Below are 71600 nucleotides of genomic sequence, written 5' to 3'. Positions count from 1 at the left end.
CAACTCTGGCCAGTAAGTTGAAGCTGACCTGAGTGCCTTATCCACAGATAAGACAGTGTCCTGATGGGACACACACCCGAGAAGTACAGTCCCAGAGGGCACACTTGCTCCCCTGGAAACTCAGAGTTTACAGTAGTCAGGGCACCCCAGCAAGACATGCTATTGAACTGGTGACCTCGGTGCATGGGTTGATGCTCAGGCAGCCAGCCAGGTCAACAGGCCCCACTGTATGCTCAGAGTTCTCGGTGCAGACCCAATAATTCAGTCTAGTCCTTGTTTCAGAGGGACTGCTGAGGTGGTCCGTTTCGGACAGTTTTGTTTATCCACGGCACCCGTTCGCCCACCTCACAGTGCAGAGGGCATCTGAAGGTGATCTGCCAGTGTGGACGCTAACAGTTGTGACAGGAGCAGCTTGGTTTCAGATGATCCTGTTGTAGAACAAAGCCTTTGTCATAGACAACAGTAAGGGATCCCACCAGACCCAGTTGCATCCATGTGGTTTTCACAGTTTAGGGCCTCACAGAGAGCTGTTCGAAATCTCCCACGTTCCAGAGTCGAAGTCCTGTTCATGGAGCTTCTACCTGCTTTCAGGCCAGCGCAGTGTGTACGGAGGCCGAAACAGCCCGTCCTGGACGCTGTTGGGTTTTAGCTTACAGCCAGGTCTAGGAAGTGTAAATGCAAGTGTTGTGAATTCAGAATGCCATCAAACACCAGGACCTTTTCTTCTCAGTAGGAAGGCTGAGACACTGCCGGGGCAGACAACTGGCCCAAGTGCAAGTAGAAATGAGACAGTCCTAAGCCCTTTTTGTTTTGTCTGAAAGTCCAAATTGACTGCTGGACAATTGTCAGCCTCTACAGGTCATCAGAAATAGGTGTTTATGCCCTGACCAGTTTGGCTCAGTGGATAGAGCATCGGCCTGTGGACCGAAGGGTCCCAGGTTCGATTCTGGTCAAGACCATGTACCTTGGTTGCAGGCACATCCCCAGTAGGAGGTGTGCAGGAGGCAGCTTGTCGATGTTTCTCTCTCATCGATGTTTCTAACTCTCTATGCCTCTCCCTTCTTCTCTGTAAAAAAATCAATAAAATATATTTAAAAAAGAAATAGGTTTTTATAAGAATTCTTTAGCAAACTGGAAACTTTTACTTAACACATTACGCACCAGTAGTTTTATTGCTTTACCCAGTAGCGAGATAAGTTTCTACTGAACGAGTACAAAAAACGTTTTACAAAGTATCGTACTTTAAAAAGATATTAGCTTGTAAGAACATGTAATAAATAACTTCAAAATGCAATGGGTATTTAATTTTAAGGCGTGCCTTTAACATTTATGTAAAACACTGTGTAATATGAAAGCACGAGAATGCTCGTGATCCGCCCGCCATGTGTTAAAATTCCAAAAGTCTACCTCCCATTTAGTGATTGCCTATCTTTTCATTTTCATTCTTTCTTTTTTGAACGTAGGTAAAAATCACAGTAAAAAGTCATCAGTTATGGAGACCTAATCTCGTTTCTAATACTTAAAGTTTACATTCCAACCCATGCACAGTGGCAAAAAGCAGGGAAGTTGTGTCTCACTGATACTTTTTTCTTTGTACAGATTGGGGTGATCCCACTAGCACTGGTGAAGTTATATGTATATACCATTTGCACCAGTTTTTATCATACGCACAAGTGCAGGAATCACTCATTTTAAGTAAAAAATCTCCTCCCCCTTTATTCTCATTGCAGATTCACTCACACCCTGTATTAGTTTCCTAGGGCTGCCATAGGAAGCACCCACAGTTTGGGGGCCTTAAAATTTGGTCTCTCACAATTCTGGGGGCTGAAGTCCAACGTCAAGTTATTGATAGTGTCACGCCCCCTCATTCCTTGTCTAGGAACATTCCTTGTCTGTCACAGCTTCTGGCATTCCCGGCTTGTGGCAGTTCCAGTCTCTGGTTCCTCTTCACGTGGCCATTTCCCCTGTGCTTCTCTGTCCTCATATGTCATTTTCCTCTTCTAAGGACATTGGATTTGGGCCCATTGTAATGACCTCATCGTAACGTGGTTATACTTACAAAGCCCTTATGTCCAAGTAAAATTACATTCATAGGTACCAGGGATTAGTATTTCTTTAATATATTTTATTGATTTTTTTTACAGAGAGGAAGGGAGAGGGATAGAGAGTCAGAAACATCGTTGAGAGAGAAACATCCATCAGCTGCCTCCTGCACACCTTCTACCTGGGATGTGCCCGCAACCAAGGTACATGCCCCCAACCGGAATCGAACCTGGAACCTTTCAGTCCGCAGGCCGACGCTCTATCCACTGAGCCAAACCGGTTACGGCAGGGATTAGTATTTCAACGTATCTTTTTTGGGAGAACATAGTTCAATCCATAATAAAGCACTAGTTATAAACTCAGCGTTTACAGAGATAAAATTACAGCTGTCAGGGAAGGTCCTGGCCAGAATGCATGGGTGGGTCAGGCGGCTACAGCGGCCCCAGCTGGCTGAGTCTCCTACCCCCTTCCCCTTGGTTTATCTAAAGTTTTGCTCCAACTCTGGGAACTGATTTAACTTTTTTTCTCTCTTGATATAATGCAAACTTTTAGCACTTTTGCCCATCCCAAGATCACCTTCGGGAACTCAGGGTATTTTTTTTTTTTCCTTGCTAAAGGAGAGAACAAAACTCAAAGGCCTCACCAAGACTATCTTTTTTTCTTCTTTGTCACGTAGCCAGCAGGGCCAGAAGCAGCCTACCTATCCAGTGAGCCAGCCCTCCTGGAGTCAGATCTCTCATGTTTACCTCTGTCAACTTTATCTCCCATCAGACAGCAACTCAGCCGTTCTTTCAGACCACGGACAGCTCCAAAGCCACGCTGGCACCAGAGTACCATACCCCCCTCTTCATCCTTCCTCCCCAGACAGTGCTTTTGCCATATTTCAGTGTGTTGGGGTTTTCTAGCAAATCTACTTGTGTGTCTCAAACACACACCCCAGGCCCTGTTAGTAGGAGTCTCCCAACTCAGCCTATAGTTGCACTCATGACTATGATTTGTAACCACAAAGGACATGGACAAGTCAGCAAAGGGAAAAGGTGCATGGCGGGGGACGCTGGAGGAAACCAGGGGGTGGTTAAGAGTTCTTCCCCAGGAGTCAGACGGAGTGCACCAGCAGCAGTGAGTTGTGACAACATGTGAAATGTTGTCTACCAGGGAGGCACACAGAGACCCAGTGCCTGGGAGTTTTACTGCAGCTGATGATAGGAGCTTCGTCTGCTAGCATGTCTCCAAGCTCAGACTCCTGGAAGGAAAGCAGGTGTTCAGCACCAATGCTGTTGTCTGCGCAGTCAGTGTAGACAGTGTGAGGGATGTCAGTTCGGGTGGTATGAAACCTCTGAGTCTGAGGTCCCAGGCACCAGCCAGGCCAGCTGTGCCTCAGTAGTTTCTAAGGATAAAAAGCTCAGGCCTGAGCTGTCAACCTCTTCTTCTGCACAGTGTGCAAGGGAATCGATTAGAGGAAACACTACTGATAACTGGTGTTCTAACAGCAGTTCAGCTGACTCTGGGACCTCCTGTCATTCCCTGTACCAACAACAGGGATAGTCCGACTATGCTGTTACTCTGTGGGATAGGTAAGTACTGGCAGCAGAATTGACTGAGAGTATTTTCTCTGTCTCCTGCTCATGGGTGGCAGTGGGTTAATATTCTTTTTTTAAAAAAAACAAGGGCTTAGCCCGGCCGGCGTGGCTCAGTAGTTGAGCATTTACCTAGGCACCAACCCGGTCAAGGCATAAGCCCGGGTTGTGAGCTTGATCCCCAGTGTGGGACGTGCAGGAGGCAGCCGATCAATGATACTCTCTCACCGTTGATATTTCTCTCTCTCCCTCTCCCTTCCTCCCTGAAATCAATAAAAATGTAAAAAATAAACAAATAAGTAAAAAACAAGGGCTTAAAGAAAGTGCAGCACTGGCCAGCATGGCTCAGTGGTTAGAGTGTTGGTCTGCTCACTGGAGGGTTGTGGGTTCGATTGCCAGTCAAGGGCACATACCTGGGTTGCATGTTTGATCCCCACCCCTGGTTGGGGCATCAGTGTTTCTCTCTCTTTCTCTCCCTCCCCCCTTCCCTTCATCTCTCTAAAAATCAGTGGGGAAAAAATATCCTCACTCCTCAGATGAGGATTATAAAATAAAAAAATAAAATAAAGGAAGCGTGTAGCTCAGTGGTTCATGAGCTTAGGGGTTGGCCTGACATACTCTTGGGCTCAGATGGGAGGGATATGAAAATGAGAGACATTGGAAGTGCAGCCTCTAAATTGTGCAGGGAATCAGCTTTCTTCTGGAATTTGAGATGAGGAAGTGTTTCCTTTGTAGGAAGGCACTGGCGAATCTTTTATCTGTTTTTTAATCAAAGGAACATTTACCATTGGATGTTTTTTATTTCAATGAACTCCTTGGCAAAAAGGGACTCTTAACCTTGTCCTCAAGGTCAGCAAGAGTACTCTTATGAGAAATCCAAAACACTAATTCAAAATGATATATGCACCCCTATGTTCATTGCAGAATGGTTTGCAGTAGCCAAGATATGGAAGCAATCTAAGTGTCCATTGACAGATGAATGGGTAAAGACATGGTACATAGATACAATGGAATATTGTTTAGCCATAAAAAAAATGAAAACTTACCATTTTTGGCCATATGGATGGACCTAGAGGTATTATGCTAAGTGAAATAAGTCAGAGAAAGACAAAATACTATATGATCTCACTTATATGTGGAATCTAAAAAACAAAATAAACAAACAGACTCATAGATACAGAGAACAAACTGACAGTTGCCATGTGGGAAGGGGGTTGGGTGAAAAAGGGAAGAGATTAAGAAGTGCAAATTGACAATGGGGGGATAAGGACACATTTGTAATACCTTAATAAATAAAAGGGGAAAAAAAGTACAAATCGGGCCCTGGCTGGTGTGGGGACCTTCTGGCCCGTGGGCCATTTAAGGTCCAAGAAATCATTTGGTCTGGCCCTGCCAAGGCATTAGGGGTGAGTTAATTAAATGTTTGACCAAATATAGCAGGCTAATTTTTAAGTTGATAGTTTTATATGGCCTACAAATGATGTTATAAATATCCAAATGGTTGGTGGCAGAAAAAAGGTTCCCCACTCCTGAGTTAGAGTGTTGGCCCACACACTGAAGGATCTTGGGTTCTATTCCCAGTCAAGGGCACGTACCTGGGTTGCAGGTTCAATCCCCAGCCCTAGTTGGGGTGCATATAGGAGGCAACTGATCGACATGTCTCTTATCAATATTTCTCTCTCTCTTTCTCCCTCCCTCCCTCTTCTCCCTCCCCCTTCTTCTCTCAGTTCCACTAAAAAAAAAAAAAAAAAAATCAATGGAAAAATATCCTTGGGTGAGGATTAACAAAAACAAAATTTTTTTAAAAAGTACAAATTGGTAATTACAAAATAGTCATGGGAATGTAAAGTAAAGCATAGGGAATCTATATATATAAAAGCCTAAGTGATCGGCCGACTGGCCAAACAGCCAACCGGTCGATAGCTATGACGTGCAATGACCACCAGGGGGAAGATGCTCAACGCAGGAGCTGCCGAGCAACAGCAACTTTGCAGAGTGCTCTCTCACACTTGGGGACCCCTTGGGGGATGTTGGACTGGCAGTTTGGGCCCGATCCCCACAGGCCAGGCTGAGGAACCCCCTGCCAGAGGGACCCCGCTCACTCCACAGATGACCTTCAAGCCTCAGTGCTGCCCCAGGTGCAGCTGGCCAGGGAGGGACTGTGAGAGGTTGGCTCCAGGGCATGTCCGGCCTGTCTCTCCCAGTCCCGCCCTGCCAGCCACCTTCTAATCAGTGTGCACGAATCCATGCACCGGGCCTCTAGTTTAGTCAGTAATATTGTAATATAACTATGTATGCTGTCAGGTGGGTATTTATCAGGGTGATCACTTGGTAAGTTATATAAATGTCTAATCACTATGCTGTACACCTGAAACTAATATAGTATTGTATGTCAACTGTAATTGAAAAATAAAATTATTTTTTTAAAAAATGTAAGCCCTCATCCAGGTTTTACTTTGGGCTTCACATAGTACTGAGTGATGTGGTACGCAGTAGGGAAGGAGCTGAAGTTGTTTGTGTCACATGGGATTGGTGGTTCATAAAGTGTGAATATTTGTTTAATTTGCATAGAATTTCTTTAATTTCCCTAAAGTCATCTGAACCCTTTGGTTAGAGAATAAGTCTTGATGTGAACACAGTAAAAATGTAGAGGTAGGTTTATTGTGTTAGTGGCACTTTAAATCTCTGAGAACTTGAGTGTGGACATGGAGTATGAGGTTCTGATGATGAGTCATAGACTAGATGTTAGGTGAATTGAGCCCAGTTGCGCAGGACTGTGAGTCTCACTCATCCTCCTGCACATATATTGGATGTTTCAGGACTCAGTGGTCTTTGAGGATGTGGCTTTGGACTTCTCCCAGGAGGAGTGGGCTTTGCTGGATGCTGCTCAGAGGGAGCTCTACAGAGATGTGATGCTGGAAACATTTAGAAACCTGGCCTCCGTGGGTAAGAATGACAGTGTTCCTTCCCTTAGTCACTTAGGAAACATGCATTTTTTGCATATCAAGACTGTTCCCAGATTTGGAATGTGGAAAGGAAATACATTAATTATTAAGAAAGACATTGTCATAACTGTCATAGAGCTAGAATCAAATAGCTCCTCCATGAAAATGAGAATCTGTGTATTAGACTGAGTTTGTCTTTTCATGTAAGAAAAGTGTTATCAGTGGATATAGGTTTCATGGGTTATTAGGCCGCCCAGTAAAGTTTGTTTTTGTAACTTTGTGAGAATTTCACTGTTTATTAAATTGCTTACCATTTTGACCTCTTGTACTTGTTATTGATGAAGTCCTGACACAGCTAACCTCCTCAGTGTCACATTTGGCTAACATTTGTTCCCTTTCTGTTTTCAGATGATGAGACTCAATTTAGGTCCAATGGGTCAGTTTCTCAGCAGGATATTTATGTGAATAAAATGTCCAAGGAAGATAAAATAGCGAAGTTCACCAGAAATTCTTGGGTCTCCATCTTAGGAAAAATTTGGGAAGAACTTAGCATTGAAGATCAGCACACAAACCAGTGGAGAGATCTGAGGTGAGTTGCATTCCTGGAGGAATCTTATTATGTCTTGAAATTTAAAAAGCAAACAAACTAACAACCCACATAAGCCTAGATCAAATTTGTTTATTCAGATTTTCACACACAAAAGAAACACCTTTATTAAATATGACTTAGATGTTGAGTGTTAGAAACAGTTGAAAAGAATTAGGAGAAAAGCCCATGTTTAGGAAACACTGTTTTCATAATGGCTGTGGGCAATCCATTCTGTTCATTCCACTTTAAAACAAATTACTTAGGGTAGAAAACAACATATTTACTGAAATTGGTGAGAATGTAATTCTAATATTAATAAATATTAATAAATTATTATTTATTTTTATGTTTTGTTAATCCTCATCTGAGGATATTTCTTCCATTGATTTTTAGAATGAGTGGAAGGGAATGGGTGGGGGTGGGGGGGGGTGGAGAACATTGATTGGTCGCCTCCCACATGTGCCCTGACTGGGACTGGGAATCGAGTCTTTGAGCCTGCAACTGAGGTCTGTGTCCTTGACTGGAATTGAACTTGATATCCTTCAGTCTGTGGGCCAACGCTCTAACCATTGAGCAAAGCCCACTAGGGCAAGAAATCATTATTAGTCAAACTATTGATAACACGTTTCTCATTTTTTAACAGAAATTATGTGGTGGAGAGACTCTGTGAAAGTAATGATCAATGTGCGGAAGGCTTCAATCAGACTTCAAATCTTAATCTGTACCAGAAAACCTTTACTGATGTAAAACAGAATGAATGCAGTGCATATGCAAAAGTCTTCATGCATCATTCATCTCTACAGAGTCACATTGCCATTCACACTAGACACAAACCGTATCAATGTCAGGACTGTGGGAAGGCCTACAGTTGTTCTTCAGACCTAAGAGTGCATGTGAGAACCCACAAAGGAGAGAGGCCCTATGCATGTAAGTTATGTGGAAAAACCTTTCCTCGCACTTCTTCCCTCAACCGGCATATCAGGATTCACACTGCGGAGAAAACCTATGAATGTCAGCAATGTGGGAAAGCCTTCATTGATTTTTCAAGTCTTACTAGTCATCTGAGATCCCACACTGGAGAGAAGCCCTATAAATGTAAGGAATGTGGGAAAGCCTTCAGTTATTCCTCAACTTTCCGAAGACACATGATCACACACACTGGAGAGAAGCCCTATAAATGTAAGGAATGTGGGGAAGTTTTCAGGTATTCCTCAACTTTTCGAAGACACATGATATCACACACTGGGGAGACACCACATAAATGTAAGGAATGTGGAGAAGCGTTCAGTTACTTCTCAGCTTTTCGAAGACACATGATATCACACACTGGAGAGAAACCCTATGAATGTAAACAGTGTGGGAAAACCTTCATTTATCTCCAATCCTTTAGAAGACATGAAAGGATTCACACTGGAGAAAAACCCTATGAATGCCAACAGTGTGGGAAAACCTTTATTTACCTCCAGTCATTCCGAAGGCATGAAAGAACTCATGGTGGAGAGAAACCCTATGAATGTAACCAATGTGGGAAAGCATTTAGCCATCCCTCGTCCTTTCAAGGACATATTAGAGTGCACACTGGAGAGAAGCCTTATGAATGCACTCTATGTGGAAAAAGTTTCAACTGGCCCGTATCCTTACGAAAACATATGAGAACACACACTAAAGAGAAGCCCTATGAATGTAAACAATGTAGAAAACCCTTCAATTTGCCTGCTTGCTTTCGAGAACATGTGAGAATGTATCCTGGAGACAAACCGTATGAATGCAAACTATGTGGGAAAGCTTTCTATTGCCACATATCCTTACAAAAACATATGAAAAGGCACACTGCCGAAAAACTCTATAAATGCAAGCAATGTGGGAAAGCTTTCAGTTGGCCTGAACTTTTGCAACAGCATGTGAGAAAACACTCTGCAGAGAAACCTTATGAGTGTAAGGAATGTGGGAAAGTCTTCAAATGGCCATCATCGTTACCAATACATATGAGAATGCATACTGGAGAGAAACCTTATGAATGTAAGCAATGTGGGAAAGCCTTCAGTTGTTCCTCATCCTTAAGAAGACATACGAGAACACACACTACAGAAAAACACTGCATATATAATGTGGGAAGTCCTCCTGCAAGTGAATTCATGCACAGTGCTTCAGAAAATTCACACCAGGAGGGAAATCTTATGAAAGCTGTAAATATGGTATTGCCTTTATGAGTATCTCATTATTAAAATGGACCCATAGGTAGTATATTTCCAGTTCTTTTGCAAGTAAACATTTAGGTGAAAAATAACTCTTCAAGTACTCTTAGCTATAGTACATAAAATTTGCATGTAGTGTTTTTTCTTACATTTCAGTAAACAAAACTTTTATCTTTAGTTTGTGGACTTTAAATGGTCCTCTAAGGAGTTATTGGAACAATTACACTTTGTTATTTGTTGGGTGTTTTTTACTGACTTAATGTGGCAGATATGGATATCAACCATCATATATTTTCTACCTTTCTTATTGAGAGTCTTTATTTCTTTTTGGCCAGAGGAGTCTTCCACTTTTCTTGTAAGTAGTTTTTATAATTATGAAATTATATGAATTGTTGTTTTCAGCTTTTGCCCGTCCCTGTTGTTCTTGCTTGTGATTGGGAATTGGACAGTAGGCATTTACTTAAGAAACGCTTGTGATATCACCATGAGAGAGAGAGTTTGAGATGGTTCTGTTGGATTGTGCTATGTCAACGTGGCCCATGGGAACTGCAGGTCCCAGAATCCTTTATGATTCCGTGTTCTAATTCACCAGTAGCCGAACTTGGCATCAGATTTGGAAGGCAGAAGTGAATGAAGCCATTACTTTTTGGAGCCACTTTAAAGTGTGATAGAAAGACATATAGGGACTTCTAGATCCCAGCTTTCAGCCCCTCTTCCTGGTTTCTTTGCCCGACTGATAAAGAGTATCATCAAAAGAAACACAAGTGCTTGACTTCCACTCTTCTCAGAGGTACAGGCTTCCACAGACATCTCCATGACCTCGCTCGGTATCAAGGATCCAGACACTTGTGTAGTCAGGTACTCACAACCTGTATTTTCCCAGAAACTGTAAGGTGTCCTCCAGACCACTAATCCAAACTCATGGTAAGTGACTCTAATACTATGATTCATCCTCTTCTCTAGATGGTAACATAGTTCATAAAGTCTACTTTGTATAGCAAACACTGTTCTTAATACTTCCAGTGGTTCTCTGATCCTGCCTCCACCACAAAAACTATAGTGTTGCAGCAAAATGAAACACTTGGGGCTTCGTTGATCTGTTGGATTTTTAGGTGTGCTGACCCAGCTCTTTGTGAAAACAAACACCTTCCTCATCTAGTAGCTTTGGGGAGGTTTCTGTTACACAGAATTAAGTGCAGTTCTTTCATATGAGTTTACTTTAAAAAAAACAATGTGTATTTTATTTTCAAGGAAAATCAAGTGGATGGCTTGGGACAACAGAAACTTTTGTCTCCTCGTTCTGTAGGCAGAAGTCCAAAATCAAGGTGTTGGCAGGACCAGCTTCCTCTGAAAGTGCCAGGGAAGCATGTGTTCCAGCGCTTCCCAGCTTCTGGAAATTCATTGGCTTGAGGCAGCTTCACTCGAATCTTCACAGGGCAGCCTTCTCCCTGTGTGCATGCTTGTCTTTTCAGATGGCCTAGTGTTTGTAATTATTGGATCAGGGCCCACCTTTCTCCAGTATGACCCCATCATCTACAACAACCCCCCATGACCCATCCAAGGATCCAGAGCCACCTGCCACTGCCCATGTCCACTTCTAACCCCTGTGCTCTGCATAGTCTCAACCCCAGTGGCCTGTGGGAAATGGAGATCTCAGAGTCTCCGCAGACACCCAGCAGCCTTTTAAGAAGTTCTGCAGAGATACCTAGGGGCTCAGCCTTATTGGAAGTACGCAGGGTAGGTCAGTGGGGCAGAGACTCAGAGAAGAGGCTGCGTAGGGAGAAAGGGAAGCTCAGTTCCTCCCCTGGGTCCTGCGAAAGCCACCTCTGAAGTGGCCGCCCACTGTCTCACTTGAGGATTTGGGGCCGCTCAGGGCAGATGGAGCCGGCACATGAGACCAGCAGGCCAAGGGGACTCAAGGCAGGATGCCTTCGTTGTCCTCACTCAGCAGAGTGATGAGTGCATTTCTAGAAGAATCCTAAAGCTGCAGGGGTAGCCTGGAACGTCCGAATCCCAGCCACAGTGGGCCCCTGAGACTGCTCGCTCAGGCCCGCCTCCTGCGGTTCTGATGAAGAGAGGCTTGTTCTGTTGAGGTTCAGGAAGTGTCATGTCCCATTCCAGGAGGAGAGAGAAGTACATGATGTTGGCTCATCCTGAGGAGGTAAGAGCTGTCGCATGGGTGCTGCAGAGGGCCTGGCTGTGTGTCTCTGGAGACATCACCTTTGTCAGTGCGTCGGAGTTTGTGTCACGTCGCCCTGTGTGTATGTCAGAGAGAGTTCGGGTGTTTGAATGGCAGGAGCCTTTGTGATTGTGTGTTTTACTGCAGGGCTGTAGTATTTCCTCAGTGTGTTTCCTGAAACCCAAATATACAGTAAGCCCACAGAGATTTACAAGTGACTTGTATTTAACTTTTAAGATGTAGATAGTTATTAGAATATTAAATTCTGATGAATTATTAAAAAGTAGAAAGTTTCGCCCTAGCCGATTTGGCTCAGTGGATATATAGAGTGTCAGCCTGTGGACGGAAGGGTCCTGGGTTCGATTCCGGTCAAGGGCACATGCCAGGGTTGCAGGCTTGATCCCCAGTAGGAGGTGTGCAGGAAGCAGCTGATCAATGATTCTCGTCATTGATGTTTCTGTCCCTCTCCCTTCCTCTTTGAAATCAATAAAAATCTATTTTAAAAACATTTTTTTAAGTAGAAAGTTTCAGTTATTTTTAGTGGGTTTTTATGAATTCCAACATTTCACAGAGTGCTTACTTTTACGGTAACAGAATGACATATGCTGGGAGTAATTTGGACCTCTAGTTTTTCTCACAGTCTAAATTTCTTTCCAAATATTGCGTTTTTACTCTAGTTTTCTAACCAACAGTGGTTCCACCAGATGAACTCTTGAATGGTAATTGTCATATGAAATATTTTCGATTGTGATAATTGTTAAAGGAAAAGAACAGACGACACCAGAATGGCTCCCAAAGTGGATATAATGTAACGTAGTTAATACAATGCCATCTTGTTTTTCTGTAAAACACCCAAGTGAAACTGCTATGTGGCAAGAGTGAAACAGAAAATTTCTACTTAATAAGCGGCATGTTTTGCCTGACATTAACTTGTCGATTGTGTAATTGTTAAATTTATTGTAATTGTGTAAATGACTATTAGTCCAATTTTGTTTCTTACATGCTGCAATAACCATTTCTGTTCATGCTCACAGTTTGGCCATGGGCTTGGGTAGGTTACCCAACTGATGGGTCTTCAAGTCCATTCTGGAAGCTGAACTGGCTCTGATCCAAGTACGTCCATTTTGGGGCTGAAGCTTAATCCATAGCACCGTGGGGAAGGTTCCTCATGATGGGTCACTCGGGCACAGAGGGAAGCCAAATGCACAAACACATTTCAGGATTTTTCCTTACAACATTCGCTCACCTAGCACTGACTTCAGCAGGTCGCATGGCTCACACTGAAAGGGAGAAGAATTAGGGTCTTGCTGCCATGAGCAGACTGTTTCTCAGGGGATTGAAAAATTTGAATCAATAATGAATCCACAACATCACCTTTTAGGAAAGAGGTTGCATTACACAGCATCATTATAGAGAATTTACTTTAAAGATCCATTCGTAAGTAGTTAGTTCTTCATTGTTTATTTTCAATATTTTATTTTGGGAAAATTCATACTTTGTGTAAGTAGAATGGTTTCAGAAAATCTCATAATATCTATTACCAGCCTTCAACCATTTTCCATCAAGTGTCTTCCCTATAACACCCAGTTCCCTCTGGATAATTTGAGACATTTTTTTAAAAAATATATTTTATTGATTTTTTACAGAGAGGAAGGGAGAGGATAGAGAGCTAGAAACATCGAGAGAAACATCGATTAGCTGCCTCTTGCACACCCCATACTGGGGATGTGCCCGCAACCAAGGTACATGCCCTTGACCGGAATCGAACCTGGGACCCTTCAGTCCGCAGGCTGATGCTCTATCCACTGAGCCAAACCGGTTTCGGCGAGACATTTTTAAGCATATAATTTTATCCTTAAATATTTGGAATATATCTGTTTGCTTAACATAACTGTAACCAATGCTATTATCACACCTAACCATGATCCCTTAACATATTCAAACATATAGGCACTGGCCCATTTCCCTAATTGGACGACATAATTTTAAAACCTGTGCTGTTAAGAGTGTTTGCATTGGGATCCAATAAAATCCATACATTTAAATTTATTCTCTCCTTTATATCTCCTTAAAAAAAGTTTCCTTTTTTATTCTTTGTATGTAATTGTGGAATATAATAAATCACATGGAAATTTTCATAGGTTTTCTAGTTGCATCTCCCTGCTATTATTTAACACTTGCTTCTGTTCCCTATATTTGCAGATAATTGTAAATTAGATCTGGAGGGGTGACCATATCCAGATCTGATATTTTGATGAGAACAATCCAAAGGTTGTTTGTATATTCCGGCAAGAGGCACAAAGAATCTGGAAGTGTTACATGCATGAGACAAAAACAGCCTCTGTATATTGGTCCTGTGTGGTTCATTCTTGACCACAAGGCATTGGTTCAAAGGCCCACTGGCGCTAATCTCAAAATTTCACACATCAGTTGTTTTCGACATAGCCCAAATGAGCAGATTTTAGCTATTTGAAGCATGCTTGCTTTTCATACCCATAGAACTGTGCCCGGCAGCTGCTAACCATAAATAAGATAATGCCTGTAGCTATAAAAGAACCAGGCTGCTGCTGCCCTTTGGAGCTCTCTGACCCAAAGACTTCCCGCTGGGCTGCAGAGGGACATCACCTAAGCATGTGAGCCCCTCTCTGACTCCCTTCTCCCCAGGGAGTTTTCTTCCACCCCTCCCCGTTCGGGTAGCGTGGTCCCCTTGCCTTTGTCTCGGGACAGTCTCATGCTATGGGGGACTTCCCCCACATGCCAGCCTGTCAAAGTATTGCCTGAAAAGCTCAGGTGTGCTGCTGCCTCCTGTGCTCATACCTTTTTCCTGGGTCAGCCTGAAAGTCTCAAAAAGGAGGTGATTTACCCCAGCTGGTGTGACTCTGGTTGAGCTTCGACCTATGAACTAGGAGGTCATGGTTCAATTCCCAGTCCAGCACATGCACGTGCCTGGGTTGCGGGCTCAATCCCCAGTGGGGGACATGCAGGAGGCAGAGATCAGTGACCTCTCTCATCATTGATGTTTCTCTCTCTCCCTCTTCCTTCCTCTCTGAAATCAATAAAATATATATATATATATATATATTTTAAAAGGAGGTGACTTATTTTTTTGTGATGTAAGCTGGCTTTGATGATCATTACCTAGAGCATTTTTAAAAATACATTTCTTTGATTTTTTTACAGAGAGGAAGGGAGAGGGATAGAGAGTTAGAAACATCGATGAGAGAGAAACATCGATCAGCTGCCTCCTGCACATTCCCCACTGGGTATTTGCCTGCAACCAAGGTACACGCCCTTGACCGGAATCGAACCCGGGACCCTTGAGTTCGCAGGCCGACACTCCATCCACTGAGCCAAACTGGCCAGGGCTACCTGGAGCATCTATAACTTGTGAAAAGTTACATGGAAAAGAGGGCATGTATTTCCAGAATGAGAGGCAAACCACTGAACGAGGTGCCTTACATTTACTCTCGCAGTTTTGGAGGCCAGATGCCTGAAATCAGTGTGGCAGCAGGGCCACGCTCCCTCTGGGACTCTAGGTAGAACCCTTCCTCGCCACTTCCTGGCCTCTGGTGGGGGCCTCAAGCCTTGGCATTGCTTGGCTTGGCTTGCATCACTCCAATCTCCGCCTCTGTCATCACATGGCCTTCTCCCTCTGTATCTGCCTTCACATGAAATGATCCTCTCCTTATAAGGACTTAATTCCTGTTGGATTAGGACCCACTTTAATGGCTTCATCTTAACTTGATGACATCTGCAAAGATCCTATTTCCAAAAAAGATCACATTTTTTATTGGGATGTTTTTCATTACTGTTTTGCCAAAGGTCTTCATGTATTCCTGACACAGTGTTTTATCAGATATATGATTCGAGAATAGTTCCTTGGGTTCTGTGGCTTGTCTTTTTCATCGTCTTAAATGGTACTAGAAAAGGCAAAAATTAAGTTCAGCAATTCCAATGTCAAGCATGTAGAATAAAGAAACTTATGCAGGAAGGGGGGAAGATGAATTCATACACTCAATTGGCATTTCCTGTAAATTTTAAATTAGCCATAGTCTACAACTTAGTAATTTTTCTACAAGGTATAGAGAATGTGTTACTCATGGGCACTGGGAACTGAAATAGGATGGACAGGGGCAGCGTTTTTCACAAGAGAAAAAACACACAAAAACTTGAAACATCCCCCAATCCATGATCACTGGAATGCATGAGTAAACTGTGTGACCCACAACCTCAGACACCAGCATGTGTGAAACACACTGAGGAAAAGAAACCAGTGATGACCATGTTTAGGGTAATTTACATCCTTTCATTAAAAAAATCTCAAAAGGGGCCGAAACCGGTTTGGCTCAGTGGATAGAGCGTCGGCCTGCGGACTCAAGGGTCCCAGGTTCGATTCCGGTCAAGGGCATGTACCTTGGTTGCGGGCACATCCCCAGTAGGGGGTGTGCAAGAGGCAGCTGATCGATGTTTCTCTCTCATCGATGTTTCTAGCTCTCTATCCCTCTCTCTTCCTCTCTGTAAAAAAATCAATAAAATATATTTTAAAAAAAATCTCAAAAGGGGAAAAATTAAAACTGTCATCCCCTTCATCTCCCATCTGCTAATTACATGATATCTGTAGGCATCTTGTGTTTCTATTGGTAGATTTGTTTCTTGCATCCACCCTGATGTTACAGAAGACTGGAGAAAAACCAAGCAATGTTTAGAGAAAGGGGAGTTACATTTTATTATAATTATGCGCAGGCCCAGAGAAAAATGTGTCTTTCAAATTCTGAGCCCCCAACATGGAGGAATCCCTTCCTATTTATACTTTTTCCAGTTCTTTGTCTTCCAAATTTGGAATGAGACCTCCAGACTTTCTGAGAAAGAAGGCCTGTGTGCTGGGAAGGGGCCATGAGACCATATCTCAAGGCCTGGCCTGGTGCCAGCACTGACAACTCTGTCTGGGGCATAGTTTATGGCCTCTTTGGAATGGGAGTAGTCTTATTTTCCCTATTATTTAAGCAAGCAAACGTTTACAGAAGCCAAAATAGCAGGGTTAAAATTTCAAACAGCAGTTTTTATCTAAGATGGATGCTTCACTGATACATTTAATGTTGATAAATGCAGCAAATTCAGTTCCCAGGTTGCATTGCCGAGAGGCTGTGCTGACCCTGCATCTCTTCATTCTGGGTATTTCCAGGACTGAAATCAGCATTGTGACTACATTTGGCACTTAGTGGAAGTTTTTCCTACAGCTGACTGCTCTCTAAATGATAAACCCAGTATGTTTCATTACATTCAATTTTTTTACATGTGATTATCCAGTGTTCCATTCTTTCATTTTTTAAATGTGATTCAAACAATCTCCGATTTTGGTTAAATGTTGTTTTCTACATTGTTTCTGAAAAAACAATTATGTAGGTTTCTCTATCAAGTTTTATACTTGCAAGTATTATTATGTTTCCTTAATAGGATCTATTCAAATATCCCATTCTGAAGGATTAACTGTTCATATAATTGTGTCAATATTCTGTATATGTTCTAGTGTGGTAGTACTAAAGACATACACCTTTTGGCATTTTTCTTTTTGGTGTATTTTTCTTTAATGTCTATGCAGCTACCATTTTCTTTCTCTAACAAGACCTAATCATCCGAACAGTGAAAACCTAAATATTGCTTACATCAATGGTCACCAGGCAAAGAACAAGAGGAGGCATGCTTCTGCAGCTCCACAGAGTGGAAGGGAAACCAGACTTGTGTCTTCCTCAGTTGTCTGGGACAATTAGGACAAGGTTTTCTAGGCCAGGTGAGCGCCTTAGTTGTGGTGGGAATGAGTTAGGAGATGGACTTTCAGTTTATAGGTGTCAGTCCCTTGAGGAAACGCTCCTAATTTCTGAAATGCTGCTTCTAGGTGTTTTCAAATACCTCTTAGATATTTAATTGAAAATCAAAAATAGAATGGAAATATCTTCCTGTCTTACATCTTGTTGCTAGTAGTTTTGCTGAATATTGACAGGATGATTCTTCCTATATTGTATAGTAATTGATTAATAATGTTACTGCTGACTGGTTTGACTCAGTGGATAGAGCGTCGGCCTGTGGACTGAAGGGTCCCAGGTTCAATTCCGGTCAAGGGCATGTACCTTGGTTGCGGGCACATCCCCAGTTGGGGGTGTGCAGGGGGCAGCTGATTGATGTTTCTCTCTCATGGATGTTTCTGACTCTCTATCCCTCTCCCTTCCTCTCTGTAAAAAAAAACAATAAAAATATTTTTTAAAAAATAATGTTACTGCTGCCCTGGCTGGGTGGCTCAGTTGTTTGGAGCATTGCCTGCTACACAAAAGGTTGTGGGTTCAATTCCAGGGCAGGGCACATACCTAGGTTGTGGGTTTGATCCCTGGTTTGGGCACATAGGGGAGGCAACCAATCGGATGTTTCTCACATCTCTCTCTCTCTCTCACACACACACACACACACACACACACACACACACACACACTTTCTCACTGTCTTCCTCTATCCTTTCTTCTCTCTAAAAACATATTCTCAGGTGAGGGTTAAAAAATTAAATAATGCGCCAAAACCGGTTTGGCTCAGTGGATAGTGTCAGCCTGCGGACTGAAAGGTCCCGGGTTTGATTCCGGTCAAGGGCACGTGCTTTGGTTGTGGGCACATCCCCAGTAGGGGGCGTGCAAGAGGCAGCTGCTCGATGTTTCTCTCTCATCGATGTTTCTAACTCTCTCCCTTCCTCTCTGTAAAAAAATCAATAAAATATATATATATATATATATATATATATATATATATATATATATATATAAATTAAATAATGCTACTGCCCACTTATGGTCTCTATATTTCCACTGGATAAAGAACGGACCAATATTTTCTCGTCACTCAGTTCATTTTGTTTTTTTGATCTGCTCCCAAGGGGCAAAGCTCAGTTTTTGTCTGTGTCAGATGTCCTCCAGTCATACTTCTCTGTCCTGGTGCATCCTGGGAGTAAGGTGATTGGTCCTTGAAGGACTTGAGAGGAAATGGTCGGTAAAGATCCCTGTACAGCCAGCCTTTCCAGAGTGGAAGCTTGTACCTAAGCAATTCCACCCTTTGTCAGAATGGGCCTTGCTGTCTAGTGTCATTGACTCACCAATGAATATGATTATTCATAGGGACACCAACACACTAATACTTCGTATAGTCTCACTGAACTTTCACAGCATGCAAGGTGTGTATCACAGCCATATACAGTGGGATTCCACCATGAGCAGAAAAGAGTCCATCCGTGACCTTTTCCTGGGATTCTTGCTTTTTCATATCAGAACCATGAAGTCCCCCCTTTTAACCATTTTCTGCACAGTTAATTTTTGTGCACACACACAGGATGTTTTCTTCTGCAGTTGAGGTGTTTTGCCCGCAGTGCTCTTCGGAATCTGAAGTTTTGGAGGGCCGAGGGTCTGGAGATTATGAATATGCATGTGTCCCTGTGCAAGTAGGAGACTGATATGCAGGTGCCCTGTGTTCTTTTAGGGTATGGCCAGTCCTGCGGGCACAGGAAGGCTCAGGAAAACAGTTGTTTATACTGAGGTCCTAGAGAGACATGCACTCTATGCACAATAAGGGTGATGCCGGGGGAGTGTCAAAGGAGCAGGTGTGAACAAGCTGATTGCGAGCGAGAGGAGGGCAAGGGCCCAGGGGCAAGTGCCTGCAGTGCTTGTACGTGTGGAGAGTAATCATTTGTTTTGAGCCTAAAGTATTAGGCACATAAGGGATGCCCAGAAGTTAGCATCAGACAGTGAGTGTGGATTCTAAGAAAGGCTTGATTTCAAAAGTGGTCCATGTTGGATTCTTTTTATTTTGAGGAATTACCAATATTTATAGTCAACAGTTAACTCATCCAAGGAGACAATAAATTATGTAGGTTATGGAGTTTGGTGAGGAGGAATATTTATAAACAGGGTGTGGCAAAAATAGCTTTACAGTTGTGAGTATGCAAAACACAGTTTCTTATATTATTTACTAGAGGCCCCAGGCACGAAATCTGTGCAAGAGTAGGTCTTCCTTCCCTGGCTGCCGGCACCGGCTTCCCTCTGGCACCTGGGACCCGGGCTTCCCTCGCAGCCCCAGCTTCATCTGGAAGGTCGTCCGGAAGGATGTCTGGTCTAATTAGCATATTATGCTTTTATTATTATAGATTGTATTTTCCATACAAACCGTAAACCTACTTTTGCCCAACATTGTCTTTTAACTTAGTTACCGTATATAAAATATTAAAATGGCGCTTAATACACAGTAAGAAATATCTCAGTGTTTACATAGTAATGAGAACGGCAATGCAGCCTCAGATAACTGGAAGCTGGCCTGGCCCTCACTGCTGGGCTGGGATTTTTTTCACATCAAAACAACTTTTCCCACCATCACCAGAGGCAATTCCCTGAGCGATGCAAAGGGAAAGCATGCTGTGATCATGTCTTTAAAAGATGAAATATGAAACAGAATCAAATCACAACGATAACTAAAAATGCACCAATTCTTGCTAATGTGAGTGGTGTCTCTTTTCCAATCACTGTTAGGCACACTTCACTCTGCTTTTAGACAAGAAAAGTTAAGGTATTCAATCATAAAATTGTTCACATCCCCACAGCATCTACTCCAGTGTAAAAGGATACTCTTTTTAATACTCAAGTCCTTTAACACAAGTTTAAATGCTGGACATATATCCAAATCTGTCCAAAAACCCTATGTCCTAATATGTTCTTACTGACACACCCTACATCTCCAATACTCTAAGCCAATACTCCACAGTTTCTTTTTTTTTTTTTAATACTCACCTGAGGATATGTTTTTACTGATTTTAGTTTGTAAGCCCACCATGCAGGCCTCCCCTGAGCTTGTCATGTTTAGTAAGTGGCCCCTTTTCGTGCACACCATTTATATAAAAAATTCAAAGAGACAAAATATTTTAGTGGTAGCCAGGGGGTAGGGTTATTTATCATGGCTATTATGGCCTTAAAAATTTTTAATGGAGATATACTAATTCACATACCCTAACATTCACAGTTTTAAGTGTAAAACTCAGTGGTGTTTGTACATCACAAACTGGAGAAATATCACTATATAATCTATATAAGGAAATACTGCCTTTTACATTTCAAAATTCTCTGTGGGCTGACGGAGAACCTGATCGGACATAAATTTCTTTGCAGCAAAATGTACACAAGAATTCTAACATGTCACACCAGTGTCTGTGCTGAGAGGAGTCCTGCGCATAGACTGGGGTCGCCGGGTCGCCCTTTACACTGGGCAAAGGACGGTCACCATCCACCTTAAGCCCCAACTGAGGGGTACAGATGCAGGGTAGGGGTCCCCCAGTGTCAAAAGTCATGCATCAAAACCTGTAATGGACTCTGTTGCACTTGTTGACGTCACTAGTGTGTTTCTGTTCTTTAAGAGCACAGAACCAAGGTGAACTTGCCCCTGGACGGATCCCTGATCTCGAAGGTCAGCAGGACAGTCTGCCCAGTCCTGCCCAGTCTCGACTCCGTGCAGGGGATGCTCCACGGGAAACTGAGTCAGGACGCCCCGCTCCAAGAGGAGCGCTCAGGCGGGGCCACCGGCCCTGTGGGCGGACGCAGGGTTCATCCCGCCGGGAGCGCGTTCCGCTGAGAACTGATGTTCAGGGCGGGCAGGTCCGGGTCCGCAGAAGAGGACAGGCAGGGAAGGACCCAGACCCAGGACTGGCAGTTCCGCCCGGCTCGGTCACGTGACCCCGGCCTCCGCCTATCACTCGGGTTCAGAACGTAGCGGTCCTATCAGGGAATAGAGAGGCAGGGGCGGCAGCGCGGGGGCGGGGCCTCGGAATTGCCCACTCCAGGGACAGTAGGAAGGCCTGGCCCCCTTTCCATTCCGTGAGTTCCGACCAATCAGGCAGCGGGAACCCGAAACATGGTCCAATCAGGGCACGGGGCAGTTCCTCTCGCTGACCTCGTGTGACTTCCCTCCGTGTGACGCAACGCTTGCCGGTACCTGCTCCCCGGGGCTCCTGGTTACATGTGCCTGTTGCTCCCGCCCGCCCAGCCTGCGGGGCCGCTGGTGGACTCTCTGGACTGTGCTGAGCCCCGAGATGGTGAGCGCATTGGTCCTGCCCCCAATTCCGGGAGGGGCTGCTTCATACGACCCGATGCGAAGGGAAGCGGCGTGGGCCGGGTCTCCCCAAGTCCCTGGAAGGTCCCGACCGGACTCCCCGCCCTTGGCTGCAGTGGGTCCCGGCGTCCAATCCCGTCCCCGCGTGCGAGTCCCGGTATCCCGACCCGAGTCTGGCTGTGGGACGGACGGAGGGCGAACGGTCACCAGCGCCGGCTGTCGGGCTGGGGGCTGGAGGTGGAGGGGAGCCTGTTGCAACAGGGACAAGTCTGAGATGTCAGGTGTGCCCGCGTCTCCAATCAGACAGAAAAGGGCTTTCTGTTCCGTGGAAGGAGGGTGAGCAGGAAGGGCCTCTTTCCGGTCAACAGCCTTGTCTGCATGTCAGTGCTTGTTCAGATAGGGAGGGAGGCAGTGTCTGGGCCTGAGAGAACAGAAGCCTGGATAAAAGGTGGGAAAATTTGAACACTGGGTCAAGCCCCTGGAAAATTTAAAATCCAAGCTTTGTAAGCAGAGACTTTCACTCAAAAGAATTATCCCAAGGGGTGGGCGAGAAGGGATTGTGCACTCGGGCATGGGCTGTGCAAATAGGGAGAAGGCTCCCACCATGCCATCTGGAAGCTTTCTAAGTTTTGCTTTTAAAGAGGAGTAAACAACACACACACACCTTTCCTCCCTGTGTGTTTATTTTCTCCACATGTTTGCCAGCACTTAAATGATCTAACTTAATTTTTGTCCATGTAATGTGTGATCCGGAATCTTATGGTGACACAGGGTTTTACTGGTCATCACTGAGGCATATCATGATTCGTCTTCTGATTCATCTTCTGTGCATCAGTTTTCAGTCTTGTGGTCGACTTTCATTCATTTCCATGTTTATTGATGTCTGATGTTTTCTTAGATCCTCTGGGCTAGGAATCCCCTTTTCATGTGCAGGTGGAGTTCATATTTTTTCCCAAGTGTGGTTTATCTTTTCATTCTCTTTATTCTGTGTTGGTGAATGAACTTTTAATGTTACTAGAATTGAATTGTTTCCTTTCACCCTTTTGTATTCCTGAATTCTGTTGTTTTTGAAGAAAAATTGCTGTTAATTTAAGAAGAATATATTTTTAGCTTGTCCAAACTATTTTTCAACAGCTTTGAGATATCATTTAAATACCATAAAGTATACCTGTTTAACATAACAGTATTTCACTCATTTACAGAATTGCACCACCACCCCCATAGTCTCCTTTGAAACATTTTTGTCACCCCATAAAGAAACCTGTGTCTACTGGCAGTCACTCTGCATCCAGTCTGCAACCCATCCCCCCGTCCCCCCATGCTTCATCTATTTTCTGTCTCTATAGATTGGCTTCTGTACCACACTGTCTGTGGTCTTCGTGAAGCCTGGTAAAAATGTACTTACGGGTCATTGATTTTGTGCCATGAATCACAACTTTATTCTCTTACTGTCACATACATTCCATTGCATGAATATTTCCACATTTTGCTTATCCGAATCACTTAATGTTGTTTCCACTTTCTGGCTATTATGAATCAACCTGGGCATGTGCCCTGACCTGGAATCTAATCCAGTGACCTCTTGGTTCCTGTGTCAATGCCCAACCACTGAGCCACACTGGCTGGGTTCAGTGACTCTTCTTTGAATGACCATTTGCCTTGAATTCAGGCACTGCATTGTTGATCTGCGAGGCTCCGCTGGCCTGTCCGATTCTTTAGGAACCTGGCTCGCCTCTTACCCGACAGGTATCCCAGGCCCTGAGCCCTGGCCTAGGTCAGTGCCCACAGTGTCCACCTCCTCCTGGAAGGGGTCTTGTCTCTACCTCTGTTGGATGTGAGAGGACTAGATCAGGCTCCTTGACGCTGTTGACTTCCAAGGCAAGAACTGTTAAGATCAAGCCGCTCTGGGAATCTCAGAGTGCTCATGACTTGCTGACCTGCTGGCTTCGGGTCTTGGAGGCCACAAGGAAGTCACCTTTGAGCAAGCCCAGTATTCGTTTCCATTTATCTGAATGATAATTTTATTTTTCAGTCTTCAGCTTACCGCAGGATCTGCTGTATCTCATTCAAATCCTTCTTTTTAATTATGTGTGTATAAATTCCTATCAGTTGTTGTCACACTTGGCTTCAAGGTTCCAAGCATTTACCATCACTGAGTGCACTGCATTTGGTTTGTTTACTGATTGTCATTTCCCATGAGAATGTGAGCTCAGGAGTCCTAGGAATGGAGTTCCGTTCCCTGGCAGCCTCCCCCATCCTCCTGCACATGCTGGTGAAGAGGTGCCTTGTTGAAATAGAACACGTGGCATGTTTCAGAACTCGGTGGTCTTTGCGGATGTGGCTGTGAACTTCACCCGGGAAGAGTGGGCTTTGCTGGATGGCGCTCAGAGGGAGCTCTACAGAGAAGTGATGCTGGAGACCTGCAGGAACCTGGCCTCCGTGGGTAAGGATCATCCTAGAGTTCAGGGAAGAGATATTTTATACAATATTCATCCCTTATTGGGGCCAAAGAATAGGTTGAAAGGAGGACAGACACAGTTCAAGCCTTCGTGGACCTTACCGAGGGGCAGATGGCTTTCCCATGAGGAAGTTTCATGTTTAAATGGATGTGTTATTTCTCTTAAATAAAAGTCTGAGGTTCTTGCCTGTTCAGTGTGGCTCATGTCAGTGCTTATTCAATCAATGAAAGTATTTTTTTGTAAAAAAAAAAAAATGAAGTTTGGAGGTCATGGTTCGATTCCTGGTCATGGCACATGCCCAGGTTGTGAGTTCAATCCCTAGTCCGGGGTGTGTAGGAGGCAGCTGACCAATGATTCTCCCTTATCATTCATGTGTTTGTCTCTCTCTCCCTCTCCTTTCTTCTCTGAAATCAATAAAAAATATATTTTTAAAAAATAAATGAAAAATAAAAGCCTGAGGTTCTATAATTTTAAAAGTGTGACCATAGTCTCTCCAGTTTGTTTTGGATCAGCGGGAGCAGCCTTACGGTTTTCACCCTGAGGACGTTACACTGTGGTTAGTACATGTTTGACGTGGTAATCTTGCTACAATTAAAGCCATGCTCACCCATCACCAAAAGCCTTGAAAATCATAGCATCGGCCCAGGTCCTGAAATGTGCACTGCCCTCCATCCTCTCTCATGATGAGCTTTTCTCCAGGAGCCACACCCTATCCGACCTCCCAATGGCATTGGGACTGGGAGGAATACTTCATCTAGGGCCTTAGTGTCTGTGAACACCAGGAGAGCAACACCCCTCAGGAGGAACAGATTCCACATGAGGGTATGGTATTTAACACATCACTTAGAAACATGCCTCAGTCTGTGTTTGAGTTGGGTGACATTTGTCTTTCATGTGGCTTCCCTGTTGGACTTTTCATCCATCCTCACTCACTTGGGAAGACTTTTGGTATCTCCTCTTGTAAAGGGACCATTGGGCACGTGCATTTTCTCCAATTCCTACTTTGATTTTCTGATAACATTTACCTCAAATCCAGTCTCCATTTCTTTCTTTTTTTAAAATAAAATATGTTTTATTGATTTTTTTACAGAGAGGAAGGGAGAGGGATAGAGAGTTAGAAACATCGATGAGAGAGAAACATCGATAAGCTGCCTCCTGCACACCCCCTACTGGGGATGTACCCGAAACCAAGGTACATGCCCTTGACCGGAATTGAACCTGGGACCTTTCAGTCTACAGGCCAACGCTCTATCCACTGAGCCAAACTGGTCAGGGCCAGTCTCCATTTCTTTAGAAGTACTTCTTTTTTAAATATATTTTTATTGCCAGGCCAGGGTGGCTCAGTGGTTGAGGTCGACCAAGGGGTCACCAGTTCAATTCCCATTCCAGGCACATGCTCCGGTTGCAGGCTCAATACCCCTAGGGGCTGCAGGAGGCAGCCAATCAATGCTTCTCTCTCATAGATGTTTCTATCTCTCTATCCCTCTCCCCCTCTCTCTAAAATCAATAAAAACATATTTTAAAAAACATGTGGCTCAGTCTGTTGAAGCATCATCCTGTACACCAAAAGGTTGCAGGTTTGATCCATAGTTGGGATGCATATGGGAAGGCAACTGATCAATGTTTCTCATATCAGTGTTTCTCTCTCTCTCTTCCCCTCTCTCTAAAATCAATGAGCATGTCCTTTAGTGAGGATTTTTAAAAGTTAAATTTATACTATACTGTAGTCTATTGAGTGTGCGATGACATTATGTCAAAAAAAATCCACAAAACCTACATGCTTCAGTTAAAAATACTTTATTGCTACCAAATGCTAACCATTATCCCAGACTTCAACAAGTCATAATCTTTTTGCTGACGGAGGTTCTTGCCTTCAATTTGTAGAAAAGGCAGTATCTGCATAGCACAATCAAGCACAGCGCAGTAAAACATGATATGCCCACGTGCTATTCATTGTTGCAGCTTGTTGCACTCAAGTCAAAACCAGTGGATCAAGCCCCGGACGGAAAAACCTGGAGACTGAAATATCCAGTGAAGACAATAGAGTAAGACTCACAAGAAACGATCCCTGGTCTGTTTTTGGAGAAAAGTGGACATTTCGTAATATCATAGATGAGCACCAAACCCAGGAGAGGTATTTGAGGTGAGTACCATTCCCACAGGAGAAGGGGGATCTAGGCAGAGTGTTAGACTAACTTGAAATTAAAGAAAAAGTATAAACCTAGCTAGACAATTGTGTACTTAGAGAATGATCGCCAGGCAGTATTTTCATAAACGTGATGTAGATATCGAGTGTCTAAGCAGAATTCATTTGGAAACAATGATAGGGAAACCCCAGATGTAAGAAACACTAAAAATGATTGCTCTGAGCTCAGCCAGAGCGTTAAGCTTATTCCACAGTGTAGACAGCGTAGAAAACATACCCATTTGTTGAAGATGGTAAATATATACTCACCATAACCATTAACAACCACCTATAAATTATGAATAGAGAAATCCCTTATTATAGCCCTAATTATGTTCTATTTCTTTTGAACAGAAGTCATGTGCTGGAGACTCCCTGTGAGAGTAATGAAGGAAGTCAAGGTGGAGACACCGGGAACCAGATCACAGATCGTCCTGTGCATGAGCGACATCCGACTGGAGTTAAGCACTGTGGGTGTACTAAGCGTGAGAATGCCTGCACGGGTTGTTCTCTCCTTAAGAATCTACAGAGATCTCCCACTAGACACAAACCTCTTCCGTGTGAGGAATGTGGACAAGCCTGCAGGTGTGTCTCATGTCTGAGCACTCGGGTGGAAACAGACCTGGTGGAGAAACCCCATCGATGTCAGGATACGGGGACAGCATCTGAGAGAGATGTACAGAGTCTGAGTGGTGAAAACTCTACCGAGTGTAAGAAATGTGGAAAAGCTTTCACTTGCTACTCATCCTTTCAGGGACATATGAGAGGTCCATGTGGACAGAAGATCCACACGTGTCAAGTGTGTGGGAAAGCCTTTATGTTTGGGTGCCACCTCAGACGACATGTAAGAACTCACACTGGAGAGAAGCCCTACGAATGTAAGGAATGTGGGAAAGCCTTCAGCTGTAACTCCTACCTACGAGAACATGTGAGAATGCACACTGGGGAGAAACCCTATGAATGTCAGCACTGTGGGAAAGCATTTCGATTTTACTCCTACCTTCGAGAACACGTGAGGATGCACACTGGAGAGAGACCTTATGAATGTCAGCAGTGTGGCAAAGCCTTCCGGCACCTACCATCCCTGCAATCACACGTGAGGACGCACACTGGGGAGAAACCGTATGAGTGTAAGGAATGTGGGAGGGGCTTCCGTTGTCCCAAATACTTTAGAAAACATGTGAAAATGCACAGTGAAAGGAAACGCTATGAATGTACAGAATGTGGGAAAGCCTTCGATTATTCCTCATCCCTTCGAGAGCACGTGAAAACACACAGTGAAGAGAAGCCCTATGAATGTAAGGTGTGTGGGAAAGCGTTCAGGTGTCCCTCAGCCCTGCAAAGACACATGCGAATACACACCGGGGAGAAACCCTACGAATGTCTGAAATGTGGCGAGGCCTTCAAGCATTACGCATCCTTGCGAAGACATGGGAGGACACACACTGGACCGAAGCTCTGAATACAGGGACTGTATTTATTTTTCCTTAAAACCTCATCACTGAGGAAACACTGGAGAGTGGAAAGTAGGTGGGAGATGTTTAGATCTTTACTTAGCTTGTGCATGAAAACTCGGGGCAGTACAGAAATCTTTTGTTACAAATACGGTTTTCCTTATAAGTGCCTCACCCGGAAGAGGGATCCCTGTGTGTTCATTTCTAGTTTGTGTTACTGCTGTGAACACTTAAGATACAATTACCCCCCTGTGTCCCCTTCATCTGTACTGCATGCATTTTGCTACATTTGAGTTTACTTAATTGTACAGTTATATGAAACTTGTCTCACTTCTATTACAATGTCTTTTGACTCAGGGGTTGATGGGTGTTTTCTTGTTTTGTTATTTTTCATGTGCAACTTGATATTTTTTCAATAAAAGTGTTTTTGATACTTTCCATTATGTTCCTAGTATGTGATCATGATACAAGTCTTATATTGTTGAAATTTCTTTTCTGGTTTACTGCTGCAGGTACTGGAATTCTCTGACTCGGTATCTATGCTCGCCCTCAGTCTTTATTACTGAAAGATGTATCTCCCACATGTGTTGCTAGTGGCTGCCACACGTGTTCTACACAGAAATTATAAATGTGGGAAGAAGACAGTCTCATCTGATTATGTTCATAATTTGACCTCTGCTTATCTTGCTTAATCTTGGTTGGAAACTGGACACAATGCATTTCGTTAAGAAGAGAGACCCTGTGGCATGAAGATAAAGGTGGTGTCCGATGGTTCCACTGAATTGTGTGGTCCTCTGGGTGATGTGGGAAACCAAATCCCACTGTCCTCTGGGCTGGCGGTCACAGGAAGGGGAAGACGCATGAGGTTTGGAGGCAGAAGAAGCCATGACTCAGATCCATACTGTCCGGAGACCTGCCTGGGAACCCGGTGGGCCCGAGGTACAGCACATCCGTCTGGTGCTCTGCCCACCTGGAAGAGCCCCACCCGAACACACGTTGGCGTTAGTTCCCTCGTAGGCAGAAGATTCCACAGACCCTTCCCCAGGCTCCCCGTCACGGTCCCTCTTAGGTGTCCATCAGGCCCCTTCAGCTACAGGCCCTACTGGTTGATCATTCAAATGTATTAGATCACAGGACAGTATGTAGTCCACCGGACAAGGTGGTGTTACTGTTCATTGGATCAGCTGATCCAATATTCCTTTTTCCTTTTTCTGACGGTCCTGCTGCTTGGGGGTTATATGATGGAACCTCCATTCACTGTCATGTTCTTTTACTAGTTTTGAAGTGTGAGCCCTGTCACTGTCCATTCAACAAGGGAATTCATACATAGTATTCAGCTTTTCCAACCCCCTAATGGTGCGTTCTGGTTTGTGTGGCTACAGAGGAAAGTGTGGGTTGGGCCAGACACAATGTCCGCACAAACCCAGGCACATTTAGCACGCTCACTCGCAGGACGTGGCCTGACATGCCCATTTGTCCATCCTTCGCCAGTTGGGAGCTCTGGTGCTGGGCAGCTGTTCTTTTGGCAGTTGTCTAGGGTGTTGTTTAGGACACACAGGAAATGTGTTGCTGTGTTAGTCAAGTCACTGTCGTTCAAAGGCAGTTGGCATCCGTGGCGATAAGCCATCCCACCTGGGCACCTCGGTGGCCACCCTTTCCATGCACCCAATGTGTTGTACTACTGAAGGGTCGACTGCAGGGCTCATACCCGGGCCAGAGCATCTGCTCCCGAAGGTCGGGGGCTGTCAGTGCCTCATGAGTCTGGATGTGGAGGAGTGAGGACTACCTCAGGCTCTTGCAGGTGAACCCAAATGTGTCCCCACACATCCTGACCCCACAAGTCACGCTCACGATCGTCCACCCGTCGGCTTCCCGTTGTCCAAACCACTGGATTGATCCCTTTAAAGCTGCCCAGTGGTCAGTGCAAAGGGTGAGTGTCCAGAACTCTTGAGGAGCCTCGGGCCAGACAGCTCTGCCTTCTGCCCAGGGAGCTGCGGGCCATTCCTTTGTGAGAGGCCCCACCTGCAGGAGCACTGTGGACCCTGCCAGAGGCCGTGCCTTTGGGCGCGGCAGGTTTCCGGTGTCTCCGGAGCTGGGACCCATCCGAGGGGTACTATCCCCTGTGGTCTCTGCCACAGTGCCCGGCCCATAGCACCCGGAGTCCCAGACAAGTGGGATGGTAGCCCTGCTTGCAAAATGCCTAGAGCTGTAATCAGCTTGACCAGCATTGCTTTTCTTCGCAGAGGTGGCTTGTAGGCCGACCTCCTGTCCCACGTGTGCTTTCCTTACCAGGTGCATAAGGGACAGAGGCACTGTGCCAGGGGGGAGTAAAGTCCTCCCAGGCCTGGCCAGTGTGGCCCAGTTGGTTGGGCATTGTCCTGTGCACCAAAAGGTTGCTGGTTTGGTTCCTGGTCAAGGGCACATGCCTGGGTTGTGGGCTCTATCCGCTGCAGCTGACGTCTCTCTCTCTAAAAATCCATAAAATATACGTATACTTTGAAAAGTCCTTCCAAATGCCAAATCTCTAAAGGCTGGCACCCCTTTCACGTTTCCAGGGGCTGGAGAGGCTTGCACCCCATCAAACACAGCCTCTGGGGCAGCACACATCTCACCTGACCAAGGACACCCAAACCTCGGGGCCGTGCCTGGGTCCTGAATTTTCTGTGGGGTCACAGCCCTTCTCCTTCCCAGATGGTCCAGCGAAGCCTGTAGCGCCCTGCACCAGAGGCCTGTCTCCCATGTTAACGTGACTTCTTCCATGTCACGGGCCGTGTGCTGATGTGGGCAAGATCAGGAGAGGCCATGCCGAAACCGGTTTGGCTCAGTGGATAGAGCGTCGGCCTGCGGACTCAAGGGTCCCAGGTTCGATTCCGGTCAAGGGCATGTACCTTGGTTGCGGGCACATCCCCAGTGGGGGGTGTGCAAGAGGCAGCTGATGGATGTTTCTCTCTCATCGATGTTTCTAACTCTCTATCCCTCTCTCTTCCTCCCTGTAAAAAATCAATAAAATATATTAAAAACAAAGATCAGGAGAGGCCTGGGGGTGCCGCCTGGGCCATATTGAGGGGCTGTGCAGGGAGCCTGGGGGAAGCTCTTGGAAGATGGATCATTGTCCCTCCCACGTGAAGGCAAATGGGCCTTAGTTATTAGAAGCCTGTACTTGTCCAAGTCTCTATGAATCTGCCTGAAGAGGAAGCACTGTTGCAGGAACAATTCTTGTCTAAATATCAGAGTCAAACAAACAAACAAATACCAGAGTAAAACTAATTTTAAAAGACACAGAACTGGCCAAGATCTGATGACAGGGCATTATAACGCAATTGACAATGAAATTTTGTTATTTCTGTAACATGCATTTCTAAATGTCGACTGATAACATACCAGGACATAACAGATTTTTAGAAATTTCATACCATATACCCTAAAGAGACTAGCATTTTTATGTTAAAAAAAAACACACCCTAATTTTAATAGATAATAATAGGAGCACAATAAAAGACTCCATATTGAGAAGAAACTCTAAAAGTTATGAGATTAAAGCTCTAGCTGGTTTGGCTCAGTGGACAGAGCATTGGCCAGCGGACCAAAGGGTCCGTGTTCAATTCTGGTCAATGGCATGTACCTCAATTGCAGGCTCCTCCCTGGTCCGGCCCTGGTCGGGGCTCATGCAGGAGGCAACCAATCAATGTGTCTCTCTCACATCGATGTTTCTGTTTCTCCCCCTCCCTTCCACTCTCTCTTTTTCTTTTCTTTTTTTAATATTGTTATTGATTTCAGAGAGGAAGGGAGAGGAAGAGAGAGATAGAAACATCAATGATGAGAGGAAATCATTGATTGGCTGCCTCCTGCAGGTTGGACCAAGCCCCCAACCCAGGCATGTGCCCCTGACCGGAATCGAACCTGGGACCCTTCGGTCCACAGGCTGACACTCTATCCACTGAGCCAAACTGGCCAGGGCTCCCTTCCACTCTCTAAAAATCAATGGAAAAATATCCTCAAGTGAGGATTAACAAAAATAATAATAATAATATAATAAAAAAATTATGAGATTAAGAATGGGGGAAGTTCAGCCCTGGCCAGTGTGGTTCAGTGGCTAGAGTGTTGGCCCAGGCACAGAAGAGTAGTGGGTTCAATTCCCAGTCAAGGGCATGTACCTGGGTTTGCAGATTCAATCCCTGGCCCATTGGTGCATGTGGGAGGCAACCAATCGAAGTGAAAAACATTGGTGTTTTTCTCTCTCTCCCTCCCCATCTGCCTCCCTCCTTCCCATTCTCTCTAAACATAAATAGAAAAAATATCCTCTGGTGGGGATTAACAAAAATTAAAAAAGAATAGGGGAAATGCAGGTGGGCTACAGTATCCATTTCCTTGAAACTGCAAGAGACAAGGATTCCAACCCACAGGTTAACATTTACATACTTAGGAGTGGCTACATTGATGACTTAAAAATAATAACCGCCAATTCTCAGGGCACATGGCCAGGTTTCAGCTTGGTCCCAGGTGTGGGGTGTGCAGGAGGCTGCTTATTGATGGTTCTCTCTCATCATTGATGTTTCTATCTCTCCCTTCCTCTCTGAAATCAATAAAAATATATGTATTTAAAAATAACAATCAGGAATTAGATATGGAGAGGGGTGGGAAAGAACAGCTTTGAACAGTTTTGGGGGGGAAAGAACTCTGTCAATGCAGGAAAAATTTACTGAATATCAAATTAAAGAATAAAAGAAGTTCCCATAGCAAACACTAGAGCAGGCGTCCTCAAACTACGGCCCGCGGGCCACATGCGGGTGTTTCTGCCGTTTTGTTGTTTTCAAAATAAGATATGTGCAGTGTGCATAGGAATTTGTTCATAGTTTTTTTTAAACTATAGTCCGGCCCTCCAACGGTCTGAGGGACAGTGAACTGGCCCCCTGTTTAAAAAGTTTGAGGACCCCTGCACTAGAGGGATAAAAATAAGAATCAGTAATAGAGGATTTGATGCTCTTTAATGAAGAAGCTTTTCTGATGATACTTATATAAGCTGGTAGCTTGAGATTTGCTCATCGGGTCTATAAGGAAGACTTACAAATGCCTCAGCAAACCCCAAAAGATGATCAGGTTGGTGTCTCCGAATAGCACGCACCAGTGGTCACACATGAAGTTTTCAGACAAGAACTAAGATCGTAACTCAAATGCCTGTCACAAATGTGGTACAATGTGTAAGTCCTACACACAGTCAAACCGCTGTTTTGCTGGGACTCTCATGTACAGTCATTTTCAATATCGTGGCAAGATACCAATGATCGTCTAGCTCAGTGGTCGGCAAACTCATTAGTCAACAGAGCCAAATATCAACAGTACAACGATTGAAACTTCTTCTAACGCCACTTCTTCAAAATAGACTCGCCCAGGCCATGGTATTTTATGGAAGAGCCACACTCAAGGGGCCAAAGAGCCGCATGTGGCTCACGAGCCGCAGTTTGCCGACCACGGGTCTAGCTGACCAGGCAAAGCAAACACATGTATTTCAAATTTATAGGAGGTAAAAAAAACCAAACACATTAGATACAGATGCTTTATGCATGCTCAGGGCCAGCTTAAAAATACTCCATTCAGTGATGTCTTAACAAAAATTTGCATCAGTGAAAAAAAAACTGTCATAATCCACCTCTTGCCATTCAACTTGTCAGATGGTGAAGATCCAAACAGAATGTTTCATCAGTTTTAATTTCTAAATGTGATTGTTGCATTGGGAAAATGAAATAAACAGTAAAATAAATTGTACAAAGGCAAAGTAGAATGTTTTACTAAAATATAAGATTTACAGAAGTTTTCAGACAAGTTATACAAAATGGTCACAAGCTTTTTCTTGAAGGGAGGATTCTACATTTGACAGCAAAGTCACAATGCTATTAGTGAGGGCATCGATGTTTGTTTAATGTTCCCATTTTGGTTCAAACAATCAAGCTTGTCCATCCACAGCATCTAAATGAAGTTAGAGTTGGCCAGGAAGCATAGTCTGAAGAACTGATTAGCTGCTTTTAATCAATGCCATTAGGTCGCCATAAAAGGGGGTAAAGGAGCCCATAGAATTAAAACTGCCTCCCCTGTGCTGCACCGGCACGGCCAAGGGTGACCCTGAGTGGGGGCGGCTGAAAGGCTTAGAAAAGACAGACAAGAGAATGAAAGCTGGGTCTCGGTGGGACGCTGCTTCTCTGCTGGAGAGCGAGCCCCACGGTCTACAAGCCGTGTCTTTATTTTATAGCAGATGCCAGAGGCAAAGTAAGGGCGTGGTCAAGATGTTTACAACATTCTCTTGAGTTTCGATCCTACTCAATTACATGCACCTGATCAAGCTTTGTTTACTTGCAGCCTATATCACTCAGGCACATGGGGCCACGTGTTCGGACCATAGGTTCAAGCTCACAACTACGCTGTTGGCTATCATTGTGCTGGGAGGGCTCTGCCCTCCAGGCTGGGACTTGCACGTGGCCATGAGAGGACTGTGCCCTCTCATCAGTCCGAGGCTTGAATCTGTTCAAACACTGTAGCCGCGCCCCACACTCCATCAAAAAATAATAAAGGAAAACACTCACACCCCTGCAACTAATCCTAACGACTACCTTTATTCACAGTGCTGTTTACCTAACCCATGGTCGGCAAACTGCGGCTCACGAGCCACATGCAGCTCTTTGGCCCCTTGAGTGTGGCTCTTCCACAAAATACCACGGCCAGGGCGAGTCTATTTTGAAGAAGTGGCGTTAGAAGAAGTTTAAAAAATTTGGCTCTCAAAAGAAATTTCAATCGTTGTACTGTTGATATTTGGCTCTGTTGACTAATGAGTTTGCCGACCACTGAAAACCATGATGAGGGGGAAAGAATAAAAGCAGAGGGGGAGAAATCAACCAAAGGACTTGTATGCACGTATATAAGCCTAACCAATGGACACAGACACCAGGGGGGTGAGGGCATGAATGGGGGAGTAGGGGGAGGGGCAATGAGGCGATAAGGACACATATGTAATACCTTAATCAATAAAGAAAAAAAAAGAATAAAAGCAGAGAGGGGCCAGGCTTTTAAATGTTTTGCAACAATCCAGATGATACTTCTATCCTCTGCTCACACATTGCAACAGTGAATCAGGACAAGACATAGAGTTGCTAATGCGTGTTTATTTTTAATCGAGTTTATTGGGGTGACATTGGTTAATAAAATTACAAAGGTGCTAATGTGCATTTCATCACCAAAGGACTGAAGATGTGTGGGCTTTTATTCTATAATGTCTCTAAGACTGTGTCCATTAAATGCGAACAAAAAAGGAGAAGTGATGCACACGTGATGGTCAGATCGATTTAAATAGAATTCCTGGCATAGAGCCTCGTCCGTGTCTATGGCTTGGGCTTTGTTGGTCTTCCGCTGCTCAGCTGTTTCATCTGCTAGCAACGCTGGTGCTAATGGGTCGTCTGCATTGGGAGAATGTCACAGAGCCTGGGTCCATGGCAGCACTGTGCGCATCTGCAGTGCTGGGGACCACTGACCTTTCAAAATACCTAAACATATCTTCCCAACTTGTCTGCATTAGGATAAGTTTGGGTCATGAAGTGTACTTTAGGGACTGCCATCGGCTATTCTTCTGGAAGGAATAGGTCAACTCTAACAGTCCCTCCCTCTAAGTGGGAATCCTGGGGGCCAGCATGACCACATGAAAATAGCAGGTATTGCTCTCATCAGGTTCTGCTTTAATCCCGAGAACCCGTTTTACCAGTAAACACTGGGTTTCCTTGACAGTCCTGCGGGGCAGCCCTACCATCTTGTCATATACTAAATTCGGCCTCTGGTCTAGTCTTGGCTGGACGGTATCTTCCTTTAAAAATGTATTTTATTTTATTGATTTCAGAGAAGAAGAGAGAGGGAGAGATAGAAACATCAATGATGAGAGAGGGGATCCAGCCGGCAACCCAGGCATGTGCTCTGGGAATCAGACCAATGATCTCCTAGCAGTTCATAAGTCCACGCTCAATCACTAAGTCAAGCCGGCGGGCAAGGGAATTTTTTAAGTGAGTAGGACATGTTCCAGGTGTTTTGGCCCAATTTAATCAGTGTATTAAAAGTTTCCAGGTACAATCGTAATTTAAGTTTGGAGTGCTTTTTCTTAAATGAGTGAAAATAGGAATACAACCACCTATTATACAGTATTACAAAATTCTCTAGGCACACTCAAAACGGATCTAAAACATTTCCGTGCCGTGTACTGCGCACACCTGAGAATCCTAACACCTCACACCTGTGGCTCAGAGAGACTCAGTTCTGCACAGAGGCTGGGGCCTCTGGGCTTCATCCCATGCAGGAGAAGAAACGGGAGCCAATGTTTCCCGACCCCAGCCCTAACCTAAAGTGGGAGGGGGAAGGGGCCTCCAGTCCAAAGGTCCTGAGTCAGAACCAGGCGGAACTTTGCATACTCGTTGTGACGTCACAGTTGAGTGTCTCTGTCCTTGATTACGGGCCCAGAGCCACAGTGAACCCACCCCCAGGGCAATCCCTGGCACCGGAAGTGGTCAGTCGTGCTGTCCTGCCCCGGGTCCGCATCAGGGACGCCACGCGGGAAAACGGAGTCAGTACTTCCCGTTATAGATGGAGGACAAAGGCGGGCGCCCCGCTGTTTTAGCTCAGAGCCCCGTGCAGGGCGGCGGGAGTCAGGCGGGGAAGGGCTGAGGCAAACAGCGGCCTTTCCGCCCGGCTCGCTGCGGGACCTGCTCCCGCGCCCAGCCCTCCAGCGCCGGAGGTCTGTAACGCTGTCCAATGGGAGGCCACGGGGGCGGGGCCAAGGGAACGTGCCGGGGGCGGGTCGGAAACTTGTTTATTGTGGAGATGCGGTATCACCGTCCAATCAGCGTTCCCGAAAGATAATAAGCATCTGGCCCAATCAGCGTTCCCGAAAGATAATAAACATCTGGTCCAATCAGCGTTCCCGAAAGATAATAGCATTTGGTCCAATCAGCGTTCCCGAAAGATAATAACCATCTGGTCCAATCAGCGTTCCCGAGAGGAGGAGGATCTGGACCACCGTCCATTTCTGGGTGAATCGCCTGGACAACCGTCCGATCCTGGCCGTGGGCGGACGGGCTCGCAGCCTGCGTCAACGGCTCCCTCTGGCTTTTGTGGTGCAGGTGCTGCGGTCCCGTCCGGGACTTCGAGCGACCCCTTAGGGTGAGTTCTTGGGACCCCGGTCCGGAGTCGGGGAATGGGGGATGGGATGTATTCGAACCGTCCTGAACCTGTTGTAAGCGACGGGGGTGAGAGGGGTGGCGGGGAGGCGAATGGGGCGGCTTCTCCGCCGACCCGAGTCCTTGGCGGGGTAGGGGATGGAGGGAGAGCGGACATGACCCCGTTGCCAGCGGTCAGGGCCTGGGAGATGAGTGGGCGTTGTAGGGTGGGTGCGGCTCGTTCCGGACGAGTTTCAGGAGACTTTATTTCAAAGCCTGTTCCTTTAGGGACAATGCTTGGGTCTCAGAGCGGCGTCTTCGTCTTAAATCAGACAGAAAAGGGCTTTTCTTTTCAGTGGAAGAAGGTGAAGAAGGTGAGCAGGAACTGGGTAGGACAGGACCCGGCCTCCCGGTGGTCAGCGCATTCCCGGCTCCTGTCAGCTGGGCCTTGTTCAGACGCCGAGGGGAGGGGGGGGGGGGGAACAATGTCTGGACCTGTGGGGAAGCAGGAGCCTGAAAAAAGTTTGGGTATGAAATGGATAATTGTGATCATTTGGTGAAGCATGTAAAAAAAAAAAAAAAAGAAAAGAAAGAAAAAGAAAAATCCGAACTTCCTAAGGAGAGACTTTACAAAGAAATATTACAAGGAGTGGGGAAAAGGGACTGTGCACTCAGGGCAAGAACGCTCTGACCATATGATATGCAAGTGTCTCAAGAGTTGGGCCAAATAGTTTTTCTTCTATTTTTTTTTTTTTTTTTTTTTTAGAGCAGAGAGAACAAATGCAGAAAGAACCAGGTGTAGTTGGATGGCAGGGCCCTGAGACCAGCCTGTCCTCAGGAGGGCTGTTGTGTAGCGGCTTAGGTTGAGGACAGGCCAACTGCAGGAGCCTGGGGGGTAGGAGAGAAGCTAAACCGAAGTCTGGCCAGCAGGCATTTGCTCTGCTTGGTCAGTGGAGATGAGCAATTCAGCTCATCAGCAATGAAGCACGGAAGGGGATTTGAGGCGTCTGCATCCAGCCTTGTCCTGGATAAAAAAGTGAAGGAGGTTCTTGCATCATGCCCTTTTCCAGAACAAATGGGTTGGGGACGGGGGTAGTGCTTCCTCACACCTTCCATGGATGTTACCAGAAGCACAGGTCTCAGGGAGGATTCAGCTCTGTCACCTGACACGTGTGAGCAGCCTGTGTCCAACTCAGCACTAAATTTCCCTGTATTCAAGCCTCAGGTTTCAGCAGATGTAGAATGACTGAATTTTTTTTTTTTTTTTGGCCTGTTTTCCTTAGTAAGACTCTTAGTAGTCGACTCTAAGGTCTTTGATGTCATGGGGCTGAACCACGGACATCTCTGGGAGAAACTGTCTCAGTACAGAAAATGTCCTCTCTTCCAGTATAATTTTGGGGCAAATACACGGAATTCCACATCTTTATGAGAGGTGGGTGGAGATAAGGATTTAAATGTTCAAAAAGGTGGTAGTGAGCCCGGCTGGTGTAGCTCAGCAGTTGAGCGTCCATGGTTGGATTCCCAGTCAGGGCACATGCCCAGGTTTCGGGCTCGATCCCTAGTGTGGGGCATGCAGGAGGCAGCCGATCAATGATTCTCACTCATCATTGATGCTTCTCTCTCCCTCTCTGAGATCAATAAAAATATATTTTAAAAAAAAGTGGTAGTAAATAAAATAAAAAATAAAAAAGTGGTAGTGATTCTTCCATTCAGGATGCAGTTTGTGACACCAAGTGATCCCACTTGCTGTTAGTAGCTGGCCATGAATTGATCTCCCTTCCCCCACCTTTAGTTCCTATGTGTTCATTTCTTTCATGTGGTTTCCACCACCTAAATTGCCTAACTTAATTTTTGTCCATCTAATGTGTGACCCAGAATCTCCTTGTGGTGACATATGAATTTTACTGATCAACATTGAGGAGGTCATGTTATTTAATCTTCTGTGAAATAATTTTAAGTCATTTGGTCACCTTTTATTGACTTATGTGTTTATTGATTTCTGATGTTTTCTTAGATGCTCTGGGCAGGAATCCTGTTTCATTTGCAGATACTGTATACATTTTCTCTGGAATATGGTTTATCTTTTTGCTCTCTTTATTCTGTGCTGGTGAATAGTGTTCATGTGAATAGAAATGAATTTTTCCATCTCTTCCATTGTAGCTTGTTTTCCCCCCCCCCTTATATTAGAAAACTCTCTGTACTGGGAAGTCATAGTACACGTGACTCTAACTTGTTCTAAAAGTGCTCTATTTAAATTTGCATCAAGTTGGTTATGTTACATCAAGTCGATAAAAGGACCTTCATTGTCCCCTTTGGATAACCATTTCTCATCCACTGTGTGTTAAAATGTCCGTCATTTCCCCCCTGGGGCCGTGCCTGCTCTGGCCGAGACTCATGTCCCACAAATAGTCCAGTGTCAGTGACCTCCGTGGGTCCCTCCTTCGGCTGCACTGTGCTGTCCCAGTTACTGTTGTGACTTAAATGGCGTCATGTGTTTCTGGGAAAGTTCTTCCACCTTGTTCTGTAGAAATGTAGCTCTTTAGACATTTGCATTTTGTCATTTTAGTTTTAACAAGTAGTTTTCCAGAAATTAAAAAAACAAAACAAAAAAACCCTACCGAGTTTTAGATTTAATGGAAGTTTATTAAAACAACATCGTTTGGGAGAGTTGCTATCATGGTGGCATTGAGTTTCCATTCAGAAAACATGCACCTTTTCCATGTCTTTCTTTATGCTTTGATGTCACTGAGTCTGTTTTACAATTTTTCATTATGATCACTGTATATCCTTCAGTAGACATTGTACTGGAAAAGCCTACAGTTGTCCTCCTGTCTTTCTCCTTTACTTTCACATCGAATACTTCACTTCTGACACATTTGGCCACCAGATAAAGGAGCATTTCCACTCAAGAAGCAATTCTGTGACACCAGCCAGATGTCCCACAGTCTAACTCAATTCTAACTCTGTCTACCTGGAGATAGGACATATGTAATACTTTCAACAATACATATATTTTTTTAAAAAGTACATATGTTGTTACTTAATGTGATCAGTAGATCAGTAAGATAAATAAAAATAAATAAAATTACATCATTTCACATAAAAAAATAAAAACCACTTAATCTAATCACTATGCTGTTACATCTGAAATACAAAATAATATTGAATGTAGACTGTAATTTAAAAAACTTTTTACATTTTAAATACTTTAAAAGAGCAAAATATAAAAGGGATAATATGTTTAACACTCAGAATTTACAAATATAAACAAAATTTTGCCATTTTATTTTAACTTTTTAAAATATATTTTTATTCATTTCAGAGAAGGGAGAGGGAGAGATAGAAATTTCAATGGTGAGAGAGAATCACTGATTGGCTGCTTCCTGCATGCTCCAGACTGGGGATTGAGCCCGCAACCTGGGCATGTGCTATGACCAGAATCGAACCATGACCTCCTGGTTCACAGGTCAATGCTCAACCACTGAGCCACACTGGCCAGACAAAATTTTGCCATTAAAAAAAAAAAAAGGCGGGGGGGATGCCCAGCAATTCTTAACTGTTGTATGATATTAGCAAATCACTTTGGCTTTCTGGGCCTGTTTTCCCAACTAAATTTGACTAAAAAAAATCACTAAATTATGAAAAAAAAAAGTCCAAGATAATAAAATATGTGCAGTATTTTAGGGACAAAGAGAAATATTTCTTGTCTCAAGTTTTCATATCAGCAACATGAACCAGAAATATCATATTTTCAATAATTAAAAAATTTCATCCCTGCTCTGAATTTTCATGTACAAATTAAGTACTATATCTGAAGATTTTTCCTTATTCTTTCCATCCATACAGCTCTATCTCCAGTGTGTTTGCTCACACCACAAATTTTAAGGGAAGGATGAAGGCATCACATGGTTCTTGTATTCAGAGTTTCTGTTCATTGTATGTTTTCACATGTGCCTGCAGATATCAAGATACGTGAAGACCTTCCCACATTGCTGACATTCAGGTATTTTTTTCACTGTGCGTTCTCACATGTTTTCGCAGGGATGTGGGATACCTGAAGGCTTTCCCACATTGCTGACATTCATCAGGTTTCTCCCCAGTATGTGTCCTTGCATGTACTCGCAGGTTGTCAGGATACCTGAAGGTTTTCCCACACTCCTTACATTCATATGGTTTCACCCCAGTGTGTGATCTCATATGTCCTTGAAGGGAGCAGAGACGACTAAAGGCTTTCCCACATTGCTGACACTCAAAGGGTCTCTCCCCACTGTGCATTCTCACATGTATTCGAAGGGATGAGAGAAAACTGTAGGATTTCCCACACTCTTTACATTCATAGGGTTTCACTCCACTGTGTATTCTCATGTGACCTTGAAAATGTTGAAGCTGCCTAAAAGTTTTCCCACACTCTTTACATTCATAGGATTTCTCCCCACTGTGTGTTCTCACATGTTTTTGAAGGTAAGAGTGACTAGTGAAGGCTTTGCCACACTGCTGACATTCATAGGGTCTCTCCCCAGTGTGTGTCCTCACATGTACTCGCAGGGATGCAGCATACCTAAATGCTTTCCCACAGTGCTGACATTCACAGGGTCTCTCCCCAGTGTGTGTCCTCACGTGTACTTGCAGGTTTGCAGGAAACCTGAAAGCTTTACCACATTGCTGACATTCATAGGGTTTCACTCCACTGTGTGTTCTTACATGCCCTCGAAGGGAGGAGTGACGACTAAAGGTTTTCCCACAGTGCTGACATACATAGGGTCTCTCCCCACTGTGCGTTCTTGCATGTTCTTGCAGATTTGTGAGATACCTGTAGACTTTCCCACACTCCTTACATACATAGGGTTTCACTCCACTGTGTGTTCTCACATGTCTTCTAAAGTATTTAAGACTACCGAAAGCTTTCCCACATGCCTTACACTCATAGGATCTCTCTCCAGTGTGAGTTCTCACATGTCCTGTAAGGTAAAAGTAATACATAAAGGCTTTTCCACATACTTTGCACACATGGATTTTCTGTCCACACTGACCTCTCACATGTCCCCGAAAGGATGAGTGGCAGGTGAAAGCTTTTCCACATTTCTTACACTCAATAGAGTTTTTATTATTGAGACTCTTCACATATTTCTTAGATGCTCTCCCAGAATCCTGACATTTATAGGGTTTCTCCACAAGATCAGTTCTCTCCTGAGAACTCAGGCATGAAACCAACCTGCAGGGTTGTCCACATTCCTCACATGGATGAGGTTCGTGTCCAGTGGGAGATCTCTGATGATTTATAAGGAAAGAACAATCCAAGAAGACTTTTCCACACTTAGTGCATTCATAGTGTTTCACTCCATTGGTATGTCTCTCATCCACAGGAAGATCTGTGATCTGGTTCAGGGTGTCTCCACCTTGATTACCTTCCTTAGTTTCACAGAGACTCTCTACAAAATGACTTCTATTCAAAACAGGAAATACACTATTAGTGATTAATGATCATAAATGTTTTCTTTATTAATGATTATTGATGGTTCTAATGAGCACATATTTACCATTTTCAATGCACAGGTATGTTTTGGTACTGTCTGCATTATTCCATCATGAAACAAGCTTATTGCTCTGGCTGAGCTAAAATAGGGCCATAACTTACATACAGGGTCTCCTGTTCATTGTTTCCATCTGAGTTCTGTTTCAGACACTCAACAGCTACATCACATTTATGAAAATAGTGTCTCGTGAAAATTCTCTGAGTGCCCTATTGATTAGCTAGCTAGGTTTGTACTTTTTCTTTCATTTCAAGTTAGTCTAGCACTGCTGAGATCCCCTGTGCTTCTCACCTGAGATGCCTCTCTTGAGGTTGGTGCTCATCTGCAATGTTATAAACTGTAAAGTTCTCTCCAAAAACAGACCAGGAATCACTTCTTATGAATCTTAGTATTTTCTCTTCACTGGATATTTCATTCTCCAAAGTATCCTGCCCAGGACATGATGCTTGGGTTTTAACTTGAGTGAAACAATCTGTAACAACTGATAGCATAATTCAATTAAATTCCTGGGAAAGAAATGGTAAAATAAAGAAAAGAACAATGTATGGATTTATTTTCATATACTGATCCAAAAGTATAAATAAATTCTATAAGGAAGAATAAGTTTGTAAGCAAAGAAAAACTCTTAAGGACCTTTGCTATTTGGGACTTTGGCAATAATAGGAAAAGTGAGTCAAAATGGCAGCCTGGCCACTAAGAAATACTATAAAAAAGATAAAAGACCAAATAAAGATAGATGTTATAAAAAATGCCAAGTAGGGAGGAACGCCAAAATGCACGTGCCCAAATATTCCCTTTACAGGAGGAGATGCCAAAGTCTTCCCGAGTGAGGATACATTAAAAGTCCAACAGTGTAGAGGGCCACCTGGGAGGCACCTGGGCATTTCCTTAATTATCATCAGCTGAACTCAGGGCTTAGGGCGAGTCATGCCCTGGGAACATGCTTCCCCAATAAGGCTGGACATGTTAATCGGTTCTGACTTCATAGCAGCCCAGGTGTCAGCAGGGGCGGGTCTAGATATGTAAATCCAGTAATGCTAGGGCCTAGTTAAGAATGCAAATAAGCTCCTTTGATCCTAAGTTTTGGTGTTACTTCCTGGATTTTTGGGATATAAAATAAACCTGCTGTGTGGCTCAGGGTCGTTGTCATGCTGCCTCTCCAGCAGACAAAATGGCATCCCACCCAGCCCCCAGCTTTGTGAATCTATTTCTGCGTCTTGTTTTCTTTATTTCTATTATTTCTCAATCCCTGGCCGCCTCGATTTAGAACCGGTTCGTTCATCTCTCTTCCCGCGTGGGACGCGGAAAAGGGAGATCCCCGCCATGTTCGGCCCCCGCCGCATCAGGCCCCCAAATTTTGGCGACCAACGTGGGCCACGAAAGAGGCAACAAGAGGTATGGGTCAAGGGATAGCTCCCAAGAATTGCGCGCACCACAGATTTAAGAAAGTGTAAGGTACGGGGAGTGTATTGTGAATTGATATGAATTAGCCGGGTGTAAAACATGGGTAATCCTCAAAAATGCTTTAAACTATACTCTGTTAAGCATAGTCAGATTCTTGATTTCTTTCTTAAGTTTTGTTGATGAAACCTGGGAAAAGGTTAGAAAGCAGTTGTGTGACCAATCCTCAGCATAAGTCCAGAGAAAATTCCTATTTTAATTGGTGATGGCCTTGATTCAGCACAGGAGAGTTTAAGAATGTCTAAGTGGGGTGGGGTACAGCCATGGCCTTACAGCCTGCAGTGGAAGGGTACAAGTCTCTAAGAATACCATCTGCACCTCCTCCGCCTCCATGTGTAAACTACTTGTAACCAAGTAGAAAAGAATTAAAGGAATTTCTCAGCAACTGCCAATAATTCTTTATCTTAAAAAATCTTTTTTTCTCCTTAAAAAATAAAAATAAAAATTGAAAAAGTAAATAAAATAAAAACAGTAGATGCCAGACCATCACTGAATCTTTCCCCCAGAGCAAGCAGGATGTGGGGCAAGGGAGACACGTGGCAATCCAATATAGAAACCCACTCTCCCAGTGTGCTAGTTTAAGGTCTCTTTTCTCACCATAAAAAGGTTTTAAAAATTTAGAAATGTGTCTGGGATTTCTGTGCACATGTAAGGGGAAAAGGCCAGTTTAAAAAGCGAGTGCGCATAGTTTTTTGAGCTGGGCTTAACCTTTTGCTGTGTACAGAATAAAAACCCGAGACTGTTTTTTCCCTAAGAAAAATGGCGGATTTGACCAAAAGGAAAGAACACAGGCTGGTTCCAGCAGCACATTGGCATTTCCATAATAAAGAGTAGTTTTAAAATGCTAATGAAGGGTGTTAAAAATTTAACCTTAAAGGCTTCAAGACAGAATTTGTCCAAAGTAAATGCCTTAAAATAATTGGAATTGGATGAAACCCAAAAGTTGTTGAAAAACTTATTATAAAGTAGCCCAGATAAAGACTGGCTATGCCCCTTGTTAATGCAGGAAGGTGTAGTCGCCCTTCCCCCAGCATTTAGGTAGGCAAGTTCCCGCCAGCAGCCATCTTTGAAGAAGAATGTGGCAATTTACATTTGAACAGACCAAACCTGTTTTGCCATCTTTAAATAGGTTTGGCTTTGGCAGCTTAAAAATCTTAAAAGTTTGCTTAATTATATAAATAACAAAGTTTATTAAATATCTAGATATTTTGAAATGAAAAAATGCTAAAATATTAATCTAAATTTGCCTCATGAAAGATTTAGAGGACAGAATTGAATCTATTTGATTATGTCTTGTGTTTTAGAAATTAATTATTAAGAATATAAAAGAGTTGTTAATCAAGGAACTGCTAATATTTGACTTGCAAGCTCTGAAAGTTTAAAGTGCAAATTGAATTGGGAGAAATTAATTAAATATCTACAGTAAAACGTGTATTTGAGAAAATAAAATGTGTTTTCTCTTAAGTAATTAGGAATTCAAAATACGTTACTTATTGGTCTGATTTAAAAAGGAGAATTAATTCTGTGATACAGTTTAAATTTAATTGATATTCTTTAAGATAATTTAATTATGTAATCTTTAAATCACATATATAAGTATATAAATGTATATATTTGATCTTTCCAAGTGTATTTCAAGACTGAGAGTAACTTTTAAACATTTCACAGGCCCCGAAATGTTACAAAAGTCTGTTTTCTCTTAAAAGAAATATTTTTTTGTAATTAAACCGATTGATACTTGAAATCGCATGGAAAGCTTTATCAAATAAAAATTAATATTTTTTACTTATATGCATATATTAAATGTTATGAAAGTTTTCACCTGTAAGAAGGGCAAAAACTATATTTCTTAAATATAGCAAAAATTTTCAACAGCAGTAGAATTTCAAGAAAGACAAAAGCCTCAAGCAGCCTCCATTTTAAATGGGCTGGAGGTGGGAAACTGTTTATGCTTTTAGATCATACCAATAAAGTATCAAATAAGTTTACTGAATAAGTTTCTTTGCTTTTTAATTAAAGATACCTACTTAAGTTACTTTATAAATTAGATTTTTTAAATATAATCAAGGTCTCATATAAATTAAGTTACATGAGAAGCCAATGTTTTTATTAGTAATTGAAACCTGACTCGTAGCCACCTGCATTCTTAATTAAGCTAGAGGTGGGGCAACATTTTCGGCTTGTGAGACAGCAGCCATCTTGCCTGCCCCTCTGGCAATGTGGCTTACTGCCCTCCATCTTAAAATAACAAAGGCCAACCCCCTTCCTTTGAATAAGCCAACGTCTTTGTAAGCAATTTAAAAATAAGTTTTTTAAGGAAGTTACTGAAGCCTTCCCATGATCCCTCTGTATATGCAAATAAGCCTAAGAGGATACTTTAAAAATATAATTATAAATTTAATAAAAAGGAGAAATTTTAAAATTTTAAATTCTCTTTCACTAATATTTACAGTGTAAACTAAGATTGTTGTTAAAATGTTAAATCTGAAAGTAAATTAGTAGTCAGCCTTACTGTAAGAGTACTTGTAATATAGCTAGCTAGTCTCCTGAGGCTTGCCTTTCAAGCTGTAATCATACAGGTTGCTTGTTGTAAAAAGAAAGACAAAGATTCTTAATGAAACTCTCTATAGCCTGAAAATTATTTTGGAAGGAAATAAAGAGAGGTTTCCTTCAAATATCATAGGGATTGTAATTGATAGCCAATACATTAGGCCTCAGAAGGTGGAGATAAGGAAAGATTGTCTTAAAACTTTAAATGACTTTCAGAAATTATTAGGGGACATTAACTGGTTAAGACCTTGTCTATACAAAAAGAAATTGACAGCCAGTTTGAAGTTGAATTGCCATGGCCTAGAGCAAAGAATATCCTTGCATGATATTATTCTACAATTTCATTATAATTTTTGATATTTTACAACAGCATATTGTACAATTATCCCAAACAAACTTACAAACTAATTCTTTGAATGTTTGGCAGCAATTTAAAAGGACATGAAAGGATTTAATCCCTTCCACTGTGTGGAAGGCCCCTTAGGAAGGCACTTGAGCATTCTATATTGGCCTCTCTTGCCCTTTTTTGCCAAGAGGGACCTTCCCACAGCTGTTGCCTGAGTTTTCAGTTCATGCTGAGTTGAAGCCTCATAGTGGCTAGTACCATGGATCTGTCTCTCACCCAATGGCGTGAGCTGGGCCCTCCCTGGAGAAGAAACCTGGGTTCCTGAAGATATATGATCAATGCCAGGGCCCCGCCAGCAGGCGAGGGGATCCCAAGGCAGGTGCTGGGCTTGGAGGCCATAGGGGCATAGGCTACCAAGGAGACAGAACTGAACCTCACATCACCCTGCTTGGCCCCGGAGGATGGCTGGTTAGCCAGAGACGGGTAAGATTCCTCAGGGGAGGAACAACCTAAGACAGGCACAGTCGCAGAGGGGCCATCAGGAGAAGAACTTGGGGGTCAACAGAGGTGGGGCACAGATCCTCACCCCCCCCCCAACATTGCAGGGGCTTGAAAACTCGCCCCTTCTGAGGGAGGTCTCCTGCCCCATGGCTGCTTCACGCTTCCCATGCCCAGCTCAGATCGGGACCCAGGCAACATACAGAGACTTGGCCCAGCTCAGATCAGGATCCAGATAACAGAAAGAGACTTGGCCCAGCTCAGACCGGGACCTAGGCTGACAGAGACGTGGCTGACAGCAGCTGCCCTATTTCTAAATCCAGCCTAACACCAGGAATGCTCAAGGATTTCTCAGGGATGCAAATAATCCTTTCCATTAATATTTACAGGGTAAACTAAGATTGTTGTTAGAGTATTAAATTTGACAGTAAAATAGTCAAGTTTTCAGATTAATTTAAATTGGCTAAAAGAAATAAGTGAATATTCAAGAAAATTTAATTGTACAAAAAGCTGTTCCTAAAGTATTAACCAAAATTTCTATTGGTAGTTCATTTCATGGTAAAATTGCTTAACATGCAGTGAACCTAAAGCAGTCATATTTTTGTGCAAAAAAATAAAAGTTTATCAAGACTGCATTAAAAAATTATTTTACAAAAGTCTCATAATAAAAAAAAGAGATTAATAGAATAATATCCTGTAAGAAATATCCTGTCAGTAAATTACATCATGCCTTAATTACTTTAAAATTTTTACTCAAAAAATTAATTTTCATTTATAATGCAGATAATAATACACCCATAAAATCTTATGGTGTCAAAATAAGTTAAAAAAAAAAGTTATGGACAAAAATCAAAAGGATCCCAAGTCTAATTTATAGAAAAAAATTTCTTTATTAACCTTTGGTCGAGAATATGTTTATATTTCCAGAAAACTCCAAAGCCCATATGGATTCCTGCAACAACAGATCCCAGAGAGGACCTGATAGGACTACTGCAGCCACAGAATAAGCAGTGGCCCACAAGAACAGAGGAGAAATAGTCCAGAAATAAAAATAGTGAAGATGCCTTGCCATGCTAGCAGTCAGCACCTGTGCATTGCTGCAGGTTGACCAGGACCAAGGAAAGGAAGGTCGGTGTGCATGCTTACAGACCATGTGTGCACACCCTTCTGCATAGAAGTCAATGTTTAATGTTTTTGTGTTCTACCAGGACCCCTGACTTGGGGGTCTTGCTTTATTTCTAACACAGGGAATGGTATTAACTGCCACATTAAAATAAATATTATACCTCAGGCATTAACCATTTTTACAGATGGATCCAGTTCTAGAAAGGCTAGATCTACTGCAGCAGGGAAACAAAGATCCTTCAAACTTCTTATATGTTTCAGTAGAAATACAAGTTCTTATTTATGCCTTAACAGATTTTGCTATGGAGCCCACCAACCTATAGTAATAGTGCTTATGTGGTAAGTATGGCAAAAATTATTGAAACAGCTACTATAGGGCACACTAATTCAGAGGAACTTTTCATTTAATTTTCAGTCTTTAAAATGTTACTAGAGAAGGACAATGTCCGTGTTTTATTGGAAGCAATGTCCTCAGTGTGATATCCACCTCCCTGTGCCAACTTTAGGGGTAAATCCCCAAGGACTTAAACCTAATCTAATCTGGCAAAATGGATATCACTCAATAGTGGAAAGAGCCAATCGTACTCTTAAAACAAAAAGGGGGAGACAGATGTTATGTGTCACCTCAAAAGAGACTCAGTCATGCTTTTTATACTTTAAAATTTTTTGAATTATGATGCAAAGGATCGTACAGCAGGTGAAAGGCATCAGGCCTCCTGTACAATAGCCTCAATCGAGTCAGCTAGGTGGAAGGAAGCATAAACCAGACAAGAGTTTTATCAGATTCAGTAATAATGTGGGGAAGAGGTTGTTTTTTATATCTTTGCAGAAGGAGCAATGCAGCTAATTCGGGTGCCAGTGTGTTACGTCCCTCACCACAATGGACCCAGAGAAGCTTGTGTCCCTGCACTCAAAAGGACTGAGAGTTGCCCCATGACAGCAAAGCAGAAGAAGAAAACTGAAAGCTGTGCAAGGGACTGAGGTGCCAACATGGAGTCAGCTGAAGAAGTTAACGACTGAAGTGCAGCAGATTGTGGAAAAGCAAGAAGTTGAAGCTACTTCTTCAACCATGTTCCTGTTCATGCTAGCATCTCTTAGCTGCCAGTCTTCTGCAAAGTCTTGCACAGCCAAGTCCAAGGACTCTGAGTAAATATACACCAGCAGCAAAAGAGACTTTCATTTAGTAGCTAAAAATGTTAACATGTCCATAGTTTTGATTTCTCTCTTATTGTTTTGCATTGGTATTGTTTTGTTATTATTTAATAGCCAGTTTTGTTCTTAACGTTCAAGTTTTGAAAATGTAACATGTATGTAGTCTAGTTTTTGCATTGGCATTGTTTGCAATTAGAGCTTTATTATTAACTAGAGGCCCAGTGCATGATTTAATCATGCACCTGGTGCACCAGCGGGCTGTCCGCCGGTGCCCCAGGCCTTCCGAAAGCCTCCGGTGCTGCGGAGGCTTTCGAAAGGCCTTGCGCCGGAGCAGAGAGCCGGCCAGGTCCCCCGCTTTGGCCTTTGATTGCGGGGGACCTGTCCGGCTGGCTGTCCGCCGGTGCCCCAGGCCTTCCGAAAGCCTCCGGTGCTGCGGAGGCTTTCGAAAGGCCTTGCGCCGGAGCAGACAGGCGGCCAGGTCCCCCGCTTTGGCCTTTGATCGCGGGGGACCTGTCCGGCTGGCTGTCCGCCGGCGACCCAGGCCTTCCGAAAGCCTCCGGCGCTGCGGAGGCTTTCGAAAGGCCTTGCGCCGGAGCAGAGAGCCGGCCAGGTCCCCCGCTTTGGCCTTTGATCGCGGGGGACCTGTCCGGCTGGCTGTCCGCCGGCGACCCAGGCCTTCCGAAAGCCTCCGGCGCTGCTGAGGCTTTCGAAAGGCCTTGCGCCGGAGCAGAGAGCCGGCCAGGTCCCCCGCTTTGGCCTTTGATCGCGGGGGACCTGTCCGGCTGGCTGTCCGCCGGCGACCCAGGCCTTCCGAAAGCCTCCGGCGCTGCGGAGGCTTTCGAAAGGCCTTGCGCCGGAGCAGACAGGCGGCCAGGTCCCCCGCTTTGGCCTTTGATCGCGGGGGACCTGTCCGGCTGTCCGCTGGTGCCCCAGGCCTTCTGAAAGCCTCCGGCAGCCATGGTACAGACGCTGAGCTCGCGGCGCCGCGAGCTCAGCGTCCTGCTGGCCCAATCAGCTACCCCGGCCACCCTGAGTCCCGCCCCCTGCGCCTCCTGCTGGCCCAATCGTGGGCGTAGCGGAGTGATGGTAATTTACATATTACCATTTTATTATGTAGGATGTTTAGATTTTACTTTTATTATAGTAGCTTAAAAACAAAAGAAAGGGTGAGATGTAGAGGGCCGCCTGGGAGGCACCTGGGCATTTCTTTTAATTATCGTCAGCTGAACTCAGGGTGTAGGCAGAGTCATGCCCTGGGAACATGCTTCCCCAATAAGGCTGGACATGTTAATCGGTTCTGACTTCATAGCAGCCCAGGTGTCAGCAGGGGCGGGTCTAGATATGTAAATCCAGTAATGCTAGGGCCTAGTTAAGAATGCAAATAAGCTCCTTTGATCCTAAGTTTTGCTGTTACTTCCTGGATTTTTGGGATATAAAATAAACCTGCTGTGTGGCTCAGGGTCGTTGTCATGCTGCCTCTCCAGCAGACAAAATGGCATCCCACCCAGCCCCCAGCTTTGTGAATCTATTTCTGCGTCTTGTTTTCTTTATTTCTATTATTTCTCAATCCCTGGCCGCTTCCATTTAGAACCGGTTCGTTCATCTCTCTTCCCGCGTGGGACGCGGAAAAGGGAGATCCCCGCCATGTTTGGCCCCCGCACAACAAGAATGCAGGGTAAATGTAAAACGTCACCCTCTCAAACACAGATTGAATCACGTTTCTAACAGATTTGTCCAAATATCAATCCCTTATCCAGATCCTTTCCTCCTGCAGGTTGTTCTCTGGAGTTCTCAGACATAGAGGCCCTTAAATGAAGCCTTTCTTCACAGTCCCCAGCTGCCATTAGGAGATTGATGGTGTGTTTGGCTGATGCCCTGCCCCTGGAGTAAAGGTCCCCATGATGGAGGATGGAGGGCAACATACAATCTATGAGAAGGGCCCATACTTGGGCTTTATGGCCAGTGATGATGTACAGTGTGGATTTAATTGTAGCATGACCATGTCAAATATGTATTAATCACAGTGTAACTGTTCAAGGGTGAGAACCATAAAGCTGTTTTCACAGCAAACTGGAGACTATGCTCATTCCTATAAAAATTAGGGAGCCTCAGACTTATTGAAGAGAAATAAAAAGTCAATTTAATATATAAAACTTTTTTTCATTTGACTCTGGGTATGTTCCATGAAGGCTTGGATTGCATCTGTCTTTTTTTTCAACATATTGCCCTTCCTTGGGCCCAATAAAAAAAGAACCATTGTAAGAAATACTTTTTCCTTAAAAGACTAAGTGAGGGATAAAGCCATCCTTACCCACTGAGGCCAGGTTCCTGAAGGTCTCTAGCATCACTTCTCTGTAGAGCTTCCTCTGAGTGCCATCCAGCAAAGCCCACTCTTCCCGAGTGAAGCACACAGCCACATCCGCAAAGACCACCGTGTCCTGAAACATCCCACATATTCTATTTCAACAAAGCACCTCTTCACCAGCATGTGCAGGAGGATGGGGGAGGCTGGAATGGAACTCAGTTTCTAGGACACCTAAGCTCATGCTCTTTTGGGAAATGACAATAAGCAAGCAAATAAAATGCATTATAGTCAATAGTGGTAAGAGCTTGGAACCATGAAGCAAAGTACAAGAACAAGTGATATAAACTTATCCTATACTAGAGGCCCGGAGCACAAAATTCGTGCATGGGGGTGGGAGGATGTGTCCCTCAGCCCAGCCTGCACCCTCTCCAATCTGGGACCCCTTGAGGGATGTTCGACTGCCCGTTTAGGCCCGATCCTGGTGGGACATCCCTCTCCCAATCCAGGACTACTGGCTCCCAACTCGCCTGCCTGCCTGCCTGATTGCCCCTAACTGCTTCTGCTTGCCAGCCTGATCACCCCCTGACCACTCCCCTGCTAGCCTGATCAACGCCTAACTGCTCCCCTGCCAGCCTGGTCACCCCCAACTGCCCTCCCCTGCCGGCCTGGTCACCCCTAACTGCCCTCCCCTGCTGGCCCGGTTTCTCCCAACTGCCCTCCCCTGATGGCCCAGTCGCCCCTAACTGCCCTCCCCTGCTGGCCTAATCGCCCATAACTGCCCTCCCCTGATGGCCATCTTGTGGCGACCATCTTGTGTGTTGGAGTGATGGTCAATTTGCATATTACCTCTTTATTATATAGGATAATAAAAGTGTAGTATACAAATTGTCCCCGCAATCAGGAGTTCCTCCGGGAGTTTGACCAGGGGGCGTGGCTGGCTGGGGGAAGGGAGGGAGGCCCCGGCCAGCAGCTGGCAGCTGCTAGGGACTCGACCAGTGCACAAATTTCATGCACTGGGCCTCAAGTCCATACATAATTAAAAAGAATGGCTTTTACTGTTATATAGCAGATTCTGAGTATGTTAAAGACTGAAAATGAGTCCTGGCTGGTTTTTCTCAGTGGTTAGAGCATCAGCTCGTGGACCTAAGGGTCTCAGGTTCAATTCCAGTCAAGGGCACATGCCCCGGTTGCAGGCTTGATCCCCAGTAGGGGGTATGCAGGAGGCAGCCTATCAATGGTTCTCTCTAATCATTGATGTTTCTATCTCTCCCTCTCCTTTCCTCTCTGAAATCAATAAAAAAAAAACAACATATATATATTTTTTAATCAATAGAAAAAATATCCCGGGGTGAGGATTAAAAAAAAGACTGAAAATGAAATCATCGTTCAGATAATGTAGAATCAAATACTACTTGGTTTGCTCAAAAGTTATTGTCAGCTCCAAGACCTAGAACCAGGATGTCAGACAGTCATGAACACTGAGATTTCCAGTGCTGCTTGATCTAAACAGCTTTCACCTTGTAAGTCAACAGTGTTCTGGAGCCTGGTCTAGTCCCCTCATATCTGACAGAGGCAGAGACACAACCCCTCCCCCGATGAGGTGGACACTGTGGGCATAGGTATAGGCCAAGCCTGGGGCCTGGCACACTGTTGGGTAAAAGGGGAACTTGGTTCCTGAAGAAATTTTCAAGCCAGCAGGGCCTCGCAAATAAACAACTGAGTGCCTAGAATTTGAGAAAAATCGTCCCACAAAGAAGAATCACTGAAGGATCTAATGGTAATAGAGCTAAAGGCGACTTTAACAGAGAGAAAAAAACTACCTAATGTGTATTTTAGAGCAATGTTGGGTTGGATGACATAACACCAATAAAATAAAGGGCAAAAAGTATTTTAAAAGTAGAAATTTTTAAAAACTGTGTTCTCTCAAAATCTAAAAACACAAACACACCAAACCTGCCCCCCCACCACACACACACAAAAAACCAAACCCACAACTATATCAGGTACAGAAAAGGCAACACTACATCAACCAGGGTTACAACTAGGATTTGCTAATCACATACCCGATACCAGACATAAATACATATAGAAAACTCATAGGACCACAATTTTTAAAAAGGCAACAAGATAAAGACAAATAATATAATTAAATAATGGGCAAAGAATGTGAGTAGATACTTTTTTTTTAAAATATATATTTTATTGATTTTTTATAGAGAGGAAGAGAGAGGGATAGAGAGGAAGAGAGAGGGATAGAGAGCCAGAAACATCGATGAGAGAGAAACATTGATCAGCTGCCTCCTGCACACCCCCCACTGGGGATGTGCCCGCAACCAAGGTACATGCCCTTGACCGGAATCGAACCTGGGACCCTTGAGTCCGCAGGCCGACGCTCCATCCACTGAGCCAAACCGGTTTCGGCGAGTAGATACTTCTTAAAAGGAAAAATTCATACAGCCAATAAGCACCTAAAGGATTCTAGCCATTAGTCATCAAGAAAATGCAAGTCAAAACTAAAGCAGGTATCTGTTCACACTACTAAGATGGCTATGAAGACAGACCAGTACTGGTGAGGATGTGAAGAAGTCAGAACCCGCACACATAGCTTATGGGAAGTAAAGTAGTGAAGCCACTTTGGAACACAGCCCGGCAGGTCCTCAAAATGACTAACATGGTTATCACAAAACACAGCAATTCCACTCCTGTGTGTTTACATAACCAAGAGAAGGAAAAACAAATATCAACACAAAACTAGTACAATCATGTGCCAAATAACATTTCAGTCAAGGATGGACTGCATATATGAAAATGGTCCCATAAGATTATAATGGAGCAGAAAAATTCCTGTATCTGTAGCCATCATGCCATCGTAGCACAACGCATTACTCCTGTGTTTGTGGTGATGCTGCTGTAAACCTGTGCCACCTGTCATATAAACACATAGCACATACAATAATGTACATATTACTTGATAATGATCATAAAAGACCATGTCACTGCTTTATGTATTCCCCGTGTGCCAAGAACCAAAGAAAGAGGCTGGAACTCCAGCATTAAGCAGAGTTTGTTAAGGAAACTTACAGACAGAAGCAGAGTCTTTGGCGGCACCAAGACTGTATGTCTCACCCTAGCCAGTTTGGCTCAGTGGATAGAGGGTTGGCCTGTGGACTGAAGGGTCACAGGTTTGATTCTGGTCAAGGGCATATACCCAGGTTGCGGGCTTGATTCCCAGTAGGGGGCCTCCAGGAGGCAGCTGATCAATTATTCTCTCTCATCATTATGTTTCTATCTCCCCCTCTCCCTTCCTCTCTCTGAAATCAATAAAAATATCTTTTTTTAAAAAAAGACTATGTCTCTGCAGCAAAAAGGGGATGTGGGTATGATATATAGGGTGTCCCAAAACAATGTATATATACTTAATAGCTGATAACTCAATTTTCACTCCTTTTCAGATTTAACTGATTTAAAATGGTGGATGAAGCCAGACTAAGCTTTGAACAAAGAAAATTTATTCTCAAGTGCCACTAGACTTTTTTAATGGGGATACAGAAAAGATAAATTTTACAGTACAAAACTGGCAACAGTCGACAAGTTGAGGGCACACAAATACCTAATGAAATAATTCCTAATGTTTGCAATCCATTGCTTGGTATTATCAGCAGTGCCTGGACCAGAACAGTCATCAGTTTGAAAACAGGCATTGAAAAAAGAAATTATTAATTTCTGTATATTCTTTTAAAATTTGAAAATGAGCTATATGTTAATAAACACTGACTTTATAATCAAAGTGTGTATACATTTTTTGGGGATACCTTAAGAGAAAAGAAGAGGCAGGTGCTAACACGAGTAACTTGTAGCCACATGGCATGTGCTTGTTAAAAGTAAATAACTAAGGGGCCCACTTGTCTATACAATAACTTTCCTATCAGGTGATAGGAACCCACTCATCGAGAGATGAATTGGTACTCAGCAAGCTTTGTAAAGATGGCACTGGCTATGTTAAGTAATGAGAAAAATTTTGGCTAACAACTATACTTTTTATCGTTATGTTAGACTGTACTTTTTAAACTTGTTTTTAAAAAGTTAGTGCTGGCCTGTGTTTCTCAGTGGTTACACCAAAGGGTCTCAGGTTTAATTCCTGATCAAGGGCACGTACCTGGTTTGCAGGTTCAATCCCTGTCTTGGGTCAGGGCAAGTGTGGGAGGCAACCAATCGATGTGTCACATCAATGTCTTTCTCTCTCTCTCTCTCTCTCTCTCTCTCTCTCTCTCTCTCTCTCTCTCTCAAAAATCCATAAATAAAAATTTTTAATGTCCTAATATAATAATTGCACAATTCTGTAAATATGCCAGATACCAATAAGTTTTATAAATTAAATAGGTAAGCTTTATAATATGTAAATTATATCTCATATAAAACTGTCGTTAAAAAGTTCAGACAGCCCTGGTGTGGTGTCTTGATTGGAGCATCATCCCATATACCAAAGGGTTGTGGGTTCGATTCCCAGTCAGGGCACATACCTAGGTTGCAGGTTGGAGCCCAGGTCAGGAGGTGTACAGGATGGATGTTTCTCTCTCACCGGGAATCGAACCTGAAACCTTTGGTGCACGGGACTAAGCTCAATCATCTGAGCCATTCCAGCTGGGCTATTGTATTATTTTCCATATGAATAACTGTAAATCTATTTTTGCCTCACCCTGTATATCCTCCTTAAACTAATGGCATTTTCATTTAAATTCCATAGAATTTAACCAAATAAATTAACCCTTTGCACTCGCTTGCTTTTTTCTCAATTCCTGCTACTGATGCTAACCATGTCGAGTCACACTCGACATCCAAGTGCAAAAGGTTAAGAGTAGGAAAATGGAACAAAACTTCAGATGTTTCATAGATTAAACACACTGAGGAGATCTTACCACTTATGGGAAGAGATTTTTTAATATTAGATGTAATGGGATAAATGTATAGAAATCAGTAAACATACCTGAGATGACACAAGAGAACACCTGAGAATGTGATCTTTAAAGAAACAAAATCTGCTGATTCTATCCCCACATACTAAATGCAATTCTCAAAGGATTCCTAGGCCAGGTACTAAATATTCAAAAATCAGTGGTTCAGGGGCAGGGAGTGGGATGGAGGAGATCACTGGAGGGGAAAGGAGGGGAGGGGAAAGGAGGGGAGGGGGCAGGGAATCTGTAATACTTTCAACAATAAAAATACATTTAAATAAATAGTGATTCCAAATTGTAGGGGGAAAAAAACAAACAGAGTAATACCAAGACCAGAAAGGGACAATTCAAAAAATATTCAGCCGAAACCGGTTTGGCTCAGTGGATAGAGCGTCGGTCTGCGGACTGAAAGGTCCCAGGTTCGATTCTGGTCAAGGGCATGTACATTGGTTGCGGGCACGTCCCCAGTGGGGGATGTGCAAGAGGCAGCTGGTCGATGTTTCTCTCTCATCGACGTTTCTAACTCTCTATCCCTCTCCCTTCCTCTCTGTAAAAAATCAATAAAAAATATATTTTAAAAAAAATATTCAAAGGCAATGACAATCAAATATAGAGGCAAAAGGAGTTTTAAAAGGCAATCTAGCCCGGCTGGTGTGGCTCAGTGATTGAGCATCAACCTATGAACCAGGAGGTCATGGTTCAATTCCTGGTCAGGGCACATAACAGGGTTTCGGGCTTGATTCCTAGTGTGGGAGGTGTGCAGGAGGCAGCCAATCAATGATTATCTCTCATCATTGATGTCTCTCTCTCCCTTCCTCTCTGAAATCAATAAAAATATACTTTTTTTAAAAAGACAGTCTAGCCCTAGTCTGTTTGGCGCAGTGGATAGAGCATCGGCCTGCAGACTGAAGGGTCCCAGGTTCAGTTGCAGGCTCCATCCCCAGCCTGGTCAGGGTGCGTTCGAGAGGCAACCAATCTGTGTTTCTCTCTGTGTGTCTCTCCCTCTCCCACTCTCTCTAAAAATCAATGGAAAAGTATCCTTGAGTGAGGATTAACAAAAAATCTAATAAATAAATGAATACAAAGAATACTAACTCAAAACCAAGGTCATTTCATTCCAGAAAGGCAAGATGGATTAAATATTGTTTGCCCTAGCTGGTTTTGCTCAGTGGATAGAGTGTTGGCCTGCGGACTGAAGGGTCCCAGGTTCAATACCAGTCAAGGGCACATGCCTGGGTTGCGGGCTCGATCCCCAGTATGGGGCATGCAGGAGGCAGCCAATCAATGATTCTCTCTCATCAATGATATTTCTATCTCTCACTCCCTCTCCCTTCCTCTCTGAAATCAATAAATATACATATATTAAAAAATGCTTTTAAAAAATATTGATTGTTCAATGAGTACAATTTATCCCATTAATGAAAAAAAGGCACACTAACCATAGGCTTCCAGTCTATAGATGCTGAGGACATGCTGGTCTCATGTCACTGCTCATTGATGACAATAAAACTTAAAGACAAGAAGGGAACAATCAGCAAGAAATGGTATCTACCTAAACCCAGAGACACCTTCCTATTGAACAGTGAAATGTTACAACTATTCCCTCTGAGATCAGGAACAAAAAGGTGAGGGTGGGCATGTATACAATTGTACACTGTGAAGACCTGCCAGTGCAGCGATGGAAAACAAGGATATGGAAAAAGATTTACAAAGGGAAAATACTAAACTTCACTAGTACCAGATGAAAAGATTTAGTATTTAGAAACCCCCCAATCTTACAGACAAATTATTACCTTAAAACTGATCATAGCAGGGGTATTGGTTAAAATTATAATATTAAAAAAACAGTATCACCACCAATAATACATCTGATAACAGTTTAATATCCAAAATTTATAAAGAACTCCATATAACTCAACACCAAAAAAAAAAAAAATCCAATTAAAAAAATAGATGCCCAGGTGGTGTGGCTCAGTGGTTGAGCATCGACCTATGAACCAGGAAGTCACGGCTTGATTTCCCGATCGGGGCACATGCTCAGGTTGTGGACAGGAGGCAGACAATCAATGACTCTCATCATTGATGTTTCTATCTTTCTCTCCCTCTCCCTTCCTCTCTTGCAAATCAATAAAAAAAATATTTTTTAAAAATGGGCAAAGGACCTAAACAGACAGTTCTCCAAGAGGACATACAGTTGGCCATTAGACATGAAAAGATGCTCAAAGTCACTAATCATCAGAGAGATGCAAATTAAAACCAAAATGAGATATCACCTCATACCGGTCAGAATGGGTATCATTTTAAAAAAATATATATGTACTAGAGGCATGAAGATTCGTGCACTGGGGGGGGGGGGGGGGTGGGGGGGGGCCCTCACCTCAGCCCAACCTGCGCCCTCTTGCAGTCTGTCTGGGGGCCGTCAGTTGGACATCCTTAGTGCTGCCAAGGAGGCGGGAGCCCCACTGCGCTTGCAGCCATCAGCCCGGCTTGTGGCTGAGCGGAGCTCCCCCTGTGGGAGTGTACTGACCACCAGGGGGCAGCTCCTGAGTTGAGCATCTGCCCCTTGGTGTCAGTGCACATCATAGCGCATCATTCAGCCATTAGGGTCAATTTGCCTATTACCCTTTTATTATATAGGATAGGATTTTTTAAATTGATTTCAAAAAAGGAGAGGGGGAGAGAGAGGTAGAAACATCAGTGATGAGTGAATCATTGATCGGCTGCCTCCTGTACACCCTCTACTGGGAATCGAGCCCGCAACCCAGGCATATGCCCTTGACGGGAATCGAACCTGGGACCCTTCAGTCTGCAAGTTTGCAGGCTGATGCTCTATCCACTGAGCAAAACCAGCTAGGGCCAGAATGGGTAATCATTAATAAATCAACCAATAAACAAGTGTTGTCAAGGATGTGGAGAAAAGAGAACCCTTATGCACTGTTGGTAAGAATGCAGATTGGTGCAGCCAATGTGGAAAACAGTGTGGAAGTTCCTCAAAAAATTAAAAATGAAACTGTCTTATGACCCAGTAATTCCACTTCTGGGTATATATCCAAAGGAACCCAAAACACTAATTTGAAAGAATATATGCACCCCTATGTTCATTGCAGCATTATTTACAATAGCCAAGCTATGGGAGTAACCCAAGTGCCCATTAATAGCTGAGTGAATCAAAAAGCTGTGGTACATATATACAATGGAATATTACTCGGCCATTAAAAACAACAAAATCTTACCATTTGGGACAGCATGGATGGACATAGAGGCTATTATGCTAAGTGAAATGTCAGTGAGAGAAAGATAAATATCACATGATTTCACTTGTATGTGGAATCTAAAGAACAATATAAATGAACAAACAAAACAGAAACAGCCCTAACCGGTTTGGCTCAGTGGATAGAGCGTTGGCCTGTGGACTGAAAGGTCCCAGGTTCGATTCCGGTCAAGGGCATGTACCTTGGTTGCAGGCACATCCCCAGTAGGGAGTGTGCAGGAGGCAGCTCATCGATGTTTCTCTCTCATCGATGTTTCTAACTCTCTATCCCTCTCCCTTCCTCTCTGTAAAAAATCAATAAAATATATTTAAAAAACAAACAAAACAGAAACAGACTCATATATAGAGAGAACAGACTGAGGGTTGCCAGAGGGGAGGGGGTTGGGGAGCTGGGTGAAAAAGGTGAAGGGATTGAGAAGTACAGACTAGTAGCTACAAAAGAGTCATTGGGATGTACAGTACAGCATAGGAAATATAGTCAATAATCTACACTAATAAAAGAGAAATATGCAAATTGACCATCACTTCACAAATGCCACCAGCCAATCAGGAGGGAGTATGCAAATTAACACAACAAAGATGGCAGCGGTCCCGCCCCCCCCCCCCCCCAGCCACTCCGGGCCTCTGGGCAGCACGCATGCAGGCACAGAGCGGCTGGGCGGGGCAGGATGCCTGCTATGAGGAGGAGGGTGGGGGGTGGAGGGCGCTCCGGCTGGAGTGAAGACTGAAGGCTCCAGCCAGAGTGAAGACGGAAGGCAGTGGCCAGAGCGAAGGCCTGGGTCCCGGGTGCTGGAGGAAAACCAGTGCCGCAGCCAGGGGAAGGAAGGCCTACTGCACGAATCTTCGTGCAACGGGCCTCTAGTATTCTAATAACTATGTGTGGTGCCAGTTGGGTACTGGAAATTTCAGGGAGAACCGTTTATAAAGTGTAAGATTGTCTAACCACTATGTTGTACACCTGAAAGTAATACAAAATAATATTGACTGTAAACTGTAATTTTAAAAATGTTTAAAATCTATTTCAGTTCCATGTACAGTGATAGGAAGAAAATTACATTTTATTTTATTTTAGTCCAAAGCCCATGCCAGACCCAAGACCAGTGAAATCTCTGGGGTAGAACAAAGGCATTGTTAGCTTTTTGTTGTTGATGTTAATCCTCACTGGAGGATATTTTTTCCATTGATTTTTTTTTTAAGAGAGAGAGAGTGGAAGGGAGAGGGAGAGATAGAAACATCAATGTGAAAGAGACACATCAATTGTTTGCCTCCCACACACACCCCGACCAGGGCCAGGGATTGAGCCTGCAAACGAGGAACATGCCCTTGACTGGAATCGAACCCAGGACCCTTCAGTTCGAGAGCCAACGCTCTATCCACTGAGCCAAACAGGGCATGAAAATGACATTTTGAAAGATACCACTTAGTCAGTTTCCTTCTCCCTAGGTGCCCAGGTGCCCCACCTGCCTCTGCCACCAACTGTCAAGGACTGGATGAGTGGCAACAAGAATAGAGACGGAACTGGAAGCATTGTGTTCTATTTCTAGAGATGAAAGTTTCTGGAAATTTTCTGGTTTCCTTTCAATATAGGATGAAAATGGTGATCCCAAAGTCACCCTAATAGAAATTCTATCCTCTCCAGGAAAATAAAGGGAAGAGTGGCCAGTGTGAGCCAGCTTAGATCCACAGCCTGCTTCCCACAGTGCACAGGGAACCCAAACACCTTCACCTTTCGAGCTGGGGGCCAGGCTCTCTCTGCTGACAGGTAGTCCAGGATGGCCCCATCCAGGAAAGGAGTCCGGGGACCCTGAGCCCCTGGAAATCAAACTCTGGATCCCACACACCCTTCTCTCCCTCTTCAGTGTGGGAACAACGCCCTCTCCAGGGCCTCAATGTTTACCAAGGACGTAAGCAATAAGATCTGACCCAAATTAACTCTCAAACTCATCAATTTCCCTCCAACAGTAAAATCCAAAGATTCACTCCCTAAGTCTGACCTTCACAGTCTTACTCAGTTTGCACAAATCATACTTAACTCCAGCAACCCTGTGAATGATGCCAAACCAACTATAACAAGTCACAATTCACAAAACTTGCATTAATCTTTAACATCAAGTGTCACAGACTGTGCATCCTGAATGGAAGAGTCACTATGATTTTTATGAATCTTTTTAGTGTGGATCGCCACCAACCTTGCATGAAGGTGTGAAACTGCGTTTTCCCCACAATCTTTTTTTTATTTTTTTACAGAGAGGAAGGGAGAGGGATAGAGAGTTAGAAACATTGATGAGAGAGAAACATCCATCAGCTGCCTTCTGAACACCCCCTACTGGGTATGTGCCCCCAGTCAAGGTACATGCCCTTGACCGGAACCGAACCTGGGACCCCTCAGACCACAGGCCGATGCTCTATCCACTGAGCCAAACTGGTCAGGGTTCCCCACAATCTTAATAAAAGAGAGGATGTTTACTGTATCTGAAACACTTTCCTCAGAGGCATCTCTGGTTAAGTGGAGGAATGATATGAGTCAGCAGGAGAGACAAAGACCTGAGACACTTACCTACCCTCACTAACATGAAGAAACGAGGCAAATCTGCCAAAACCTGGGGCTGGACTAAGGGAAAGCTCCTAGTGCTGAGCTGGGCACAGAGGAGGCTGTGCAGGCGTCTGGTGACAATGCTGACTCAGTCCTTGGGACCCTGTTCTCCTGGAAACATCCAGGGAAGGTGAAAGGAACCACCCCAACCGTGTGTTCTGGGAAAAGGCACATGGCAGGAACCACTGACTTACATAGACTCTCAGATGTCTCCCACGTTTACCTCTGACAAAGCCAGAGGCAGACACCCCACATCCCCACTCTCTGGGTCCTACATGATCGGCTGTACTGTTCCTCCAAGCAGAGCTCTGCTGAGCTTCTCTCCTAACCCCAGAACCCTGAACTCAAGCCTGTCCGCAGCTTTAGCCCACAGATACCCTCTCCGGAGAACACGCTGGCCCCCAACCACACCAGGTCCCGCCTACATTTGTGGACTCCTCTCCATAAAAGCAAAACTCAGAAAGCGCAGCTCTTGGGACACTTGTGGATGGTATGGCCTGAGGGTCCTCCCTGCGGCCCAGCCTCGGCCCCAAGTGCAGTCCCCTCTCCTCACCCTGTGCAGTAACGCTTTTGAATGAAAATCTCTTCTTACAAAGCTGGGATTTTTTTCAGACTTCACAGGCTTGACCTAGGGATCACAATTTCCCATCTTTTATCCGAGCTTTACTAGTTTATGTCCTCCTGACAGGCCCAGACATTGCCCCCACCCTGTCTGGACAAGCACTGAGGTGTAGACAAAGCCCGCTGACCCGAGCCGAGACCGCGCTGACCACAGGGTGGCAGGTTGCTGTCACGCCGCCTTCCCGCTCACCCTCTCTCTGCCACCGTTTCCTTGGGGACGGGCACAGCTCGGAGAGCCCAGCCTTGTCCCCACTGCACAGTCTTTGAACCAAGTCCGATCTGACGTTATCCGTCAGGTGCAGTCAGATCCTCCCTCCCGCGTCCATCCCGCCCCCGCCCCTGACCGCCCGCGACGGCGGCCGCCAGGTCCTTCCTCGGTCCCCCAGCTCCGCCAACGCCTCGGAGCCGGGACACGACGCCGGCCCACCCCGCAACCGAGAAAGGACACTCGGAAGGATTGGGGGAGTGGGGGGACGCGCAGCTTCCAGCCGGTTTCGAACCAACACATCCCGGCCTCGGCCCGCTGCACGCACTCACCATCTCGCGACCGCGCTCCGGGCTCTCGGGGCGTCGTCCTCTCCGCAGCCCCGCAAAGTGGGACAAGGTGACAGGACACCCAGGGCCCCTCGCGCAGACACCGAGAGCGCCTCCGCCGGCGGAGAGGCCTCAGCGCAGGACCGGAGCGCCCGCCTCCGGCGGTGAGTGCGCGGCTCCCCCGCTGATTGGACAGCGCTGCAGGCGCGCGACGTATTGGACGGAACTCCAGGCTGCCCCTTCCTAAGGATTCTGATTGGGCACAACTCGTCACGCCACCGGGCCGTAATTGGACAGTTTTTGAGACCCGCCCCCTTCCCATGCCTTGATTGGGCAGTCCCTCACCCGCTCCTGTTCCCCTGATTTTGCTCTGGCCCCGCCTCAGTCTCCCCTCATTGGACAGTACCAGACCCGGCCTGAGAGTCTCAGGTGTGGCTGGGAGAGCGGAGATCGGGCTGGACCCAGCGAAGTGCGGGTGGTGGGCTCAGCCTGGGCTGGACCCAGCGAAGTGCGGGTGGTGGGCTCAGCCTTCCCTGCTCAGCCCCATCCCTGCGTTCAGTTTCTTCTTCGCAGCATGCCCTGTAGGCCTTAGCCCTTCCCCTTGCTAGTCACTGACCCCCTAACACGGCCAGAAACAACGGCCACTCCTTGACTAAGGGTCACAAGGTTTGAGTTTCTGTTAAGCTAAAGATAAAATCATGGCCTAAGCTGTGCTTCAGCTCCTGAGCCCTAAAGCAGAACGACACTGGCCGCGTCCCCAGGAAACTGAGGGACACCGATGCTGACCTAAGGATCTGAAATGATGATTTACTGCCCTTATTCATTCTTGACCAACCAGCAAGACCCACGACCCCAAACCCCTTACTCAGTATGACTTGTGATTTTGCTCTATACAGCCCCTTGTCCATTAAAAATTCAACCAGGCCGAAACCGGTTTGGCTCAGTGGATAGAGCGTCGGCCTGCGGACTCAAGGGTCCCAGGTTCGATTCCAGTCAAGGGCATGTACCTTGGTTGCGGGCACATTCCCGGTGGGGAGTGTGCAGGAGGCAGCTGATCGATGTTTCTCTCTCATCGATGTTTCTAACTCTCTATCCCTCTCCCTTCCTCTCTGTAAAAAATCAATAAAAATATATTTAAAAAAAAATTCAACCAGTTATTAGGGCCTTTGAGCTTCAGCTTCCTGTTCTCTTGGGTGGCCCCATTCATAATAAAAATAACCAACCTTTCTCCACTACATTTCTTGGTGTTTAGTGTTTGGCTCTGCTAGTGCCAGGTGGTCGAACTTTCTGTTTGGTAACATTCATCCACTGATAGACATGTCCACCTTTTGGCTATTTAGAATAGTGCTACTAGGTACATTCATGTAACCTATTTGAGTGTCTGTTTTGATATAGGTAAGAGGGAAACAGTAGGGTCATATATAATACGAGGTTTAACTTTTTGAGGAACCGCCAGCTCTCTTCTATAATGGCTGCACCATTTCACATTCCCACTGGAAGTGGACAAGGGTCCCAATTTCTTCACATCATCCCTTTTTTCTGAATTGCTTCATTCTAGACATCTTAATGGGTAGAAGTGGTATCACCTTGTGGGTTTGATTTGCATTTCCCTGGTGATTAGTGATGTTGAGAATCTTCTCATGTATTTATTGCCATTTGTATATGCAGTAGGTACTTTCATGTCCTAGAACAAGGAAGAAGCTCCTGATAAAATACACGCCCCTAAAAAATTATTAATGTGAAAGGCCATGAAATTTAAGTGAATGAAGTTTCCACTTTACATAACTTTTTTTTTTTTCCTGGTTCATAGGTTGACACTCAACCACTGAGCCACTCTGGCCGGGCTCATTGTTTTTAATCATCAACCTAGGATATGTTTTTATTGATTTTAGAGAGAGAGGAAGGGGAAAGGAGAGAGAGAAAAACTTCCATCAGTTGCATCCCTTACATGTCCTGACCGAGGATTGAACTGCAACCTGGGTATATGCCCTGACCAGGAATCAAACCTGAGACCTTTCAGTGTATGCGACGACACTCCAACAAACTGAGCCACACCAGCCAGGGCTCATGGCCCATTTTAAAAGAGGAAATTATGACCCTCAACTCCAGGATCCTACATAACTATTAATAATCCTAAAAAGCTGTTAACTATTTGCCTGTGGTTACCTACATATAGTTTTGAGGTTTTATACACCCAATTGTGTCAACTCTGAAAAAAAAAAAGTGGCTTTTCCTTCCTTTATAAAACTTACACCTATTTCTCAAGGCACTGGCTAGGATATCTAATCTACTGCTGAAGGGACTGAAGTAATGGGTATTCTTGTTTTGTATATAATTGTATCGAACAGGTGAACTTTGACCACTTATATATGCATTCTTTCATAGAAACTGCTTTTGCCAATGCCCTTCAAAAAGTTGTGGGAGTTCTTATCTATTCCTAAACTCCTAAGAAATTTGTCATGGATAAGTGTTGAATAGTATAAAATGCTTTTTCTGCTCTCATTTAAATAATTTGAGATAGTTTTTTTTTTTCAGTGTGGTATGGTGATGAGTTATCTTAATTGATAATGTCAACCTTCAATAAATCGACACAATTACAAAAGTTAATTGTCCAGAATGGGGCATTTTAACATATCCTCTTAGTTAAGGAAACATTTATATATATAAAACCCTAACATGCAAATAGACTGAATGGCAGAACAATTAAACAGCCGGTTGCTGTGATGTGCACTGACCACCAGGGGGCATGCATGGAACATGGCAGGCATCCAGCACAGCAGGTAAGCGGGGGCGCCAGACCAAGGCGGAGCACTAGTCGCTGTCATCAGGGCGAGCCTCTGGTGGTTACTGAAAATTCTTTGCTCCCACGTGCCATGGTCCTGCAGGGTGCTCGCACCCACTGATGGCGCTGGCCCCAATCGCCCCACGCCATCAGTGGGTGTGAGCAGGGCTGGCACTGTCAGCGCGTGGGAGCGGCGGTGGCGGGAGCAGGGCTGCTGGAAGAGAGGGGACCAGAAGCCGCAGCAAGAGGGGCCGGGCGGGGTGTGGAGGATGGGCTGAGACCCGCCCCTGTGCCCACCTCAGCCTCGTGGCCCACAGTTTCTTTCAAGGTGCACAAATTTGTGCACTGGGCCCCTAGTAATATATAATAACACTTGTTAGTATATAGTGGATTTAAAAATCTAGGTAATAATCTATATATATATAAAATCCTAAGTGACCGTTCTACCAGTTGCTATGACATGCACTGAATACCAGAGGGCAGATGCTCAATGCAGGAGCTGCCCCCTGGTGGTCAGTGCACACCCACAGTGGGAGCGCTGCTCAGCTGACCAATGGGATCCCAGGCCTCCCCAAGTCCTCGGGGCCGCCACTTTCCTACCCCCAGAGAGCTGCGTGCGACAGGGCCACACCCCGGCGCCGCACGGCCCGCTGGAGTTTTGCAGATGTGGGAACCACTGGAGTTTTGCAGATGTGGGAACTGTAGCTCCGAGAGATCCGGTCGATTTGCATATTAGCCTTCTATTATATAGGATATTTTTATTGATTTTAGAGAGGAAGGGAGAGATAGAAACATCAATGATGAAGAAAATTATCAATTGGCTGCCTCCTGCACACTCCACAATGGGGATGGAGCCCACAACCCGGGCATGTACCCTGACTAGGAATCGAACTGTGACCTCCTGGTTCATAGGTCAACGCTCAACCACTGAGCCATGTGGGCCAGGTGTGACTCCTGTTTTTATGGGGTTGAACCAGATATGTTGCTGGGGAAAAGTGTCTCAATACAGAAAACGTCCTTTCTCCCAGTAGAATTATGAGGGGAATACACACAGTTCCACACCTTCATGTGAGGTGGGTGGAGATATGGATTATCAGTGGTTGAGTATTGTCCCTCACTGTGTCTGAACATGCTCAGGTGTGACATGAAGGGGGTCAATGGAGGAAAAAAGGGAACATCTATAATACTTTCAACAATAAAGATAAATAAATAAATCCTATATAATAAAATCCTAATATGCAAATCAGTCACTATAGTGCACACTGACCACCAGGGGGCAGATGCTCAACACAGGAGCTGCCCCCAGACTGCAGGCCCCAGGCCAGCCAAGGCGGATGCCAGCAGGGGCCCCCCGATTGCCCCACCAATTGCCCACCGGTCGCCCCACAGATCGGCCCTGATGCCCAGCCAGGCCTAGGGACCCTACCTGTGCACAAATTTTGTGCACTGGGCCTCCAGTGAATAAATAAAGTGTGGCTCAGTTGGTTGAACGCAGTGCCATGCATCAAAGCGTTGCCAGTTCGATTCCGGATCAGGGCACATACCCAGGTTGTGAGTTTGATTGTTTCTCTCCCTCTCTCTCCTCATCTCCCTTCCACTCTCTCTAAAATCAATAAAAACATACTTTTAAGAAAAAGAAGAAAATGCACATCCAGGACAAACCCACATGGAAAATTTAACTTTAAATAACCACATATCAGCCCAGCCGGTGTGGCTCGGTAGTTGAGCATTGACCCAGAAACCAAGAGGTCACAGGTTCGAATCCCAGTCAGGGCACATGCCGGGGTTTCAGGCTCGATCCCCAGTAGGGGTCGTGCAGGAGGCAGCCGATCTATGATATTTCTCTCTCATCAATGTTTTTATCTCTCTATCCCTCTTCTTTCCTCTCTTTCTAAAAATCAATAAAGGGGGGAAAAAGTAAATAACCACATATCAGAGGCATCAAGGATTTTAAGTATCCTTAAAACAGTGGCTTCAGGCCCAGCGAGCATGGCTCAGTGGTTGAACATCTACCTATGAACCAGGAGGTCATGGCACATGCCTGGGTTTTGGGCTGGGTCCCCAGTGTGGGGCATGCAGAAGGCAGACAATCAATGATTCTCATCACTGATGTTTCTATCTCTCCCTCTCCCTTCCTCTCTGAAATACATAAAAATATATTTTAAAAACAAACAAAAACCAGTGGCTTCAAGAGGAATCTTTATGGTAATGAACAGATTTTGGTGGCAGTGTGCATAAATCTACATCATAAAATAGCACAACACACACACACACACACACGTGTACACACACAGTTGCATGTAAAACTGCCAAAATATGAATAAACCATTTGGATTGTACCAATGTTGACCTTCTGTTCTTTTGTTTTGTTTTTAAATAGTTTATTGATTTTTAGAGAGGGAGGAAGAGAGAACACCGATAGAAGACGTGAGAGAGAAATATCAATCACAGCGAAACGTCAATCAGCTGCCTCCTGCAGATCCTGCTGGGAATGAGGTCTGAAACCTGGGCATGTGCCCTGGCTGGGATGACACCCAACCAACTGAGCCACACTGGCCAGGGCTCTATCTCCTGACCCAGGCGCCAGGACCCTACCCCTCGGCCGAGGGGGGACACCCCGGTCAGGGCCCGCGGGCCCCCAGACGGGGACAGAACAGGACGCTGGGACTTCCCCCCAAGGCAGAAGGCGCATACTCCGGTCGGGACTTGTGCGACCTCCCCGCGGGGGAAGGGACAGGACGCCGGGCGCCCACTCCGCGGCAGAGGAAGGAGACTCGGTTCGGGACCCGGAGGTTAGGGGTGGCGCGCGGGGATCCAGGCCCACAGCCGCTTCCAGACGATCATGCCGGTCAAACCATCCCCGGCGCCGCGCCCTCACCATCTCCCTGTCGTTTTCCAATACGGCTCCTGCGCGTCTTCTCCGCGGCCCCGCGACTCCGGCCAGTGAGAGCGACGTCCAGGCTGCTGGCGCGCCCGCCTCCGGCCCTGATTGGACGATGCTCGGAGCCCCTCATCCTGATTGGACAGTTCTCTAGACAATTCTTCCAGGCGCCCTCCTTCTCCATGACTCTGATTGGACAACCCAGCCTCTGGCCCCACCCCCTCGAGTCCTGCTCTTGGACCAGAAGTCCTGACTCAGTCTCTCCGCGGAGCGCCCCTGCCCGGAACCTGGACAGGAAGGAGGCCCTGGTCACCTGCGGCATCAGGGGTCGTCCGGCGACAAAGTCACCGTTTGTCTGTGCCCGTTTTTAAGAACAAACCTCTCAATAGTGACGTCACAAAGCAAGGCAGGGTCGTGCTTGGGTTTGACCTTTGACACAGAAGGCCCCCCCTCCCCCCCCCCCCCCCCGACTTCCTCCTCTAACCCAAGGTCAGCAGCCCAGGGCCCAGGGTCTCTGCTCGCATGGGAAGCGGGGCGCTGTGTCCCTAGACTGCACGCAGAACTCGTTTCAGCACAGCCACTGGTGTGAGATGTTAGAATTCCCGGGTGTGCATTTCACACAGCCAAGAAATGTCTTTTGGGTCAATTACTAAGTGTCTCTACAGAATTTTGAAATATAAAAGGCTGTGATATTCCTAAGGTATTTGCATTCCTGTTTTAACCGATTTAAGAAAAAAACTTAAAAAGCTTAAATAAATTTGGGTTGGACCTGAAAACTCTTAACGCGCTATTTAAATTGGTCTGAAATACCTAGCGCATTTCCTACGAATGCTCATTTCAAAAATACCGGCTGGCAGTGGATAGAGTATACATATAAATTCCAATATCATGACCATTTTTTAAATGAACATAATTATAAAAACGCATTTTCTAAGGTCTGCAAAAAATGTTTTAATCATTTTCATAAAATTAGTGTTTAGTGGAACAAATTTAGCAATGGTTTCCCGCCCTGGCCAGGTAGCTAGGTGTTTAGAGCATCATCCAACTATGCCAAGGTTGTGGGTTCCATCTCCCGTCAGGACACATTATAGGAAATAACCAATGAATGCATTAATGGGTGGAACAACAAAAAATTATACTTTCAAAGACTTCTGAATGTTCTAAATCTGTATGCTCCTAGTAATTTGGCCTCAAAATACTGTAAACAACAACAAAAAAGACATAATTAAAGGAGCAGCCTTATATGCATATATTCATAATCCATGGATACAGATAATAGTGTGATAAAGGCCTGAGGGGGAGAGGGTGCGAGACAGAGGGTCCAATGGGGAAAAAAAAGGGAACATCTATAATACTTTCAACAATAAAGACAAATAAAAAAAGAAGAAGCTGCAAAAGTCACAGTCAAAATGGGAGATTGGGGCACAAAATTTGTTACCAACGGTGTTTTTCGAGTTTTCTCGGAGCTTGATCTAATGGACTTACATGAAACTCTTAAACCAACAATTAGAAAATACACATCCAGCCCTGGCTGGTGTGGCTTACTAGTAGTTGGTTGAATGCCAACCCATCCATCTAAAGGTTGGCGGTTCAATTCCCAGTCAGGGCACTACCAGGTTGTGGGTTATATTGTTTCTCTCTCTCTCTCTCTCTTCCTCTCTCCCCATCTCCCTATCTCTCTCAAATCAGTAAAAACATAGATTTAGGAAAGAAGAAAATACACATCCATAACAAACCCACATGGAAATTTAATTTTAAATAATCACATATCAGCCCAGCCGGTGTTGCTCAGTGGTTGAGCATCGACCCAGGATCCCGTGAGGGTTCGATTCCAGGTCAGGGTTTGGATCCCCAGTAGGGGACATGCAGGAGGCAGCCAATTTATGATGTTTCTATCTCTCTATCCCTCTATCCTTCTTCCTTTCTCTCTCTCTAAAAATCAATAAGAGGGGCCCTAGCCAGTTTGGCTCAGTGGATAGAGCCTACAGACCGAAAGGTCCTGGGTTTGATTCCGGTCAAGGGCACATACCTCGGTTGCAGGCTCCTCCCCAGCCTGGGCCCTAGTCTG

The 71600-nt window shown here is 44.6% G+C and overlaps 3 protein-coding genes across 5 annotated transcripts in view; 2 read left to right on the top strand and 1 right to left on the bottom strand.

Moving 5' to 3' along the window:
• The window catches only part of ZNF555 (zinc finger protein 555), an 18775-nt gene extending 5274 nt beyond the window's left edge, over positions 1-13501 (top strand). Inside the window, exons 1-4 of one of the 3 annotated variants that reach the window (XR_013813534.1) lie at positions 6255-6566; positions 6974-7154; positions 7798-10273; positions 10601-13501. Coding sequence is in view for 2 of the 3 variants with exons in the window: in XM_079771366.1 (XP_079627492.1) it covers positions 6431-6566; positions 6974-7154; positions 7798-9364 (1884 nt within the window). In the remaining variant the exon portion in view is untranslated. Of the gene's footprint in view, positions 1-6254; positions 6567-6973; positions 7155-7797 lie in introns of those variants that run through there. The other 2 variants (XM_079771367.1, XM_079771366.1) reach the window with 2 other exon arrangements.
• Positions 13502-21458: 7957 nt separating this feature from the next.
• On the top strand, positions 21459-28120 carry LOC307099605 (zinc finger protein 77-like). Its single transcript, XM_079771368.1, has 4 exons — positions 21459-21633; positions 23967-24093; positions 26072-26252; positions 26649-28120. Exons 1-4 carry the CDS (start codon positions 21631-21633, stop codon positions 27754-27756), a joined length of 1419 nt encoding a protein of 472 aa, XP_079627494.1. The 5' UTR covers positions 21459-21630; the 3' UTR covers positions 27757-28120.
• Positions 28121-39101: 10981 nt separating this feature from the next.
• Positions 39102-64000, bottom strand: LOC307100766 (uncharacterized protein). The gene is made up of 4 exons (XM_079773335.1): positions 63873-64000; positions 51905-52031; positions 42753-42942; positions 39102-42373 (listed from the first exon to the last, which is right to left on the bottom strand). Exons 1-4 carry the CDS (start codon positions 63873-63875, stop codon positions 40930-40932), a joined length of 1764 nt encoding a protein of 587 aa, XP_079629461.1. The 5' UTR covers positions 63876-64000; the 3' UTR covers positions 39102-40929.
• Between the last annotated feature and the right edge of the window lie 7600 nt (positions 64001-71600).

The sequence above is a fragment of the Cnephaeus nilssonii genome, assembly GCF_951640355.1.
Source record: "Cnephaeus nilssonii genome assembly, chromosome: 5".
NCBI lineage: Eukaryota > Metazoa > Chordata > Mammalia > Chiroptera > Vespertilionidae > Cnephaeus > Cnephaeus nilssonii.
This window is presented reverse-complemented; position numbering and strand designations above follow the sequence as displayed.

Bases quoted from the DNA above. Each gene is read 5' to 3' on its own strand.
- LOC307099605 (XM_079771368.1), top strand. The intron at 24,094-26,071 runs GTAAGGATCATC...TCATTGTTGCAG, and splicing joins CAGGAACCTGGCCTCCGTGG to CTTGTTGCACTCAAGTCAAA. The intron at 26,253-26,648 runs GTGAGTACCATT...TCTTTTGAACAG, and splicing joins ACCCAGGAGAGGTATTTGAG to AAGTCATGTGCTGGAGACTC.
- LOC307100766 (XM_079773335.1), bottom strand. The intron at 42,943-51,904 runs GTAAGGATGGCT...TTATGCTATCAG, and splicing joins CAGGAACCTGGCCTCAGTGG to TTGTTACAGATTGTTTCACT. The intron at 42,374-42,752 runs GTGAGAAGCACA...TGTTTTGAATAG, and splicing joins CCTCAAGAGAGGCATCTCAG to AAGTCATTTTGTAGAGAGTC.